General features: G+C 43.2%; 1 protein-coding gene across 3 annotated transcripts; it reads left to right on the top strand.

Annotated features, from left to right (window-relative positions):
• Positions 1-13,101: 13,101 nt before the first annotated feature.
• Positions 13,102-70,238, top strand: SERPINE2 (serpin family E member 2). Of its 3 annotated transcripts, XM_037848955.1 has the most exons (10): positions 13,120-13,228; positions 46,178-46,211; positions 47,407-47,687; positions 50,474-50,701; positions 55,592-55,789; positions 62,456-62,654; positions 63,982-64,082; positions 65,989-66,075; positions 68,351-68,434; positions 69,430-70,238. In XM_037848955.1, exons 3-10 carry the CDS (start codon positions 47,429-47,431, stop codon positions 69,465-69,467), a joined length of 1,194 nt encoding a protein of 397 aa, XP_037704883.1. In that variant the 5' UTR covers positions 13,120-13,228; positions 46,178-46,211; positions 47,407-47,428; the 3' UTR covers positions 69,468-70,238. The 3 variants fall into 3 exon arrangements, with proteins under 3 accessions (XP_037704884.1, XP_037704883.1, XP_037704882.1); XM_037848956.1 differs by lacking the exon at positions 46,178-46,211 and having other exon boundaries at positions 13,102-13,228; XM_037848954.1 differs by lacking the exons at positions 13,120-13,228; positions 46,178-46,211 and adding an exon at positions 47,020-47,118.
• The last annotated feature ends 1,580 nt before the right edge of the window (positions 70,239-71,818 follow it).

Genomic DNA, 71,818 nt, shown 5'->3' with positions numbered 1-71,818 from the left:
AAAATGTAGAGGAGCACACAGACATTGGATGAGCTCTAATTCTCTCTGCCTAAGATTCTCTTGCAAACTCTGAGAAAGACACAAATAAAGATTCGAAGTATCTTTAATTCAGATGATTGTTAGTCTTTCTCTGAATGCAACACTATGGCAAGACTGTGCCATAAGGTGCCCAGAAGGAACTGATTCAGGTTGTATAATCACATCATTCCCAGATTAGAGTCCTTTGTTGTGATTCCAATAAAAAGTGGTGAGTGCTCTGCCCAATGCACTCAAATGAACAATTCCTGAGACACTGGGGTTTCAAAGAGAGAAAGAGTTTATTGCTAGGTGCAAAGCAGGAGATCAGATGGCCTATCTGCCTAAAAATCTGAGTCCCTGAACTGCAGTGTTTCTGATAGTTTTATAGCATCAAAACAAGAACAGGTTTTAGGATAATGAGCACAATGGCTCTAGATAGTGTAAGTAGAGGTGATCTAATTATTGAGTATGTGCAGATTGACTACGTGCTTAGCCACAGAACATATTAAGAAAATGGCAGCCTTAATATGATGATGGGTGTGATTTTTAGCATTATAATGAGGTACGGGTCACTCAAAGGTTAAAGTCTAAGCTACTGTCCATGTCAGCCGGGCCTATTTGGGTTAGACCCAGCTTTGGTTATCAAGATAACTTTGGACTTGGAGTGGGTTAGTTCTGGGCTGACCCAAGGCCGTTCATCAATAAACTTTAGGGGCTTAGTGATCACAAGACTCCAATGTTGAAAAACCGGATGAAATGGGTACAAATGAGGGTCAGTCACAAGGGTTTTGCAATCACAAGGGCACAAGATAAAGGCTATACAATCATCATCAAAGATCAAGGCAGCTGGATTACAGTTTAGAGATTTCAGGTATTTCCCTCTGTCTACTCTAATACACAAGAAAGTAAAAAAAAGGAATATCTATATAATGATTCAGTAATCATAATCATCTCTTAAATCCTAATTTCTCAGTTACAGTTGTATTCCTGTTGACAGAAATTAAAATCCTTCCTGTGCTCCACAAGATCCTAGGACCTCTGGACCCTTCTGACCTCATCATTCTTAGGTGTGGCACTTCCTCCCTTGTCATCTCTCCAGCTGCGCCACAGAACTTCACACTCCTCTAGGGCTCCATGCTGCTTCCCACCCTGAAGGCTTGCACATGCCATACACCATTCTTGGGATACTTTCCTCCCCACTGCACTGGCTTTTGGACCTCGGTTCTCACAGTGTGTGCTAGGTGAAGCCTTATCTTGATACTACCACTTCCCAATCTAAACTGCATTCTTCAGTTATTCTTACATAGTTCCTTATAATTTCTCTTCTTCTCACTTATCAGAATTTGCTATTACATGTGCACATGATTAAATTAATTATTTGCTTGAATTAATTTGATTGAATTAATTATTTGATTAATTCCTTTCTGTCCCAAAAAAACTACAAGCTCTATGAGGGCAGGGCAGGAAACATGTCTGTTTGACTGCTGTATCTCCAGTACGTCTTTAGTAAATATTTGTTAAAAATGAGTGAATCAATTGATCAATGGATATATGAACTCTGTAAAGAGACTGAGTCCAAAAAAATTAATAAACACCTTTAAATATCCTAAAGTTGTATGTGTAAATTATGATGCTTTTAGCTGCAAGTAAAAGATATTACAAATCAAAATTGCCAAGAAAATAAGGAATATTTATTATCTTATACAACAAGATGTCCCTAGGTTGGGTGCTTCCTAGGTGAGTTAATTCAGCAACTCATTGACACCATCAAAGGCCCAGATTCCTTTTGTCCTCTGACCTCAGCAGTTGCCTTAAATCCTCTCAAGATGATGATATGTCTTCTGCAGCTCTGGGCATCAAGTGGAAGAAGTGATCTTCTCTCTTTTCATGAATCTCTTTTTATCAGCAAGTCAACCTTTTACAGAAGCCCTCACCCCCAATTGACTTCTTTGCAAACCCATTGGCTGAATTAAGACATTGGCAAATCACTGGCAACAAGAATAGATCATAATGTTTGACCCAGATTAACCAGGATTTACTCCCAAGATAAGTAGCAGAGGGATAGATGCCCAAACAAAATCCAGATTCTGCTGACAAGGAGGATGGCATTTCACAGATAACTGACCATGTCTGCTACATACTGGTTGGCAATGAGGGTGCTGCAGCATATCATAAGCCCTTCACAGGTATATTGCCAGGTTTTGTTCTGAGTATATAATTTATTATATAAGTACCTATCTTGATGCATTAATGGGTGTCAGATAGAATGTTATATTGAGCTGGTTGTAGTGCTCTGGTGTGGTGCAGGGTATACTTTCCCATGAATAAGGGGCAGGAGGAATAAAATGTTATCAAGATGTCTTTACTAGAACATGTGGAAAACTTGTCTCATGATTAAATCAGAATAAGGACAATGGAGATAACTGGATTAAAGGAGGGACCAAATGGATCATTTCATACTCATAGACACAATCTATGCACTAAAAATTTTAGCATTTCAAAAGTATCCTATGTCCCAGTAGCAATGAGTACACCCAGCACCCAGATTTTGGGTCCTAAATACTATTCTCCAATAAAAGGAGTTAGGGATCCTTGGAGTAATGATTGATTCTAGGACTGAGGCAGGAGAACTACAAGATGAGCCTGGAGCATCTTGTAGTGTCAGAAAGGAGATGCTGGACAAACAAAAATATGGGACACAGGAGGTGTTCCCAATGGCCAAAGCTAGAAGAATCTGAGCAACAAAATAAATAGTTTGGTTGGATTACAGCCCAAAGTATAAAATAAACATACGTGAGTTCATATTGATATAAAGAAATGCTTGAACAAATTGGATCCTGGAACAGAAAGAGGTCATTAATGGAAAATTTGGGGAAATTCAAATAAATTCTGGAGTTTAGGTAATGGCAATTTTTTCCAGTGTTAATTTCTTAATTTTGACAAATATATTAACAACAGTGGAATTCAGGTGAGGGATAGATGGGGACTCCCTATATTATGTTTGCAACTTTTCAGCAAGTCTCAAATTATCCCAAAATAAAAAGTTAATTTAAAAAAAAAGTGTGCCATGGAAACAAACAGATTAAGAACCAAGACTCTAAAATCCTTGGATTAGGCAATGATATCAAAGAGCCAGTTTACCTGGGTACCTTAATCACATAATATTGCTACCCTGCCTCCCACCCACCACCCACCCCCACTATTGCATTTTCTCAAGTATGCTTTGGTATAATGCCACCAACTCATATAAAAAGACAGTGCAACACATTGACCTACTTACTGATGGCACATGATGTGGTGTCATCTCCATGAAGAGCCACGAGAGAAACATTTTAGACTTAGTCTAAGAGTAGTCATGTTTCTCCTAATGAACTGATCTTAAAGTTCCCTGTTGCTAGGAAGCCTAGGGCCAAACCTGTCACCCACCTTTAGGAGTTTGAGGACTTTAACCTGTGCTCAAATCTCCATATAGAAGAACTGGGTTGTTCATCTCCAACCCCAGCAACCAGCTTGGTGTCTGATTCATAGCAGCAATAACTCACACAGCATTTATTCTGTGCCAGACGCTCTTCAAACACTCTACAAATATTAACTCATGCAAGCTTCCGTACAGAATTCCATTTAATAGAAGTAAATACACCCTCCTCCAGGTGGAGGAGCTTAATCCCCTTGAGTGTAGGCTGGTCTTAGTGACTTGAATCCAAAGAATACAGAATGAAAAGGGAAGAATTAGTAAATTTGCAATAGAGAAACCTGACAAGCACTACCTTAACCAAATGATCACGGTAGATACAGATGAAATAGATACTATTATCAACTCTATTTTACAAATAAGGGAATTGGGGCACAGAGAGGTTAAGCGACCTGTCTGAGTTTCAGGGAAAGTAAATGGAAGAGCTGGGATTTGAACCCAGGAAGTCTAACTCTGAAGTCTGTGTTCTTAACCTTATAATGCCAAATGGTGAGTAGAATGGGAGGGAGAGAGGAGAAAAGATGAGGAAGGGGTGAAGGAGGTGGAGAGAGGTTGGATCTCTGGAGACTCTTAATTGAAGAGGTGCTGGCTATTGCTCACGGGTGCAGGACTGAGGCGCCCAAAAAGGATTCCACTGTCACTCCACCCAAAACATCCACACCACTGAGTGACACATTACTCGCTATTTAGGGCTTAAGACAAGAAAAAAATCTCATTAAAATGAAAATATGGTTTGAAAGGAAGTAAAGCCAGTGTTAAAACTGATTTATTACCCTAGCTGGCCAGTCCTCTAGAATGAGGCATAGAACAGGTGAATTTTGATGTGTGGAAGGAAGGCCCAGAATGTGCCGGGTTTCCCAGAAGGTAGGAAGGAAGGGAGCCTGTGACTGGGGTAGCACGAGAACCCTGCTGGGGGGCCAGGAGGAGGCCCAAAGGCAGTGAGGAAAGGATGGAGAAGTGGCAGAAAGCTGAGGGGAAGTTTGGGCAGAGGCCTCACCCACCTGGGCACTTCTCCAGGGGCTGGTTGGTTCTGCAGAGCACCATGGGTAAGCCAACCTGGGAAGGAGTTGGGAAAAGAGGATTCAGAAATCTCACACCTGTTCCACATCCTATTTACTTTCCCTGAAGTGGCCTCCCCATTCTGCTTTGTCCTCATTCTTTCAAACCATAGAAAAATCTAAATGAGATATCATAGCCTCGAGAAGACCAAAGTTATCTGAATCACTATTTCCCATTTCTCACATGCAACATAGGATTCCTATGAGTCAGCAGAGTCTGGAAATGTAAGTTAGAATCATGATCCGAACAGCTGTTTACTGAGAGCTTTCTAGGTGCCAGCTTTGTGCTGGGCGTTTTTTATGTGCTTTTCATTTTATCTTCTCAGCAGCCCTATGAAGTAGTGTTACTACCATTTTAATGAAGAAGAATTTCAGGCTTAGAGAAATTCAGGGACTCCCCTAAGATATAAGGCTAGCCAAGCAGAGAGCCTGGTGTCTCTGCAGCCAAATGCATGCTCTTACCCAGTTACCCAGCCAACCTCCAGTTACCTATGAGACCTTGGGCAAGTCATTTGGGTTCTTGGATGCCAACTTCCTTGTATATCAGATAAGCAGGATAAACCAGTCTTTTTATACTTTAGCATTTGCTTGAATTGAGTGTTAAATAGATCGTTAAATTATAGATGCTGATTCTGTAAATCTGGAGCCTGAGATTTTGAAACTCTTACAAGTTTCTGGGAGATGACTATACTGCTGGTCCAAGGACTACATTTTAGAAGCAAGGGGACTACATCAGTATTTAGATTAGTGTGCATAAGTGACATCTGGTGCGCTTGTTAAAAAATTCCAATTTGGACAGATGCTGAATAAGTAGGTCTGCGGATGGATTCCCAAGTGCACTTCTACAACCATCTCAAAGATGATCTTGCTTTGAGAAATGCTGGACTAGGTGTCTGTAAGGTCTCCCCTTCATTCCAGAAATCTTTAGAGAGATGTCCAACGCTAAGATGACTCAGGCATCAATTGTGCTAATAGATGCAGTTAGTCAACAGGTCACACTTACAGGCCCTCTCACCACTTGCTTGCTTGTTTCTTAGACTCTTTAGGGTAAAAGTTTATAATATGTCAAATGGAGAGGCTTGTGAGGGCCCTCTAGGTGGCTTTTTATGGAATTATTGCTTATAAATTAAATTGTTTGATACAATTTAATTATTGGTTTCTATTCTTTAATAAAGACCAGGCAGTCTTTTCCTAGGATGTCATAAAAATGGGGGCATTATTATTCTCAAGAAATCCAAAATGGTGTGCAAGGAGAGGTGGTAAGTGGAGGCAGATGAGGGAGGTGGGACTTGGTTCCTTCACCACAGTGGAGAGGCTGGTGGCCCAAAACAGTGAGACCTGCTGCTCTACACTGATGCAAGATGCAGCAAAAGTCAGCTCCTGCCCTGCAATCATCCATGAAGCTAGCTAAGCATTCCGTGTGAGTGCACACGTGTGTGTGTGTGTGTGTGTGTGTGTGTGTGTGTGTGTGTTTTATTCAGGAGCTGTCTTGGGAGTTTAAAGGCAGGTTGTCTTCGCTCTGCAATCTGAGTAGGAGCTTTGACAATTCAGGGATCTGCCTAAGCCTTTGGAGGTAGATCAAAATGGTTCTCAGGGAGCTTTTCCACCATGGCATGAAGTTAGGGATGTGGTAACAAATTATTCTACTTGGAACAAGAAATTTGTGTACTTTCAGCTCTTCCTGACACCTGTCAAAAGGGTATGGGAATAATAATAAATGCTATCATCTACTAATTTCTACAATGTGCAAGACACCATAAAAGATGCTTCCATGAAACTCCAAGGCCAGAAGAGGTGGTGTTGGGAAAAACCAGCAAGGAACTAAGCTGGACTAATGAAGATCGACTCTGTGCTTCAGGAATAACAGCAATAATATTACATATGGAGAGCTCTGAATTCTATAAAATACTTTCACCTACACTATCATATCCATTTCTCACAGCAGTCCTGTAAAAGTTATTCTAGTACTTTTTTTTTTCTAGACATGAGTCAATTGAAGTCTAGAGGAGTCAAATTACTTGCCTATGATTACAATTAAGAGATGGTAGAAATGGAACAGGAAACCAGGTCTTCAGGCTTCCAATTTCCAGTCTTCTGTGTTCTTCCCATCAAGCAATGCTGAACAGAGCTGGAGAAGGTGGAGGACTGAGGATACATAAGACGGGACAAAACCATGCAAAGGTGCCCAGGTGCCAAGCTTAGCTTGGTCTTTGAGTCGCAGTCACCTTCTAGAACAGGAAAATTAATAGCATCTTTCGTCAATTCAACAAATATTTATTATAGCTTTCTAAGTGCAAGGCACTGTGTGATAACTTAAAGACATACAGAACATGGTACAGTGCCTTGAGGTTGGAGCCAAAATCCCCATATTCAAGGCAGGATGTGGTAATGCAAAATAAGCAGCACATACTAAGAGCTACAGGAATCTGAATGAGAAGTGATGAAAGCCAGCTAGGCTGAGAGGGAAAAGTCATGAAGAATGAAAATGGTTCAGTGGCAGAGAAGGGTGGTGGTAGGTTATGTTCATAAGTGGGCACAGTCATTCCTCCTATCCTGGATGCCCATTTACAATGTAACTTGCCACTCCTGCCACCAAGAGGTGGAGTCTGTTTTCTTCTCCTTGACAGCTCTGTAACTTGGTCTGATGAAGAGAACACAATAGAAGTGACTCTGTGCAAATTCCAAGGCTGGTCCATAAGAGAACTTGCAGCTTCTGTTTTCACCCCTGGAGTCTAGAGGCACCATGTTAAGAAGTTGAGTGCTCTGCTGGAAAAGTGATATAGAGAGAGGCCTTAAAGTTTGAAATATGACAAGGTGGGGAAAGGCCCAGGAACATGAAAACCTGGAGAAGAGAGAAGACAGGTTTTCAACCATACCTGCTAAGGGTCCATACATGCAAGTGAGGCCTTCTTGAACTTGCAGTTGCATGAGTGAGGCCGGACTACAATTACCATAGATGAACCATCCCAGCAGAACTGAGTTTAGATGATCTATACAATCATGTACGGTGGTTGTTAATTTAAGCTATTAATACCTGGGATGGTTTGTAATGCAACAATAGAGACTGATACAGATGGAGTGAGGGGAAGGTATTTTAGGCACTGAGTGGTTTGAACAATGGAGCAGTGGTAGGAAAATACAATATGAATTTAGGTGAGTAATTCTGATTGGCAAAGCCTTCGGGAACACATCAGAGAAAAATGAGAAGATAAGGCCAGTAAGGTGGGTTGGGGTCAGATTGTAGCGAGGTTTTATCGTAACAATTTTGCATTGAGCACTTACTATGTACCAGACATTCAGCTAAGCCCTTTGCATGGATTAACTACTTAACCCTCACAATAGCTCTAGGAGCAGGTTATACTATTTTTATCTCCCCTTTTATGGATAAGGAAGCTAAGGTTGTGTGGTTAAATTACTTGAAAAATATTAAATAGTGACGGGACTGGGATTTAAACACAGGCAGGCTAACTCCTGAGCCTGTATCCATAACTTCTATGACAGATTGCCTAAACCAAGGAATTTGGACCTTAGTAGTAAATAAGGGATTATTTTAAGCAGGGGAGTGGCATGATTGAAGCAATACTTTAGAAAGCTTGCAGTGGTGGACAGGATCTGGAAGCTAAGAGAATAATTATTGAAGTGGTCCAGGTATGAAATGATAAGAGACTAAAATAGTTCTAAAAGAAACTAGTCCCTGTAAAACACTTATTTCCTGAAAAACATTCCTGTAAAACGCGGAGGGAGGAAGATAATAAATTTGACTTTATACTTGTTAAGTTGAAGATGATGGTGGGATATTAAGTGGAAGTGTCTGTTGGACATCTGGAGATTTGAAAGTGTGACCTTGGGACAGTGCTCAAGACCATCTGTAGATAATGGCTTGGAATTCATCAAGAACTAGGCAAAGTTCCACACTTCTAGGGTGTGTCAATTAGGGGTCCTTGGTTGCAAGCAAAAGAAACCAAATAAGGCTAACAAGCAGAAAGTGCTCGCAGAAACAAAGGGTTGGCTGTGCCCCTCTATTCAGAAGGGACAGGGATCAGGCCAGCCCAGGGGATTCAGACATGAAGACTCCACAAACAATCTTGTCAAGCTGGGATGAGTCAGCTCCAACTACTTTCCTACGCCCTTCAAGATTCAAAGTCCTGGGAGACAACCCAGTTAGCTTGGTCATATGCCCACCCCTTGGCTACAGGAACTGAGAGTACCATGATTTCTGCTCCCAACAGGATGGTGTATAAAGCAGAAGTGATCCTCTCTACTAACAAGAATGGGAGAAGAGATGCCAGGTGGCCCCAAATCAATCAATGTTCACTCCATTGGGAGACTGTATGGGGAAGAGAGGCAAGGAGAGAGTCAAGGGCAGATAATTGCATGGCATGCTTATCTGGCGCCTATGGGAAGAGGAAAACAGATTTAATGAGGGACAGATAAAGGCAGGCTGAGGAAATGGAGGTTAGTTCAAATAGGCAAAGGGGTTTCAAAGATGGGTGAAACACCAGGGCTAAATGCTGCCAAGATATCAAGGGTGATCTAGAAGGAAGAAAGACTACAGAGGTTGACATTTGGAAGTATTGGTAGCCTTTAGGGGTAGGGAAGAAGAGAGGGAAAAGAGTGCAATGATGGGGGTAGAAGATAGATTACAGAGATTTAAGAAAGTGCGGAAGCAGCACCTACTGTTTGGTGGTAAATGGAAGGAGAGGAGCCAGATTGTGGTTCGAAAGAGTCAGAATCACAGTGATTCTCGGAACCTACTGTTTTCCATCTTGTCTGACCAAATGTAAGTAGAAGAGAATACCCAGCCCAGCACTCAGTAATGTCTTTCCTCTGAAGCTCTTGGTGAAAAGTGATGAGGACAATAGCTAAGTGCAAATTGATGCTCTGGTTTAATCTGTTTCGGAAGCTGCAAAAAGAGGAAATTGGAGTTATTTGAAAGTCAACTTTAATAGGAAGGAAAAAGACAAATGCCTTTTTTTAAGCTAAAAACAACAGCAACAAAACTATACCAATGCAAAAGTCCCAGAAACTAATTGAATAGGTGAACTGTTTAACCAGTTTCCTTTCCCCTAGTTGAAACAATCTCACATAAAAAGCATTTACATCTATAATGTTGTGTAACAAGTAGTCTGGTGATGTAATAAGTTTTAAATAGGGGTTAGATAGGAGATGAGCAACTACTATTATCTTATTACCATAACATCAGTCATTCTTCCAGACAAAACACCATCACCCACTGGGAGTTAAGGACAGTTTTTACTTAAATACAAGGTCATATTGTTTGGGTGCGTGGAGGAGCCGTGGGGGCGGGCTGGGGGGGGGATTCTCTTTTTCTTCCAGGGCACTCAACACTGGACCTCTTCCAGGAGAGGAAACAAGACTAAATAGATCATTTGTTTGATTCTGTTTGGGCATTTCTTGCGTTTCTCCCAACTGCAGCTTATGGACACAAAGCCAAACTCAGAGCCTGGCTGGAGCTGGCTAAAATCCAGACTACTTTTTTTTTTTTTTAAGGAATAAATAATTTGAAGCTCTATCTGAGGATTAAGATGAGCTAAGCAGTCGCAGGACACAATGAAATTCTGCTGTGAGGGTGAAGTTGCAAAGAGAGAGCCAGGTAGGAGTGTTAAGCGATTTGGATTTCTCAAATAGGACTGGGGTAGGAATAAGAGGAACTTGGAAGTTCAAGGCCATGAAGAATACGTTTCAAAGAGGATCAAACACTAGAGGAAGAATCTGCTGCCCATAAGCACCCCCTGGGGTAGGACAGCTTCTTTGGGGCAGCCCCATAAAGACTGGGGTCAAAGTTGCTGGTCACTTGATGCCATCAGGTCAGGAGAGTGTCACTTCAGCTTTTGGCTGGCATCGGGAGAGCCGGCCAGCACCAGCCATGCCCTCCCGGGAACAAGCATAGTTTGTATTCCCGGCACATCCCACTGGCAGAATGGGTCTTTGTCTTCAGTCACTTCCCTCCGGGAGATGCTCATCGGCAGTCCCATCCAAAGTCCAAGGAGAGAGAAAGGAGCGTTAGTGGTTGGGCTTAGTTTAGCATATTAGTTAACACTGCATCCTGTCTGATTTCAGAATTGACAAGTCATGCAGAGCGTTGCTCAAAATGTTCCTTCGGCAGTACTAGAGAGAACAGGGAAGTGAATGGCAGTCATTAAAATGTAAACAAAAGGGGTAAGTCCCTAAGATTTCTGAATGTATTTTATAGACGAGGAATCCAGATTTTAATTATGCTCTAATTGTAAAAATAAAGCTTCCCCCCCAAAGAAAAACACTGACTCAATGAAAGCAAGAGACTGAAACCCTTTAAACAAGATGTGTACATTGCTCTCAAAAATTGGTTTAACTTTACAGTAACTTTACTAAAAATTTAAAATGGCAAATACCAAAAGTAATTGAGATATGAATCAATGTATCAAGGTTAACATCCTGATTGTGACATTATGTAATTGCTTTGCAAAACGTTACCTTTGTGAAAAACTGAGCAAAATATACAAGGGCTCTCTCTGTGGTATTTCTTACAACTGCATGTGAAACTACAATTATCTCAACTAAAAACTGTCAATTAAAAAAGTGATTGAGAAAGAACTGGATACAGGGAATCAGGCAGGTTTTCAAAATCTGGCTTCACTCACATTTCCCAATTCCAGTCTGTTTCCTTACTAGTTCCTTGAATGACCCACCTCTGCATCCCTAAATGGCTACTCACAGCTTCCCAAACATAGGGCACTCATACCACCCAACCCCCGCCCCTGCCCCGGCCTTTTTTCTCCAGCTCCCCCTACCCCACCTCATCTGAATTTTTCCCAACTCCAAACAGTTGTCCTCCCTGACTACACCAGGCCTCAACATTGTAACTGGAGCAGCACTTACCACATCTCATCATGATTGAACATCTGTTCATCTATTGGTCAAAAACATTTATTGAGCAACTAATATATGTGTGGTATGGCTTTTGGCGCTAGGGAAAGGATCAGTTGGGAACAGTGTTGAACAAGTTTCTCTTCCCTGCTCTCTGGAAGGCTCCATTCTAATGACAGAGAGTAGAAGAAAACCAACAAGAGATAAGTTAAAAAAAAAATAATAATAAAGGAATTTCAAATATGATGATGGCCATGAAAAAAGTGGTAAGTTGGAGAAGGGAGGAAGTGACTTTTAATTCAAGTGGTCAGAGAAGGCTTCCTTAAGGGGGTGACATTTGAGTCAAGACTTAAGGATAAAGAGGTGGTCCTGAGAAGATACTGGGTACAAAAGCGAAAGGTAGAGGAAACAAGGAAAAGGAATGTGCGTTCTGCTCTGTAATTGAATATACATATTAGGCATCACGTAAAATAATGGAACCGATTTTCTTTTGTGACTTGTTTCCTTCTTATTTTAGGCCCAAAACTTCAGAGCTTATTTCCCTATCCTTTAGGGACTGTGCACTCCCTTAGGCTGGCCATCCCACAGTTTACCCTCTTAGAAGCAAATCCCTCCCGGCACCCCCTCCCCACACCCACGCAGACACCCAGCACACTGCATGGCCAACAACACACAAATAAGTAAATGCAAATTGATCAGTAGATTTAACCGTAATTCAAGGCTGTGTCCTAGATTTACCACGACTCTTTTCACGGTTTCAGGGCCTTGGGCCTGCTGGTGTGGGTTCTGCACGGACTCAGGGAAACAAATTATGTCATTAAAGTTGGGTTCCCAAAAACCTAACTCGGTGCACAGAGGAACTGGGCACGGGAGCTGGGGTAATAGAGCTGGGAGCTGGCCAGTAGTTTGTCGCCCGCCGGCCTCTGATGTCTGCATGTCTCTGTGGAGCAAAGGGTCTTATCAGCTGTACCCACCGGCCGGTAAGGGTTGGATTCGAGGGCTCTGCGGATACCTCATGCTGTCCCTCCTGGCTAGGAATCGAGTTTTGGGATTCTGCCATCTGCGTACGGAGCCCCACCGCCGCTCCTCTGCACCCGAGGTGGACAAGTCGGCTCTGGGGCACCCTGCGAAGCACCTAGACGGGCGCTCTGTCTCTCTCCGGCCACGACCTGGCACCCTTACCCACACCAGCCGGACGGTGGGCACCGTCCCGGAGGGCCTGTCTCTTCCTAGGGTCGGCCAAGACAACATGCCCTGGGTCCCAGGGACGCGCCACAAGCCCCTGTGTCGTCCCTCCACCCCCACCCCGCCGCCGATCCCGGCGACCCACGTGCATCCCGACCCGGCAGGCGCCACACGTCGGGGTCGGCTGGTCTCCCCGGCGCTTTCTGGGCACAGCCCCAGGACGGGGACCCGCGGGGTGGCTTGGGGGAAGCCGCGGCAGGAGTGGGGGCGTCCTCGCATCCCCGGCGCGGGGGCGCTGCGGGCCGCTGGCACACAAAGGAGGAGGCGGGAAGGTGGGGCGGGGCGGGCCGGGGGCGGAGTCGCGGCCGGGGGCGGGGACGGCAGGAAGGGGCGGGGGGCCGGCGCCGCGGCAGCGATAAAGCCCCCGAGCCGCGGCCGCTCAGCTCACGCGGCGCGGGGCTGCACGGAGCTGCGTGCGTCTGCAGGCGCCACCGCCTCTTTCCTTCCCTGACCGTCTTCGCTGCCGCCGCTCTCCCCCTTCCGTCTCCTCCCGCCCCGCCGAGACCCCGCTCCGGCTCTGGCCGCGCCGCTCTCCTGGCCGCCACCTGGGGATCCCGAGCAAGCGGCGGTGAGTACGGGCTGCGCGCCCGCGGGCTCGGCAGAGGCTGTGCGCCCCGCCGCTCCCGGTGGACGATCCCGGGCGCCCCGGGGCCGGAGGGGCGCGGCCGGCTGTGCCCTTTGCGCTGGGGTCGGTCCCCGGGGCTCTGCGCTCCGCCTGCTCCGCGCCGCGACCTCGCGTCCGGCCCGGAGGCTGCAGGGCGAGCGGGGCCGGGAGGCACAGACGTCGAAGCGGAGGGAACTTTCTCTACCTCTCTTGGGCTGCCTCGGCCAAGGCTGGCTACCCGCTCCGCTGGGAACCCGGGGCAGAATCCTGACCGGGAGAGGAGGGGCGGCGCCAGCTGTGGGGTCCAGGTGTGCCCGCAGCTGGGAGTCCTGGGGCCGGCGGAGAGAGTCGCCGAGCCCGGTGCGGCGTCTCTCCTGCGTCCTAGCTGGCGCCCATGACCCTGAACCTGAGGTACCCAGGTACTCGGCGGGCGTCCCCTACCCCGTACACTTGGCGTGGGCGCAGCTGGATAGGGAAAGACAAACGGGCTCTTATACGTTGTCACCTCCCCCTGAGCGGGGTGGGGGTGCTTGATGGTTTCGGGGAGAGCCTTTAAACTGGCCCCTGGCAAGCGATTTAAGCCTATTGAGCAGGTCTTTGCTCTTTTCACCTGTAGCAGTTGGGGTTGCAGTGCGGATTAGTGATTACAGGTAAGATGAAAGTACTCAGAGATTCTGGGTGGAATTAGGTATTTAATTTGCCTACAAACTGTGCAGGGAGTGAGGGCTTCTATTACATAAGACAACACTCCACCTTCAGTTATTATGGAAGATGCTCTGGAAGGTTTTGGTATGTTAAATAAAGAAAAATAATCTTTACGTGTACCTCTTGAGACTTCATATGCTGCTGTGTCTTGCTTTGACTATTTTGTAGAGAACATTCTTATATTTAGCAACAACAAAAAGGTGTTTGAAGCTTTGATTTCCTCTTTCAAGTCAGGCAGCAGTTTTCTCCGAACTGTTCTGGAACAATTAACGTGATAATTTTGTACTTTGGAGATTGTATATCAAAAGTTGAACACAGATAACTGGAAGACATGTAAGCATTGCTAATTTGTATATCTAAGGCTCACTTAAAAAATTGAAGGTAATTTAAATGTTATCTGCGTATCTAAATCAGTAATCGTGTGCTGTTTGCAGTATTTCAACAAAAATTTCCTTCAGCTATGCAAAGGAAGGTGTTAGCCTAAATGATCTAAGGTTCTGTCAATCCCCACCTTTTATGATTCTTCATTAAAATAGTGTTTGAAAATATTGTACAGTACACAGCTGAAGGTCATGAAGATGTCATTCATCTTTTATTCTAAAAAAGAAAAAAATCAATGCAGAAAATTTCTACCTCCCATCAATTTCACATTGTGATGTGATTTTAAAAGAATAAAAATTAGTCTCCAAAGGGAGTTAATTTCCAGTTCACACGTGGATGGTTAAATACTAGTCAGATTGTTTTGAGGCAGTAGGGTTGGAAATGATGGTGGCCTAGCCAGGGCCCCATCTATGCCTACTTGTCGCCATTCTCGGCCAGCTTGACATTCTCTCACAGCATAGCATAGCGTAGCATGGGGGACTTTGGCTCTTGGCTCCTTAAGTTCCAAAGTCCATATGGGTGATAATGCTCTAGATTCTCACTTCCTTGACCATCTCCAACTTAACTTGACCATCTCAAATCCAGTGACTTTCACGCACTCCAGGTACTCAGTCCACTAACTACCTCCAAGCCTCAACCTTGTCCTGAGAGGCTTGGCTTTTGAACCTGGGAACTCCATTATCTTGGTCTCTCTGAAGTACAACCTCTTATCCTTCCAGGTCACAGACACTCTCATTGCAACTCTTCTGCAAAGCAAGAGATCTCTAATCCCTTCCCTCCATGTTCGGCAGGTGACTTCCTGACCTACTCTGTCTTCCTGGCCACACCACCCACCCCATTCCCCACCTACAAGCTTCGCCATATTTACCCAGTCATTCAATAACTATTCTTAAGCATCTGCTGTGGGCTAGGCACTTTGCTAAGCCCTGATGTACAGTAAGTACAGCAGGTCCCTGCTTTCATGGAACTGTTATTCTTGTGGGAGAGAATAGGAATAAAAAGCAAATGTAAATATATTATAGTATGTAGGATTAAAAGATGACAGAAGAAAGATCAAATTGGAGTGGAGAACTTTGAGAAGGTTAGAGAAGGCTTCCCTGTGGCAGTGACTGATGTCTTCAGCTGTGTCCTGAGGCCCCAAGTCCCCTTCTCCTCAGGAACCTTGCTCTCCTCTCTCATTTTTATCTCTAATTCCTCCTGATGAACTGTTTTCTTTTTAGCAATATTTTTAAAATGCCTTAAACCCCCTTGTCCCTGCACCTCCCACCTCATCTCTAGCTACCCCCATGTCTCCCCATGCTTCTTAAACTTGTTAACCCTTCTTTCCCCTCCCCTTCATTCTCAGCTCCCTGCAGGCTGGCTTCTGCCCACTCTCCTCCCCAAAGCAGGAGGAGACCCCTGCAATTTCCTGAACAAGTGATCTTGCAGATCTTCCTCAAGATCTCCACCGGAATCTTCCCTGGTTGTCATCTTTTCCTGGTGCCTCACTGGCATCTCTGCTACCTCCTAGGGTGACCCAGAGCTCTGTCCTCTCCCCTCTTCTCATTCTACCTAGAGTCTTTGGGTGAACTGCATTCCCACAAATTCAACTCTTGCCAGTGCAAAGTGAGTCCCAAATGGGTATCTCCGGCTAAGAGAGCTCTCCTGTGTTATCTACAGTCTAGTAGACTCACCTGTGTCCTTTAGGCAAAAGAAAACACAAAACACAGTTAGTTCAAAACTGATTTTAGTTTTCACTGTCTTCCCCCTTCGCCTCCATACCCACTTCATCCTGAGCCACACTCTGTTCCTCTTTTTTTACCAGTGGCTCCAACCATTCACCGCAGTATTACAACAGGAGGCTCACGGTCATGCTAGACTCCCCCTGCACGCCCAAATCCAGTCATCAAGCCATGTTGTTTCTCAGTGCTATTAGATCCCTTAACTTGCCTCACTTTAGAGTCCAGAAGTGGTGAAAGGGTAGCCAGTGTGCCACTTCCAGTGGGCAGTTATGTGGTGTTGGCCTGCAAAAGGTTTACAAAAATTGTGTTACTATTTAGAAATCTGGAGCTGTCACTTGGATTTATGGTTTCCCTTAAAAATCAGAGGGCCTGGAATATGGGGCTTGTGTACCTGTGTGGCGACACTTGACTGGCACTAAGTTTGCAGTGTCCCCCTACACTGGAGGTTGCTTGCTCTCTGGCTCCCACTGGACCCGTGGCTCTCCTTTACAGTGCCTGCCTGCTCCTGTGGGCTCCTCGGACAATGATCAGCAGCAGCCTGCTGAATTCCTGGTGGCAGTTGCACACGGTCTCCTGCCTGATTTTCCTGTGCCTAATTTTGCACCCCTTTCCCCTGCTCCCCCCAAACTCAGATCTGTTTTTGTTCCTCCTGGTAAAACTTCAGTGCCTTGCACTCACCTTTGAGATAAACCCCACCTCTGAAAGAGTGGCTGTGTGCATCACAGTATAACAGTTAGGTGAGTTCTCCATGGTCTTTAAATGGATTGTATCTGAATTTCTCAATATGCGTTTGAACTTCTCTAAGAAAGTTGGTTAACACATAATTCTAGAATTATCTCCCCTGTGTCTAGACTGCAGTCTCTGCTGCTTACAAACCATTTCCACAGACCTCGCCACACCCCCACTTCCTCACAGTTACCCTGTGGGGATATGGGGCAGGGTTGGCTCCACGCCCCAAATAGCAAGGAGGTGATGGAAAATAGGCAGGCCAGGGGAGCCCTCAGCCCTTGAAACATGGTGGCCCTGTTTAACACATGGTGCCCGGGATTGTGCAGGGTGTTCCCAAGTTCACTCAGCTGCCTGGAACTGGTCCAGAGCTTGAGCTTCTCTCAACACTCAGCCAGAAACTTTCTACGGTGTTCCACTGTCCTCCCCAGGGACTCACCGGGCAGCTGGCCATCGGGAAAGAAACTGACAAGTCTAAGTTTTCTTCAACCCTTTCCCACCTCCCCTGCCTTGTCCACTTTCCTAGCCTTTATTTTCTCACCAAATGAACTTCCCATCATCTCCCCAGACCCTCATGCCACTGGCCCCATGCCTCCTTGCCCTTACTCCTGCCTGGAATTCCCTCTCTCCTTCTACTACCTTCATCGTTGGGCTAACTCTCCCTTTTTTATGACTCAGGTCTTGTACCAACTGTTCCCAACGGCTCCCAACTCTTCTCTGATGCACTCGTAGCCCAGCCACACACACATACACTACCCTGTGTGTGCCTCCGTGATGGCACATACTGTGTGTCTTAGTTTCTTGCCATAACAGAGCATCACAAACTGGGTGGCTTGAAACAACAGAACTTTATTGCTTTACAATTTTGGAGGCTTGAAGTCCAAAGACAACACGTCAGCAGGGCTGTGCTCCCTCTGCAACCTGTAGGAGAGGACCCTTCCTTGCACCTTCCAGTTTCTGGTGGTTTGCTGGTGATCCTTGGCATTCTCTGCCTTAGTGGTCACGTGGCATTCTGCCCTCATCTCTCTCTCTCTTCTCCCCACCAGTCATATTGGATTAGACCCACCCTACTCCAGTTTGGTCTCATCTTAACGAGTAACATCTTCAAAGGCCCTCTGTCCAAAAAAGGCACATTTACAGGAATAGAGATTAGGACTTGAACATGTCTTTTTGGGGGACACAGTTCAACCCTAACACTGCACTATAGCAACATGTTTCACCTCCTGGACTCTAAGCTCTATGAGGACAGTGTCCGTGTTTTAGTTTTATCTGCACCGGCACTGGCATGTCATCCAAATGCACGTAGTTAGAATGTCTGAACTAAACCATGTTTATATTTTTCATGAGATGGGTGCAAATTTTATGGAAGAGAACTTGTCAGATCTTGTCTTTCAGGCTTAAAGGGGAGTCCTTCTCTAGATCTCCATCCCTGGTTTTGGCACACCAGAATTTAATGTGTAATTTCATATTTTCGCAATCTTTGATCAACCATGTCTTTGAGATACAGCATTACTAAGGAAAAGGCAGAAGGCTGATACAGAAGTGCTTCTGTGCCTGTGTTCAGTTCAATTATCCTCATCTGAACTGTCCCTGGCTTGGTTCTGTCTTCCTGGAGGTCCCTGGGCCAGACTTCACTCTGCATTTCATGGTTTGTACAAAGGAGGGGAATGTATTCCGGTTCCTTTCTATTATCCTTCTTGGTTGGTGATGGGATGTGTGGCATTAACTCTTTTGCTGACCTTTTTTTTTTGGTCATGGCAGCTTTTTGGCTAATGTCTTCAGCCAAGTTTGGCGGAAAGAGCCTTGGGTTGGCAGAGGGTCTGGGCTGTGTCATAGACAATCTGGAGAACTGACCACCTAGAACTCAGTTTCCTTGTCTATACATTGGGTGTGTTGAATTAAACGATCTCAAAAGCGTTTTCTTAAAAAAAAAAAAATCTGTAACATCTTGGCTTAGTTTTCTTTCTGATTCAGCTTCCTGAGAAGTATCAGGTCTAGATGATATAAATGGATTTTTCTATATGTTTGTCTACTATGAAGTTTTTGTCTCTCTGTCTGCCTCTTTCTTAAACTTACCCTCACTGCCCTATGAAATCATTCTGAATCCCCACTGACTTGGCTCTTTCATACTTAGAAGTAGCACTGAAGGCCAACATGAAGATTTAGTTTGTATTCCTACTTTCTTGGAGGCATTTGTATAAATGTTAAATAAATCTGGTTCCATTATGCTTGAATCTTCTTTCTAAACCACTATTTTCCATCCATAAATGTGTTTGTCTTCTCTTTCCAGAGCCATCTTTCTTCATGAGAAGAATTCATGCCTGGTTGGAAAAATCAATATTGGGTTAAAAAAAAGTACCCTTAGGGGTGGAAAAATAGAATAAAATGCAGTAAACTATATCATTAGGTTATTTCTTATCTCTAAGTTCATAACTTATCTAAGAACACGAAAGACTAGTACCACTTTATTTCTCTATTGATAAATGCTGCGTCTCATTCAGCGGGCCAGGGCTGTCTACTTGGTCAGTGGTTCTCTCCTGTATTCTGCCGTCAGATTTCTGGATTTGGAAGTAGGCCCATTCCAGAAGAGCTGACATCCCTTCTGGGGCTCTTTGTGGGCGGAGATAGTCCCTCAGCCTAAGCAACTCTTTTTGCAATTCCATTTGTGTATTTTGACAAACATGTTCCCTAATTCATTCTCTAATTCCTTGAAAGGTTGGGGTGGACGCCTTAGTTCAAGATCAGATCAGGAACAGTGTTGCCTCGGTTTGACCTCAGACTTTGTTCTTTGCTTCAGAAGTTAATTTGAGAATTGGAATCTACTGTGCCTTTCTAGTGTTATCAGTTACTTCTTGGGAGAAAGATAATATAGAGGAGATTTTAATGTAAAAGAAAAAATCTTGTGAAAAGACAGAAAGGGTTTGTTGTAGTGGCTGCAAAAACTTGGTAAATGTACTTTTTTATTTTTTTATGGTCTTTCCCCCTACCCTCCACCCCCTAGTAAGAGCTCTACTAGTAACCTGGGGAATTTCTGTTGAGAGCACACCAAAAATAGCATTCACACTCCCACCCACCACTTGCCCCCTCTAGGTAGTGACAGCTAATATATCTGTAGAAAAAATAACCACTTGTTTTTAACCTAAGTTTTTAATGGACCAAATCTTGGAGGTGTGTGTGGGACTGGATTTATGAGAGGGAGTTTAGCACCACTCTAAAATGAATGAGGTGACCACAAACGAAAAAATATTTTTTCTCTTTTTCGTTTGAGAAGATGGCTTATGTTACTAAATGGTGGTGTTTGCTTCCTCTATTTAAATTCCTTTCTTTTTTTAAATACAGAATCCACATAGGATTATTTTTATTAAGGATTTGGTCACTGTTCAGATTCTGTGAGCTATCAGCTTCTGCATTATCTTTTGATTATGAGTGCAGAAACCCAACTCAAAATAACCCAAGCAAAAACATGGGGCTGGAGATGAGAGCAGTTGGCTTACATTGTCAACCCCAGGCATGGCAGAGGTGGCTCTGGCTCTGGGGATGACTGGAACCAGAGCCTCAGGGCCTTGGGGCTCTCTTCTCTTCCTCTTGTCTCTGGTCTCTGCTTCTTTTTGCAGGTTATCTTTGTTCTCTTAGTAAGGCAGGGACCAGGACTGTAGCAGCTCCAGGCCTAACTTTTTTTTTTTAATGCAATTTTATTGAGATATAGCCACATAACATACAGTCATTCAAATTGTACAATCAGTTGTTCACAGTATCGTCATATAGTTGTGCTATCATCACCACAATCTTTGAACATTTTCATTACTCCAAAAATAAAACGAAAATTCAAATAAAAAGAATATCCAAAACAGCTCATCTCCCTCCTCCCCCCATTGTTCATTTACTTTTTTTAATACAGTTTAATTGAGATATATTCACATGCCCTAAGGTCATCCACAGTGTACAATGAGTGATTCACAGCACCATCACACAGTTGTGTGTTCATCACCAGAATCAATTTTTGCACCTTTTCCTTACTCCAAAATAAAAATAAAAGCATAAAAGAATGTCTTCCCATCCCCTCCATCCCATCCTATTCTTCATCTAATTTTTGTCCTCATTTTTCCACTCATCTGTCCATAAAGGGATGCGAACCACAAGGTTTTCACAATCACACAGTCACAGTGTGCAGTCTACATAGTTATACACTCGTCTTCAAGAATCAAGGTCACTGGGTTGCAGTTTGACAACTTCAGGTATCTCCCTCGAGCCATTCCAACATACTGAAGATGAAAAGGTGATATCTGTACAGCACATAAGAATACCCTCCAGAGTGACCTCTCGACTCCATGTGAAATCTCTCAGCCACGGGAACCCTACTTTGCTTCATCTCTCTTCCCCCTTTTGGTCAAGAAGATCCTCTCAATCCCACAGTGCTGGGTCCAGGCTCATCCCCAGGATTCATTTCCCACATTGCCAGGGGGATTCACACCCCTGGGAGTCGTGTGCTACATAGTGGGGAGAGCAGTGAGAAGGTACCAGGCCTAACTCTTTAAAGCCTCATGATGAGAGAAGAAAGACAAGCTTCCCCACCAACTCCAGTTGGAAAAAATCATAGGCAGGGACTCTGATTGGCCCAGCTTGGGTCATGTGCCCTTCCCTGGACCAATGGCCGTGGTCAGGGCAATGGTCTATGATTGGCCAAGTCTGGGCCACATGTTCTGGGCCAAGTCCTGTGGTCAGCTGGGAAGATGTGTGCTGGGGAGGCAAGACCCCAACTGCCGTTAGTGTGTTTTCAGCTGACACAGGCTCTGCATGCTCCTTGAGCCTCACACGTGCCTGTGGGACAGGTATTAATTAATATCATTCCTACTAAAACAGGTGGGGCAAGAAGGGTGTGGAGGAGAGAAAGGTGTGGGGGGGGGCTTCATGCCACTGGTCATACAACCTGCATGTGCCACTGCCAGAGCCCAAACCCAGGTCTGTAATGTGTGCACCCCAAGCCGATCCCCTCAATTTTCAGAGCTACATCTCCTCGATACTTACAGCTTCTTAAAAAGAAATGCCTGTCAAAGGCATGCCTCCTTTAAGAAGACCATCTTCTCCCTTTGCTGCATGATCTCCTCCAGAAACACAACCCAAACACATGAGATGGAAAGAGGCCAACATTTCTGTGTAGTTTGAAGCTGGGTTTTTTCTGGTTTTGCCTCTTCACCCCATCCACCCCCAGTTCTTTGGCTAGACACTTGTTCTTTTCTGGGACTCAAATCTAAAATTAGTCCTGACCTTTGGGTTGAAAAGGTAGAATGCATTTACCCAGAGTCCAAGTGAATTGCTTAGGCTGGGCTGGATCAAACTCAACATAACTGAAGAACGGGTGCGGCATGAGTTTTAAAAGATGCCTAGTTAAACTCCACAAATGTGGGGAGACAGCTTAGACTAATGTTTGGGATTTAACTTCTTCTAAAGTTTACAGATAAACCTGTATTTGGCACTTGTAAATGGTTGGACTCTAACCATTTGCTGGAGGCCAGGGGCCCTGAGATGAGTTCCTAAAGGTCTCCAAATGTCAGTTTCTTCATCTTCCAGTTGAGCATAATGGAACCTGCCACTCCTGCTGTTGTGAGGATGCGGTGGAGATGTACCTCGGGTCTGGCACAGTGGCTGGCATGGAGCTGCCTTACAGGCGTGAGGTGGTGGTGGCAGATCTGTGGCAGTAGTTCCAATGAGCATTTAACTCCTGTGAGACTCATGGTCTCATTGTATTCTTTGATCTGGAGAATGAGCAATTTGCTGCCAGACCCTTTTCCCCTAACACCCTCAGGGGGCAGTGCTCCCATTTATCAGCTGGTCATCTGTCCTTCAGGCAGGCTTCAGGCTCTTCACATACTGGCCACGGAGCTAAGGATGCTCCGCCCTTGCTTTTGGTGAGGACATGTAAGTGGCTGTGTTGCCAGGAAGTCATTCTAGGGGCCAGTGCATATGGCAGGACAGCCCCTGTTGGCTGGATGCTTTTTTCTTCCTGTGTTAGTTGTGAAGAATGAATAAACATCTGTGCAATAGGAAACATAATCTATTTGGCTTGATATTTAGGTCTCTGCAAGTGTCGCTTCTAGAATCTTCTCTTTTTATCCTTGTTTTTCATACTGTGAAAACAAATCATTCTACTGTGTCTGATGATGTCAGGATGCCCAGAAATAACCATTTTAAACTTATACTGAATGTATTTAAAATGCATGACTTGATTCCCTCTGCATAAAAAAAAAAGATGTCCTGAGAATGTTGGGTTAACCTCAGCAAACATTCTCAGGTAGGAAATGTATTTTTTGATGCCCTTAATATGAACTCTTAGGACTTGTTAGGATAGCAGATATCCATTCAGGATTTCACGCAGCACCCTGAGTATATGCCCACACCTGAAATTGGCTCTGACAATGGGAAGGGAGACCCCGGCTTATTGTTCTGTTTGATGCCTTAATTATAAAGTGAATTTTTTCCTAAAGGTGTGGCTCTTTGAAATTAAATTGGAAACTAAATACTTTGAAATTAATGTACTAAAGATTAACATCAGCATATGCCAATCCTGTGTTCATTTCTTAATGACATATTTGTTAAAATAGTGATTTGGAGGATTGGCCAAAGATGCTAGAGTATTCATAATAAACCTGTCCTTGTGCAGCAAGATGGTAATCTTGAATGTCAAACTGCTAATCTATCTACTGTGAATTAGTTCAGCATGTACTGAAAACATGGTTGTTCCCATGCATATATGTCACTTATGAGCCTAAAATTTTTTTTTTTGAGTAGGCTAAGTACCTTTTTTTACATACACAATGGCAAAATTATGCCCTTATCCTACTCTCTACCTTGTATTCTAGTTGTATGTATGTATCTGCTCTGTTAGAGACCCTCAAGGCCTTTGTAGTCTATGTTATCCTCCTGTGCTCCTTCCACAGGACCTGACGCTGAAGCCCAAGAGATGCTTGAAAAGGGAGAAGGAAATAGGATTGTCAGTGTGTCAAATACTGCTAGGCATATTTTATACATGTTCTATGCATTATCTCATTGAATTCTAGCATTTTTGTAAGGCAGAAATTCATCCTAGTTGACAGGTGAGGAGACCAAGCTTCAGGTGTGTGGAGCCACCTGCTGAGAGTCCCTCTGATGGAAGGTTGACCCCCAGGACTGTCGGCCTTCGCAGTGAAGTTTCTATTCTGAGACCCTGTTTTCAATGAATGACTGAAGTTAATAGTCATGACTGAGTGACATCACAAGACCCCACAGATTGAAGGTGGACTGAGGATGAATCTGGGAGGCAGATGAACTTGGATTTAAATCCCATCTCCAAGCTTAGAAGCTGTGTGGTCTTAGGCAAAAGACTTACCTCTCTGTGCACCATTCCCATAGCTAGAGAATGGAGATGACAACAGTGTTACCTTCCTTGCAGAGAAGGATAGCACTGTCCCCATCTTACAGCCAGGAAGTACAGTGACTCGGGTCCCTTGGCAAAGTGGGATCCTGACACGTTGAGATGTCAAGTCTCTAACTCTCTGCCCTGTCACCTCTCCAAACACCAAGTCTGGGTTCTGTTTGGTGACAGAGCTGCCATCACCTGCCACCACTTCCCCCTTGCTTAGCCCCCCTCAGTTGCCCTTGATCTGGGTGCTGTTACCATCCATTCCCTAGGGCCATTTGACTGATCCATGTCTGTTTTTCTCTATGTTGTTCACTCCATGTTCTCTAAGAGAATTATTCTGAGAGAGTTAAAGAGCGTCCATAAGACTTGTCCTCAATGAATCTACCCCACACAAGCTTTCAAGGAAGTTGAAAGTGGCAACTCTTTTGTATTTGAACTGTGTTCAGTTAAGAGCTAGATTTTGAGCCCTTACTCTGTAGTGGGAGCTCTGAGGGACACTGAATTATCCATAAAACAGATCAGCCTTTGAGGATCTTATCCATTTAGGTAGAAAAGACACTTCTGTGATACTTTAGCAATTCAAGCTAGCTTAGGACATACCATAGTGGGGGAGGGGAGACGGGACAATAAGGGAGCATGTTGTCTGTAGAGGATTTAAAAGCAATATTACCTCAAAATTGGTTTGCTTTTTATTATCACTGTGCAGCATGTTGATAAACTATTCTTCCACCAGAGCAGACCCATCCCACTGCCCCTACTCTGCTCCTTAAACCTCCACCGGGTCTATAATTTGCTGCCAAAAAGGGTGCTAGCAACGAGATTTTCCGGAGGTCCAACTGACAGTTGTCAGTGTGGATGGAAATTGTTGAGGAGGGCTGCAGAGGGCCCTCCCCCTTCACTCTTGCTTATGGGAAGACTCCAGGAGGGCATTCAGTGATGTTGCTGACCGGAGCGGTCCCTGGCATGGTACAAGCTGTGGGTGTGGACAGTGCTGCACAGGCATCCCCTCACTGTCTCCACGCAGCAGCCCTGAAGGCCGATGACCCTGAGCTCGTTCTGTAGCTGGGGAACCCGAAAGCTCATGAGGTTAAGGGATGTGGGTGTCCTAGTTTGCCACCCCTGCCTCGACAAATACCACATACTGGTGGGCTTGGGCTTAAATAATAGGAGTCTGTCTCAGTTTTGGAAGCCAGAAGTCCAAAATCAAGGTGTCAGCTAGGACACTGCTTTCTTTGACGTCTGTAGCGTCGTGGTGGTAACTGGCTGGCAGCCCATAACTCAGTCTTCGCCTCTGTCACATGGCCGTGGCCAGCTGTCTCCCCTGGTCTCCTTCTCTCCCTCCTCCTGTGTCTAAATTTCCTGTGCTTATAAGGGTCCACTCTGATTCAGTTTGGCCTCACCTTAACTAATATGATCTTTGAAGTTCCTGTTTACAAATGAGTTCACAATCAAACATTTTCCATTGCTCCTTCTCCAACCCATCTGTCCTTTGTTGCTTGGCACCCAGGTGGGGGCTGTGGGAGCTGGGAACCATGTATCCTGATGGTTCATCCACCCAGGCTGTGCAGGGAGGAGAGAATTCTGACACCCCAGGCCCCTGTGAATCACTTGCCAATGCCACCGACTCTGGGCAGGGGAATCTCAGATACGAGGACTCCTGTCTGGCCCCAAACCCTGCTGGCAGGGAAGTACTGCAGTTAAAGGGCTCCTCTCAGCCTCATCCTGAGCCTGAAGAAGTCCCAGTGCCTGTCATATCTTACATGATGCGATGGTGGGATGATGTGCCTGGCTCTGATTGTGGAATGGGAACCTCCCAAAGGGACACTGGAGCAGGCTGGACACACTGACGCAGACTTGTGGCCCAGTCAGCTCAGGAGCCATCTCATCCGCTTGACCAGCAGTAGGTACGTAGGCTTTGGGATGAACTCTGTCATCTACAGACTTTTGGTTAGAGGTACAATCTCTTCTGAATCCGGATGCTCGGGAAGAGGACCCCGCAGGACCCCAACCACCCCTCAGAGAGGAAGGGTTTCATGCTGTTCCACATGCTGCCGGGCTCGCTGGGGGCTCAGCTCTAGGAGAAGGTACATGGCCTTCTCACGACCCTGGTCCAGGCCGCCTTTCCTTTGATGTAGAATCTGAAAGATTTAAAGATTGATGAACAATGAGAACATCACGTTCAGCAACAAGGCTAATTCACAAAGAAGAATAAACCACTTTGGAACCCAATTGGAGGCTCTTGCTCTCCCTTGTGGGCAGTGATTCCCTTCTGTCCTCACTTCCTGGAGTAAGGGATTCGCTGGAAGCTCCATCCTGCTTCTGGAAGCATCATGAGCACCAGGTGGTGGATACGTTTGCTGAATCCTTGATGGAAAAGCATTTTCATGAGAAATAGGACCTCCTCCCTGTAATCGTCACGCCGTCAGCAGTCTGGACAAACCAAGAACTGTCATGGAACGCAAGTGAAGAGGAACTTCACACAAGTGAACAGGTCTTAGAGGAACTTATCTGTGTTTCTCGACTTGGGCGAGGTGGGAGGTCAAACTTGAAATTAGTTTGACATGTAAAAAATTAGGTGATGCAATATTTATTGATAATGTGAGTTTAATAAAGTGAAGTTTCCACCCGTAAAGAAAAAAACAAATAAACAATCAAAAACAGACAAACAAAACAAACAAAAAAAACCACCCCAAAACAAATGATTTCACATCTGCTGGACCAGGGTTAGGATTTTGTGGGGGACATGATTCAATCTGAAACAGTGGGCAAGTAACGAACATCACTTGGTCTCAGTTTCCTCCTCTCTGAAATGAGGACAGTCATGCCCAGCTTTCCAGGTGGCCGGGGGCTCCGCAGAACTGACATGAAAGTATTTTGCACATAGAAGTTACCTCAGTGTCAGTTCCCACTAATGAGAGTCCGTGCAAGAGGCGAGCCTCTCACTGCACGGGGTTGACACGGAGCCGGTGACCGTGAATGTCAGGGTAACCCTCTTGGGTAGGCCGCCCTCATATTTTACTCTCCACAAAACCCTTTCTGCCCTAAACTTTGTAGAATTGCTACTTACTGATTCGCGTCAGCTACAAGTTGGCAACTTAGTCTCTCACAGGCTCTCTGTAGCTGAATAAAAACAGGCACTTCTTCATAGAGGAGAGATTAGTTCCTTTAAAAAAACTTTGGAAAGTGGACAACTCTGAAATGTTACTCACATGTAACTTTTATTCAACACACTTTCATTAAATACTCATAACTACAAGACACTGGGTATACAAAACTGCATTAAGGCCTGATGTCTTCTCAGTCAGGCATCAAGCCAAAAACGGTACCCGAGTGATGCCTTAATAAAGCATTAAAAGACGCTGAATTGTAGAGTAATGTCTCTGAAAAAGAGACTGTCCCAGTTTAAAACTGTGTACCCAAATATGTAATGAAAAATTTCCCCCAAGCTAATCCTCAGATAAAAGAGAGTTGCTACATATTCAAGTCCTTCCAAAATCTCTCTTGTTACAAAGGGCCTGATAAGTTCACTAGTCAGAATTCATAAAAAGGATTGAATGGATGAAACTCATGAGTGACTGGTTCAAAAACAGATGGAGAAGGCACATTAGCCTGAAATTCCCTTAATCAATACTGATTGTGAATGCTTATAGAGGATACATGATCAAAAGGGGTTTAAAAAGAAGCAAAGAAATTTAATACAGATTGAGTAATTATTCCTGAGGCCATGACTTCACAATTGCCAAATGTCGAATGTTGTCTCGATTAAGGTAATGCTAGTTGCTGTAACAAGTAAACCCCAGCAGGTACAAAGGCTCAGACATGGTGGAAGGCTTCTTTCCACTTGTGTAAAGCCCACAGATGGTATCTCTTTTTCAAACCTGATAATTCAGCGATCCGGCCACCTTCCCTCTTGTGGCTCCACTATTTATAACCGGTGGTTTCAGGTTCATGGTGCTTGTCGGCATCCAGCTGGTGGAAGCAGGGAGGTCATGGAGGACTGCACGTGTGAGGTTTTGATGGGCCCAGCCTGGAAGTAGCATCCACGTCACTTCCATTCCTGTGTCACTGACTGCAACTCAGTCTCCTGGCCACTTCCATTTATAGGTGAGGCTCGGAAATGTAGTCCAGCTATGTGTCTGGGAAGAAGATGAGAGGAAATGGGTTTGCTAGCTCCTCACTGCCCAATGAAATTGTGTTAAAACTACTAAAGATCACTTTAAATACTCTACTGAGGCTGAAACTGTGGGGCCTTCCCATGAGGCCCCCTGTTCTGAGGGTCTGTGAAGGGCTTCTTGTGGCTCAGGATAACTTTATCAGTGACAGTATCACACAGATCATATCACAGGCAGCTGGAAAGGAAAGCAGATGGTGTACCCCAGAAACTCATCAGAGAGCTCAAAACATGATGACAGACATGTGGAAAGTGCCCAGGAAGAGTTTGAATTAAATTGCTTCATGGAAGGTGAGAATGGAAGGAAAAGCAGTTTCTAAATCATAATATATGTGATTTCAAATATTAGTCTACAAGTTTATTTAATCAGATTGGCCAAAACTTGCAGGCACACAGGTTGGGGATCTCTTTGTTGAGAAAATAGGATTGCCTTATCTTGGGAATACTTTATATTCAAGCAATAAGGGAATTAAAAGTTAATCAAGGAAATAATTTTGTCTTGGAAGAAAGGGCATGTAACTCTTACACCGTGGGTAAGGGGCATCAGATGTGCCACAAAAACAAGTCAGCACCTTGGGGCAAAAGCAGAGGTGAAAGCTCAGGAATGGATTGGTGCCAGCCCTGTGTGCTGACAGGGGTAGTGGAAAAGGACCTGGAGGGATCTGGACGAGGGAGACGCAGGTGACAGGTGTGCCCTGGCCCCTCTCTGGGAGAAGACTGGCAGCTGCTGGTTGGTGGGCGCACAGCCTACCCACTCACCCCTCTTCCTCCTCCCCATGGGGGGTTACTCAGCCTCTGCATCTCTCTTACCTCAGCTGCCTACTGAAGGAGAGTCAGTGAGCCGCCACAGACACAGGGCTGTGCACACAGTAGGAGGTTTATAAACATGCCCCTCCCTTCTCCTGGGCTGCTTCTCCCAAGCCCCATCGTTGGTGAACATCCGCCATGTTGATGGCAATGAGAAGCTGGGAAGTTGGGAGACGTTTCCCCCCTGTACAGTGCGACTTTATGATAAATAGAATAAGGGTCCTCTCCCGTCCCTGCAGATTCCTTGGTGCAGTCTCTTATGCCACAGATTAGACAGTGGTGAGAAGGACAATTCCATTGTCACTGACGGTTAGTTCTAGAAGTCCTTGCTCTTCTGCCTTATCTTTGGATGTGAGGAAATAAAGGACTTCAGGTTAAAAAGAAGAAAAAGAACAAGTTGAAAACTGGCCCCATGAGGGAAAGTTCTGAGGTGCCTTACGGTTCTCAGGTCGTTTCCCAGCAGTGTCTCGTGTGCTCCTCATAGCTGCCCTCCGAGGTTCAGGGCCTCTGAGAGGAGTTACTGTTGATTTTACAGAGGAGGAAACTACAACCCAGAAAAGTCATATGATTTATCCACTGAAGCAGGCCTAGGACTAGCCACAGATCTATTCCACAATCATCTTAAAGTGGAAATAGGGTTCTTCTGGGAAATAGCTAAATCTTTCCCTCTCCCCAGGCCCTTCAGAAGGCATTGGCAGCACCTGCCATGAGGGAAATCAAGTCAGACTAAAGGGGAAAAAACCTCAGTATTTGGGTGTTTAAAGCCAGAGATTTCCATCATGTCAGATGATTACTAAGATTTGTAGAACTTTGCTAGTTTGCTGGTTGGTTATGTGCAGAAAAAAAAACAACAACATATAAATATACAGTGCTCATCTTTTTAAATATTCCTTTGGGATTGTATTTGTTTGCAAACTCTTTGTACTGAAGAAAGATAACAAAGGATCTGAAATAAAAGCACAAGCCTTCTAAAAGTGGAAGTTCTTAGCCGTCTTCTCACATCTTCCCCCATTCGCTGTTCTCTCTTCCTACTTTAGAAACATTTCCAGATCCTCTGCCTGCTAAAGGCATACATATTTTTATTGTGTTTAATTTATTTTGGAATGTGTCTGTCTCATATAATTTCCCCCTAGAAATTAAAATGAGGGAACCAGCGATCATCAACTTATACCCTGCCTAAACTTCTGGGTAACTGTTTTACTTGTAAAAATGTCAAAAACTTACACTAAAGGATTTGGATACTTGTCGGCATCCAGCTGGACCAAACTTCTTTGAGTCTCTTGCAGCAAGCCTGGGCTGGAGAGGGGACTTAATGACAAGAACTGGAATGGGAAACTGAGAACGAAGAGATGGAAGCTACCCAGGTATTACAGGTTCACTTCTGTGGATGCTAGAACTTATCTCAAAACAGCTTTGAGGCCATCTAATGAAAAATGGAAAATAATGACTCCATGTCTACTGCTAGAATCCTTTTTTTTTTTAATGCAAAATCTTTAATATATCTGGAGGGAAGGTAAGAAAGATGTTGTCTGTCTTCCCTGAACGTTTCCTTTAATTTCTGATCTGCATAAATGAGCCCTATTGGGGACATAGGTGCATTAGGAAGCTGGTTTAGCCATACTGAGTTCTTTCTTTCCCTTTCTCCTTCTTAGGGTCTGTAGCACAAGCTCAGCCCATTCCTGCCCTCCATTTCCTCTGTGGAAAAGGTAGTAAATAAATACTTTGTGGTTCCAGAGGAGGAAGAAACACGTAGGCTGAGGCACCGAATGGCACTGCGTTCTATGTGCATGATGTCAGAGGAGCTGACTGCTTAGTCAGACTCTTGTCACTTAGGGGGATCCATGACACAAGGTGTAGAAAAGAATCTCAGGTTGAGTCAGCGCACTCTGATGGCTCAGAGGGGCTGAATGACAAATACAAGACTTGCAAGAGATGGATGAACAGTGAGAGGGTCCCTCAGCCAGTGAGCATGCCCCATCTTAACAAAACCTTCATCGGAAGCCCATTTGTTATTGGAAGGTTGCTTGATGCATATGATATGAATGCAAGTGAGGTGGTTGGTGGTCTGAGTCGTGGAACTAAACTTTGAGTAATTCCATATGGCTCGTGGGGATGTTCTTAGACACCAGAGCACAGAAGTTAAGTCTATAAACAAAGTTCTACATAGGTGTCTTCATCCCCAAATGTCAGCATAAGACGTTAGCCCTGGTGACAAATTATTGAAGTCAATAATTTCTGAGTCCTTGCGTTATTTCTAATTCTATTTCTTAATTTGTGAAACAGAAGTTAGGGGTTAAATGTTTGCATATCTAAGAAATCACATTAAGTTGTGACTAGTACTTTCATTCCTTCAGTAAATAATGTATTGACTGTCCGCTGTGCTGCTTGACTTCGTAAATTCTTATCCTTTTAATTCTTGGCTAGTTTGGTGCTCATTAGTTGGTTGCCACCATTACTGGTCACGCTCGCGTCTTGGCTGTTAGGGGAAAGTTAGGCTTCTCTTCTGGTGTTCATCGCTTCTTGCTAATTGGCTGTGTTGTGGACACTAGTGATCAATATTAATAATAGTTTATGTAAAGTCAAGGCAAATAGGCACCTCCCTAATTTCCCTGAAACCCTTAGTATTACCTGTCACTCTCTACCTTATTTCCTAGCCCTTTAAGTACCTGTATCTTCTGTTGGTCTGTAGGCTCTGATTTCCCTTCGCCCTTGTTACTTCTACCTGTGTGTTTTAGCCTAGGTGTAGGCCCTCGATAACCATTTTGTTAATTAATAAAGCACATGAACTATGGTGCAAACTGTCAAGTCTGTTGGAAACTGCATTGCAACCATCACTCAGTGTTGCCTTGCTTCCATTGGGAGTGCCCCGGCCCCCTTCTCACTTCAGGGCAGCACCTGTGGGTTTAAGGGGTCATGGCAGCTTTGATTCTGGAATGAAGGGTGTTTTCACACACAGCCCTTCCTCCTAGCAGGCATCTTGCTGCTCTTTTGGAGATTTTCTCTGCACCACAGAGGTTTGACCCAGTCAAGTCTAGGTCGGTTTGTTTTTGTTTTTGTGTTTTGGGGGAAAAGCAGCTCTATTAAAGTCATTGTTTTAAAAGTCACTTGGAGCAGTAAAAGTCAGGTCATCAATTCACGGTGTTAAAATTTAGGAGTGGTTGGGGCTTCAGGCAAGCAATATTGAATTAAATGTGTAGAGCACTTTAACACAGCATTTGATTGTACATTTTAAAATAGGGAATGCAAATCGAAATTCCTCCTGGGTGCTTTAAATCATGCATTATAAGTGCAGTAGTTCAATTAGTTGCAGAAAAAAATACCGTCATTGTGGCTCTATTTTTACAGCTGGGAATTGCTCTGAGAACACAATTGACTGTTTCATACATGTGAGATTTATTTAAATGACTTGTGGGACATTTGCAGTTTAGCCAATAATTGAAAATATTGTTGCAGTGTGGCAGGTAAAACTAGGAAGTCATTATGCCTCCCTGAAGAGGTACATTAGTTAAAGGGGGTTTGGAATTCAGTCCTTTGCATTCCCTCCCTGGGTTTTGCCACACCTTGAGAAGAATTAGAGAATTCCTGAGGGCCTGAGGATTTTCTGGGATGGTGCACTCAGGAAGGACCCAAAGCACTAAGTTTTTATTTGTTCCTCAATTTTGTTTTTATGTACTCGATGCCGGATGAATGGCCAGATCAGATATGAGGAACCCTGGCATCCCCCTAATTCTTTCAGACTCCCTGTTCCTTCTGCCACCCATCTAACATCAGACGTCACCTAGAGTACTGATGTAGAAAGTTGAGTCTCAGGATGTACCAACCCACCCCCCTCCTGTAATGGTATTCATAAACCTTACCTGGAATTCAAAACATGTTTCCACTGAAATGAGGTTGTAAACAGTGATTAGATAATACTATATTAAAAATGCCTTGTTGCTGATGTGATTCAGGCAAAGTGTGGGTTAATTGGGTATTTGGTGGGCAAAATTAAAATCCTAACCATGATTTTCTAATTTTTTTTTCTAGAACAGTGGTTCTCAACCAGGCACCATCTTCTGTCCCCTCCACCCGGAGACATTTGTCAATGTCTGGAGACATTTGGTTTCACAACTGGCTGGGAGCTGCTCTCAGCACCCAGTGAGCAGAGGCCGGGGATGCTGCTAAACACCCTCCCAGGCTTAGGCCAGTCTCCCCACCCCCAACACACACAACAGGGCATTATCCAGCCCGACAAGTCAAAGTGCTGAGGTGGTAAAACCTTGCTCTAGAATAATAAGTATGTGTTCTTTAAAAAAAAAAAAAAAAAATGTTTTCCCAAAATACTTTAACCCACATCCTGTTTGTAAGACGGTGTCTTCTGTAATTGACACAAATATACGATGTGGTTTAAGCGGATTGTCGAAGGCCTGACTTTTTCATCGATCCCTCAGTTGTTTACTGAGCACCTCCGCGTCCCAGGTGCCATGTTGGTTGCAGAGGTTGGGGCACCGTCGTGAAGGGGCAGGGGGCACGAGCTTCAAGGCCTGAGGCTGGAAGGGCCCGGCAGGGTCTGCGACTGCGAGGAGGGCCGTGTGTCTGGAGGAGGAAGCCAGATCCCGACCCAGCAGGCAGGCTCCCCGGCTGTGGGAGCGAAGGGAAGCCTCTGAGGGGCTGCAGTGGGCATGAAGTGGGAGGATCACGGTGCTCTCGGGGTCTCTGGGTGCCGTGTGGGCAGGGTCCCTAGACTTACGTCCTCTTTCAGAGATGAGGGTGGCTTGGGCTGGAGGCAGAAGAGATGGAGAGAGATAGACTGTTCGGGAAATATCTCAGAGGTGGAACTTACTGATGGTTTGCATGGGGAAAGTGAAGGAATGGAGGAGTCCCAAACTTCAAGCATGGATTGCGGATTGATGGATGGGTGATTGGCGCGCCCACTTACTGGGGTGAGGATGCCGTTTCTCCTCCCAACCTAGAATTTGTATAAAAGCTGATAAGGAACTTCTACATGTCTTTCTTTATCCCCTCCCCCCATTTTTTTTTTTTTAAAGAAATACTGCATTTTAGAATCTGTTCTATTTGCTAAAATTTCTCCTTCTCTCCAGTTTCCCTCATAATAGGTTTCCCAGTGTAGCTCAGAGTTATTTCTAAATGACCCCTTCGGGCAATCATGAAGCATTTTCAGAGTTAGGCATTTCCTCCACCTAAGCAAATAAAATAGCAGTGACGAGAGGAGGCCTAAAATATACACATCAACCGTTGGCCACTGCACCAAAACTTTTTTTTAAATCGCTCTAGTGTAATCCAACCCAATTTCAGTTTCAGGCTGGTAAGCAAACACTTTCCTTATTCCTGCGCTTGGCAGCCTTGGGAAGAACACAAGGAAAATCACCATCCATCGCTTCCTGAGCCTGTCACCAGGGCCCTTGGTGGGCTGCACGGGGCCAGGCTGCTGTCCGGCCAGGCTGCTGCCCGGGGAGGACAAGGCCACTCAGTTCATCTGCCCCTGAGGACTTGTGACCAGAGGTGATGCTCTGATAAAGTCACATGTTGGATCCTCTAGTGCCTCCTAAAGCAAAGAAATAAAGAAAATGATCCACAACTGAAGAGACCACTAGCAAGTAGAAAAGGTGGATTTTAAAGTTCCTTTTGACTTTTACAACTGAGAATTTTTGAATATTTTGCTAGTGAGGGAGGGTCCCTGGCCCAGACCCTGGAGTCAGGTCCTGGTGCTAAGAACCTAGATGTGCTCTTTTTTTCAGTCCTCACAACAACTCTTAATGTAGGGATGTCTCTTAGACCCATTTGACAGATGAAGCAACTAAGACCCAGGGAGGTTAAGTACTCATCAAAAATCATACAGTCAATTGGTAGTGGAGCAGGGATTTCAACTTGGCAGGTCAAGAACAATAGCCCACATCCTCTCATTTATTTCTTAAAGACTTTTTGGGGCTTGAGATCCTCTGTCTGGAACACCCTTCCCTGACCCAAACCGTCTCCCCCTTTGTCCCATTATATCCAGCTCATCCTGTGATCCTGTCCACGTGGCCCTTCTGCAGAGAAGGCCTTTCCCTGGCTACTGCCCACCAACCCACCCATTTGCACCTCAGCTTCCTCTGTTTTATTTTCTATTTGCTTTTAGAACATTTGTAAAGTAAATATATAAGTGAATGTAAATGGCCATTTAGTAATGTGATTATTTGATTAAAGTCAGTTTCCCCTCTAGACCACGGTTTCTCAGCCTCAGCAAAATTGATGTTTGGGGCCAGATGATTCTCTGTGGTGAGCGACCACCCTGTGCACTGAGGGTTAGCAGCATCCCTGGCCTCTACTCGCTGAATGTCAGTTACACCCCCTCCCCCTGAGTTGTGACAGCCACAACTGTCCCAGACATTGCCATGTGTCCCCTGATGGACACAGTCACCCCTGGTGAGAAGCACAGCTCTGGGCTCTGAACTCTGAGGGATCAGGTGCCGGCTCATTGCTTGCCCATTGCCTCTCGCCAGCTTGGTGCCTGCCTGGCACTCAGGTGCTCCCTTCACATTTGTGAAATAAATGAATGGACCAACTGTATTTAATATCAAACACTTCGTTACATGGCAACCTTGAAGTACTACCCTGATTTCAAAGGAACAAAGCTCATTTTAGTTGTGAACTTGGTTATTAGGAATCTGGAGTCCCGCTCTAGTCAGCTTAGTAGGGTTCCCTTCTCTCCAGGCTGACTGAAATAAGGATGCATGTGTCTGCTTCCTGCATCCTCTGGAGTGGGGACGGTGCCTGGTAGCTTAGGAAAAGCACAGGGCTGGGAGTCACTCCGTAGACTCTGAATTCTCTCTCCTCAGAAAAACCGTGCATCCCAGCAGACAGAGTGGGCCTCCTTCAGGTGGCGTTTTTAGGGTGATTTGACACCGGGTGGTACTGGAGACCTAATTCAGCATCATCTTCTGAGCCTCCCTCCCTCTCCAGCTGCCCTCTGCTCCCTTTTCAGAAGGGAAGGTGGGAAATTAAGGGGGGGTGTGCTCAGTTTTGCATAGGTGTGTGCGTAACTGGATGTAACTGATTCAGAAGTCCCCGGGGAGTAAGTACAGTGGTTGTAAGAATCGTTTAGGGGGTGTGTGTGAATGTTTTGCATTTTCTCTCTGTACCTGGTAGTTGTGTTCCCTGAACCTGATTGATAGAGCTTGCTTCGGTTCAGCAAAAGGCCGACAGGGGGAGTGACTGTTAAGCTCAGCCGCGGTTCCCCTGCTCCTTCTTTCCTGGGGAGGAATTTCAGGAGGTGACAAAGGAAGGAGCTGCAGCAGAAGGGGCCCTGGGCTTTTCCTTCTCCTGCAGAGGAGCACCTGCCCAGGGACTCAGCCCAATGTCCGCGCCTTCCCTGACGCCCATCTGCTTTTCAACAGGCTTCAGACAGACTAGGTGTGATAAATTTGATAGATTGGGCTGTAGGGCCAAAGGTTTAACTACTGGTAACACAGGATTCCCAAAAGTAATTGGCTCACTTCCTTCCTCTCCCACCTGGGAAGCCTGGGACTGGAGATTCCAGGGAGAACTACAGTGTAAGTTGGTGTCAGGCACTTGTGGCTTTGACAGGAAACTGCCTCTGACTCCAGACTGAGGCCATGAGTCTAAGTTAAGGGAAATCGGGGGTATCCGGGAAGAGTGTGACTGGGTGCTGTCTTGTGCTCCAGAGCAGAGTTTCTTGACTTGGGCACTACTGGCACTCTGGGCTGGAGGATTCTTTGTTGTGGGCATGGTCCTGTCCATTGTATAGCATTTGTAAGGTGTTTAGCATCTGTGCGTCTGTGCACTAGATGCTCACCTCCCCCACAGTTATGACACCCAAAAACGTCTCCAGACGTTGCCAACTGTCCCTGCCCTGGGGGTGGTGGTGCAATATCTGTACCCGCACTCCCACCCCCGTTAGTTGAGAGCCACTGTTCTAAGTGCAGGAAACATTCTGTTCAATTCTGGTGCCTCGTAAACCTGTGGTCAGTTGTTTACTCTGAGTATTTGATGATTTACACACAGGACAGGAGGGTAAAAAGAAGGCAGTGTTTCCTTGGTTGACCCTTTAAATTCCATCACACAAGGCAGCGTAACAGACTGACTAAGAGTGGTGGCTGTAAGGCGTCGTGTACCATCTGCATGATCTGGGCAGGTTCGTTAATTTTTCTGGGCCTCAGATTTTCTCATTTGTAAAATGGAAATACTAAGGCCTACTTCTTAAATTAAACTAGATACTGATTAAAGCTCCAGGTGCAGTGCTTGACATGTAGTAGGCATTTAATAAATGATTGCTAATATTCTTGAACTCTTAAGAATGTATTCCACAAGTTTTAAGCAAATTGGAATTTAAAAAAAAGTTAGCAATAATAGTTGCTGCTGTTACCTAAAATAGTATTGGGAACATTAATTTCCACTGAACTACAGCTTGTCTCACAACCATATACTGAGTTCCTTTTATATATTAGGGACTGTGCTAAATGCAGGGAATAAGAAAAATTGATAAACTGTAATCTCTGCCATCTAATGTGCTATCTAATATCAAATGTATAGATTAAGATCATTAATATGTAGATTTAGTCACATAAATAGGTCATATCATGTTCATCTAAATAGAGCCACCATTTACTGTAAAATCTCAACAAGAAATGGCCTGTGGATTGTAATATAAAGAGTGTATATAAAGGGGTCGCTCTATTTTATTTCTCAGCTGTTTCTCCTTTTCCAATAAATACCAATTTTTTATTAAAATTTACTGATCGTTTGATTTAACCACTGTTCTTGTGCTCTGTAGCCTTCTCTGCTCCCTTAAAAGGCATTTCAGCTGATCCAAAATTTAAGTTCCTGCTGCTTATGTTTTTATAAATAGAGAAGGGATGTTTATTTTAAGTGATATGTTCATTGCAAACATTTCAAAAATTACAGAGTAATATAAAGAATAATATTTCCCACCACCAGAAATAAGTATAATATCTTGATATCTGTCTTTCTAGTCTTTTCCTTTCTGTGGCTGTGTATAGTTTTTACATAGTTAATCATACCATAAATGCTTTTCTTTTTTCATTTAAAATACATCCAGAATATATTACCATATCTTCAAGTTTTCTTCCAAGATATGTTCCTTAACTGCTGGATGATTTTGTATTGGATGGATGTCACTAATGGTTCTGCCTTATTGAATATTGAGCCAAGGAACAAATACAGGTGATTCGGTAAGGAAGTGCTCCCAGGTGAAGCAGTAAGGGAGCAGGGTAAGTGGGAATGGAAAGGGGAGGGGCCAAACAGAGGTGCAGTTGGGTGAAGCCCAGGGGAGCTCTGGAGCATCTGTTACCCTTTGTAGTCTATTCTTGCTCAAGGCAAAGGAGCTGGGCTTTTTACTCCCACCCCATTCATCCTTTGCTGTTCACCTCACAGATGGGGGAATGGTGTATGTAAACTCCCAGCCACTTAAGGCTTCCTAAAAAAGTGAGCTCCATCCTCAGCCCATTAGCAAGTGCAGAGCCTTAGCAAAGGGCACAGAAAGCTAGAGGAGAATGCACAAAGCTGGTAAAAGCACACCTGCAGTTTCCACTACAATGGAAATTTAGGTTGCAAGGTTAAGTTTGTATTACAGATAACTCCACAGTGAACATTTTTGGATCCAACTCTTTTTGATCATTACCTCAGGACTGAGTGATAGAAGGGGAATTACTGTGCCAATAGGGATAAATATTTCTAAGACTTTGCATACTAAAGATTGCCTTTCAGAAAGACTTACCAATTTACATTTGCAACACTTGCTACTCAATTTTAAGTAGCACCAATCAAGAGCGCATTGGCTTCTCCCCTAAGAATTGTAGATCCATAGACAGTATCACAGTTATTGCAAAAGATCAGAGGAATCATGTTCTTGCTCCAGCTTTGAGTATAGACTAAATAAATAATATCTCAAAATATGACTTTTTGGAATTATATCTAGGTGTTAATGATAAAAAGAATTTGTGTTTTATTAAAGTGTTAATGAATACTTGGTAACTTTTTACCATAGATTTTCTCAACAAGTATAAAGAGTATACTTCTTATTTAAAGGTTAGGAATTATTGATAAATAATACTCTAACTTCTTAGATCATCTCTTGGAAGTTGCACTAGGAAATCTTTACGCATTTGAACCCTCATGTGTTAAATATTTGTCAATAAGAAAGTCTGTAGAACTTGATGCCATAAGCGAAACAGATTCAATGACCTAAGTCAGCAGACTGAAAAAAACATATCTCAGAGCCACTAAAGGTTTTGGGGGAACACTCACCCACCTTTACCCCCACCATGGCCCAACTCATCTTCCCTCTTATAGAGACATCAAAACACCAGCGGCATTGTCTTATTCTATTTTTACATCTTAAAGAATCTAGGGAATTATATTAAACTACAGGGATTTATCAAGGTGGAAAAGTAGTATTTGACCTGTTTGCTTGGTTAGCCTGTACCTTAAGACTTTTTCAATAGCTGTTGAAATAAAAAGCAGAATATTTCAGGACTTGAGCCTTGAGGGAGGGAGCATCTACTGTGGACCAGGTACTGGACTAATTACTGCCTTTCTATGTGTGCTTATTTAATTCCCATGACTACCCAATAAAATATGATTTTTAATATGATAGAGGAGAAAGCAGAGGTTGATAAAGATTGTGACTTGCCTTGGATCTCTTGGTTGGTGGATGGCAGAGTTTGAAACATAACTGAATTTTCCTGAAACTTAGCAGAAAATAGAATAAAGGGACCATATTCTTGTGTTTTAAAAAGACAGACAACTAACAAAGCCCCAGTTTTCTCTCTCTTCCTAACTTGGCTAACCTACCCCCGCATCCTCAAAGAGATTTCCAAATGAGTAATAGGTAGACGAAAAGCACTTGGATGTCTGTTGAATGGTACTTAATAATTCAGTGTGTCCCTTCATTGAAGGAACCTGGTAGACATGGTTGCCATACATTTAAGTGGCTGAAAATTGTTTTTCTTCCCTAAATATTTTTAAGTTACTTTTTTTACTTAATTAATTAGTGTCATAGAAAGAGCATATGCTTTGAAGTCTGATAAAAATTTAAGAAAAAATTCAAATAGGACTTCAAGTCTGTATCTGGTAATCTGAGTACACACTTTTAAGCCATTAAGCTGCTATCCGTTTGATCAGTTGGCATTTCCTCTTTGTCCTCCTCTAAGTTTTAAAGATGTTCACTTGTTTTGACAACAGTCTGTGGACTTCTGAGGGTATCAATGGGCACTGAGGTTTGTGTGTTCATCTAATTTGCTATCAAAAGAATACATGGTCATTTCTTTGGGAATTGAATACAAGTTCTGGTGAACATATTTCACTGATGTTTGTAGAGGTTTGAGAGCCCAGAGTCCCTATCTTATCATAAGGCAATATTTGGGGCTTAATTCCAATTACTTGTGCATTAACAATTCCTGTCACTTTGCAGCTCTCTCTCCCTGGATCGGCTCCTGAAGACTTTCTAGAATGCCTCTTGTCAAACATCGTACGAGTTAGACCTTTGCTTTTTGGCAAGGTATTGGTGAGAAACATTTGGCCTCATTACCAGGCAGAACAGTCCTACTTAAGTTCATTTAAAGCTGCAGTTTGGCAGCCCAGCACCTTTCCTAGGCATGTATTTCTTGAGGAAGTCCCATCAAGAAAAGCTGTTGAGAGATATCATGATCCTAATATAACCTGGTACGCAGTTTTTCTCCACCTCCTGTAGCCCATCTAGAAGAAATGCTAAGTCTGGAGGCAGAATAATAAGGGTCCGAAGATTCCAAGAACCAGGATCCTAGAAACACAGAGAACAGAAGGATGTCAGAAATTTCCCAGTCCTTGAAAAATTATCAGCTTACCTTGAGGGGAGGTGGCTGGTTGCCACACTCTCCCACCCTGAACAAAACTGGGGAAGACTCCTTGTCATGCCAGTTGTTCACACCAGGCTTCTGCATTATGGGGATCCCCTTTTAGGATGGGCTTAATGTGGGCAACTCACCGTGTTCATATTTTCATAGAAGGGTGATCCACTTGGATTATCCTAGCCCAAACTTTTAATGCCTACCTGACTTGAATTTCATCATCCAGTGTGCCTTCGCTGGTAATATGGCCATGGGAGTCCGGCCAGTTCACCTACTGATATGAATAAAATGTACGCAGTACAGTCCAGCCTTCCTAATTTGAATTTCAATATCTGGATAAAGTTCAGAGAGTGATGCAAATGGATTTTGGATTTTCCACATCACTGTTGCCCAATATTTTTATAGTTAATTTAGAGTTTACTTGGTAAGATTGCTCAGATAATGGTCTTTAAATGCTGTTTCCCACTAAAAGGAGGCAGGACTCTAAAGACTCTTTAGAGAAATGGCTGATTTCACCTGGGACAGGAAATGTACAAGGTGAGCCTGGAACATCTTATCAAACCGGAAAACAAGACTATGAGGTCATACCAAAATGGTTCAGGCTCTTTTTGAGCATCAATAAGAATAATTTTTACAAATGACTGAGACCCTTAAAATATGTTGAAAAACATGAGTTCATAAAGACACTTGGGAAAAAAAAACATTCTGGTCAACTTAAGAATGCTGGTAACCAACTCATTATTTTGAGAACTGTTAGATAATAGGGCAGAAATCAAGCATATATCTTGCCTTTGCTATATAAACTGTACCTCAGAGTAGCCAAATAAGTTGGTTATGAAAAATTTCTTTTTATAGAAGTATTCCAACTAATAAAAAAAGAAAAGTAGCACCTTTTGGTAACCCCTAATAAACCAATGCACTTAGACAGTGATCAAATACCTGCTATCATCACAAAAAACAGTCAAACTTATCTGTCTCCTGATTCCTATAGCCTGAACAACACCCCCATGAAGTATCTTTGCAAAAAAAAAAAAAGAAAGAAAATGGAACTTCAAAATGATCAAGCCTCGAGTAGGGGTTGGCACATCTTTTCTGTCAAGGCCCGGATAATGTATGTTTTTGGCTTTGAGGACCACATGGTCTTTGTTGCAACTACTCAACTTGCCATCTGGTAGCACAAATGCTGTCATAGACAAGATAAATGAACAGACGTGGCCAGATCTGGCCCATGGGCTGTAGTTTGTGGACACTACTGTAGATCTAACTACCAATTTACAGGAAGTACAGAAGACAAAGAAACTTGTTAAACAGCATCATTTGGATGCATTTGCCTATGGGAAGTGCTACAGAATAAAAGAACTAGTTTCTTCAATAAATAAGTTCCAAGGAAAAAATAAAATAATGCAGCATCTAGGGAAAGATAAAGGAAAAAAAAGACAAGAAACATATTAACCAGTTGCGGTGTATCGACCTTATTTAGATCCTGATTCAAATGAACTATAAAAAAATTATAAGAATAATAATTCTAACACCAAATAAATATTTAACACATTGAGTTATTAATTTTGGTTAATGATATTGTGGTTATATATATATTTTTAAATCCTTATCTTTAAAACATGTGCTGAAGTATTTTGAATATTTTATGCTGCCCTGGAATTGCTTCAAAATAATCTTTGCATTTGGAAGAAATAAAATAAGCATGAGTTGGTATTGTTTTATCTGGGTATTGGATGCTAGGGGTTTCTTATATTTTTGCATGTATTTGAATCTTCCTTGATATAAAGATTTTTTTAAATGTACGCATTTTAAAATTACATAACTTTAATTTTTTTAGAGGATGAGAGGGGATGGAACACTTTTCATCTGCTAAGACGCTCCTGGGTCTCACAGGCATGAGTCATCTGAGAATTGGAGCCAGAAGAATCTTCCCCGTGTTTTGCTTTCCCTACCAAACTGTTGATATACAATTTATTTGTTATGTCAAATAGAGCCAACAGATACCGTAATACTTATTTTTGCTCATGTGCTATATTTTATTTTGTAAAAAAGAATTTATTGGGTGGGTTTTCCATCTTTTATGACCAGCTTGACCAGTCTCCCATTTTTTAACCAGTTAGCACTGGTCCAGTCCAGGAGTCTGGTCACAAGTGCTTACACAGACTGGAGCATGATGGAAATGATGGGAGCCGACTGGGTGTGATGCAGCAGGGAACAGGGTGGGAGGGCAGTGGGATGGGGGAAGGAGGGAGCTGTGACATGTTGGAAAGCACATGCTACATGCCAGCCCTGGGGGGCAGTTGCTATGCAGGGTGGTTTCCATGGGAATAAGGGCCCAGTGTTCTCACAACTTGCATTCTTTCTCCATCCAGATTTGTATGTGACATCTCCTGATTTTTCACTACTTCAAATATGTTAGAACTCCCTATATTCCAAACCAAACTCTTGAGCCACTAGATTAGTCCTGTGGGTCAACCCCTGATATAGTGTCTACCAGTGGTAAGGACTGAAATTAGACCCCATGGACATTGGAATTATAGAGTCCCATGGCTCTGGTTTCTATAAGCTCCAGTCTAGTTGGGAGGGAAAAAATACACACACACACACACACACACACACACACATATACATACATACTTGGAAAACAACTAACATGAGAGGTTCAGATAAGAAATGCTTTGGGAATTTAGAGACTGAGTGAATAAACCCCTCTGGGACAATCAGGGAAAGCTTCAGGTAGGCAGTGGAAGGAATCAGGGGATGTGCTGGCTCTGGGTAGATGGAGAGTCAGGGGGAGAGGGCATTCCTGGCAGGGGCTACGAAGGAGCAGTGGGAAAAGCCAAGGGCTGGCCACAGAAAATAGGGCCTAAGAAGAGAGTCGGCGAGTATCACAGCCTGGTGGCCCTCCATCGGTGGCCATGCCATTGTTCTGAGCTATCTGGTAAAAATAGGCAACAAGTGGTTAAAAGTGTGGCACTGAAATTCAGGGAACAATTTGAGGATTTGAGCCACGGATTTCAGTGTTATCTGTGTAGACATCATGTTTGAAGCCATTGGGTCCATGGAGCATGGGTTCGTCTAGATGCTGCCATTGGCGAACGGTGAATCCGTAAATGTAGGGAATGTGTTTGAGTCTGGCATTTGCAAAACTACCACAATGTTATTTGCTACATTAAATCTCACTGAAAACTTGAAGCAGTACCCGGTTACTTCAAAAATGTTCCCCACACTGGAAGAGTAGAATTTGGCATGAGTGAAAACAGAAGTACATGAGGAAGGAGGAACCCAACATATGAAAGGATGTGCCTATGGCTTTGTTGACATTTTTGTGTGATTTCCCTCCAAGGATGGTCAAAACCAGAGATGACTTTTACTGTCGTGCAAACATTATTCGAGAAATGGAAACATTTCAAGAAATTTATGATTCTCCATATTGATGTTGCAAAATATATTTGGGCAACACCTTTATACTTTCTCCCTTATTTGAGACGTAAAGATCTTACTTTTTTATTATTATTTTTAAGAGAAATACGGAGTTATATTATTCCTGTAATGGGAATCTGTTTATTCTGAAAGATTAAATTTAAAACAGTGATAACCCCAGCAGTTATTTCCCATGTGAGATTGTCTATTTGAGAATTAATATAAGCCTAAAATAATTTATGAATCAGCAGCTGCTCTCTTGGCTTCTGCACTTTAGAGAGAAGTCTTGGACATGTACACAAGCCAGGTGAGTTTAGACAAGTAAACATTTTGGCCTAGGAAACTGAGGCCAAGAATAAGTTATGCCCAGAACATCCATCAAAAATAGCTCTTATTCCAAGTTCCACACAGCTCTGACAATATCCCAATGCACTCTTATGAAACTGCAGGCAGGCATCTCTCAAAAATTTCCCAAAGTCCCTGAAACCAAGAAAAACACCCATGGCAGCCTTCCCCCACTTTATAATGAGACTGTTCTTTTAGCAAAAACTCATAACCAAGCAAAATTCTGCTAAATAAGGGGGGTGTTTCTTTGGGAGACTGTCCTTGCTGACTGCAAGACGTTAGAGCTGTTAGATTTCTTACTGCCACTGATCCTTCCTACGTGTTTTACAGTGTTCTGCATATATCTGTTGTCTTTGGGTGAATCAACTTTAAGACGTCAGAGACAAAACCAGCTTAATGTTTCTTCAATAAATAAGTTGTGAGGGTCCGAATTCAAATGTTTATTCAATCACTTGCTAATCCAAGAGGCTTGGGGGTATAGATTATGACCTGCTGAAAGTAGAGAGATGCCAGAACAAACTCTAGTGATAGAGTCAAGAATTCAGATTGATGAAGTTGGCACTAGCCCCTGGATCTGACTCTTTCTAACAAAGGTTACACACATTGTTTTATACTTATGATGGCTTTGTGGTAAATTAAATTTTAAAAAGGAAATTTAGTTCCTGAAAGAGAAAGAGAGGAAAGGAAGGGGTTGTGGGGAGGAAAAAAGGGAAGGGAAGGCACAATTCCTGGTTTTTAGAGGAAATCAGTAAAGCTTCCATAGTCACGATTTGGCAGCTCTCCAAGGTCCAGTAGGCTCTAGGAAATGGTTTTAGAGCCAGTCCAGGGTAGCAGAACCACAATAGACCATACCGGCCACAGTGAAGCCCTAAGAAGGAGCGAATGTGTGTAGGTCACTTTCATGTTTTGGAATTACACAGGCTGAGTTAACAAAATTATTTTACAGTTAAGCTCTTCAGAAACTCTGAATGCTCTAATTTTTAAAAAAATGTGTTTTGCAATGTATAAGAAAATAGCAATATCGATTTGAATGATGGCCTTACTAAATCACCTTGTGGCCCAATTTGTGTGTATGAGCCAAGCAGTGAATCCGGCCTCTGCTAATAATCCTCAACCCAATGCTTTTACTTTCCTTGGAGAGTATTTTGAGCTAACAGTGAGGCTTAGGAGTAAATACAGTTACTTTTTTTAGCCATGTTGAATAATGCTATTAAAAATAATTAATGAAAACAGAAAGTGCTTATAAGTCACCAGGTTTCAGTCCGCAAGTATTTATTGAACATCTACTACGACCTAGGGTGGGGAAATAGAAAAAGTATGTGAAAAGGGAGGCAAAGAGACACAAATGCCAGTTTTACTGAATGTTGTCCTTGTGCCCTTTCTTTTCCCTAGAACACACAGAGAGACTGTTGCCTGCTCACTCCAGGTCAGTGGTCCCTTGAAAGGCTCCCCACTTTCTCTGTCAGCACCCCTAGCCCCCTAATGTAAACACATGTGACAGGAGGCCCAAACTGGCTTCATGGGAAACTCATACTTAGCAGGAGCTCGGGTCTGTAAGGGAGGAAGCAAATCAGCAACATCTTGGATTCTGCTTTTGTTTTACCTGCTGCCCCTTTTAAGTTCTTATTTATTGAAAGTTTTTGCTTTTCCATTAATACACGGAAAGTTCCTTCCTCTTACTCATCGTACCCCAGGAAGCTTAGTAAGTGGTACTCAAGGAAGGTGGCTTATTTAAAACAAATCACTGTCACTGAGAAATTCAGGGTAACCAATTGTTCTTCCCTGATGTGGAGTTAAGGCTGTCATTTACTTTTTTAATTAAAGAATTGTTAATTAAAATGAGTGTAATAGGCTTTTGGGAAAATACCAGGTACTCACGGGTATGATATAATTCATGCCAACCTGAGGGATTCTCCCGCCCCTCGGTGGTTTCTCCCACCCCTCAGAATGAAATCCACACGCCTTCCTGTGTGCTGCAGGCCCTTCGTGATCCGGCTCTCCTTCCCCTTCACCCTCCTCTTCACCCCCTCTTCACCCCCCTCTCCTCCCCACTGGCCACAGAGGCCCCAAGTTCATTCCCACCACGGGGGCTCTGCCCTGCTGCCCCTCAGCCTGGGCTGCCCTCCCCTGACGACAGCACATTCAGGTCTCATCATACACATCCCTCCGCAGATGTGGCTTCCCTGACTGCCCTCTCCAAAATTATTTGCTTACTAATTTGTTCTCTGTCTCCCCTCTAGAACATAGGCTGCATGAGAGCAGGGATCTTATGCGTCTTATTTACACTTGTCTACCAGCACTTAGAAGGAGGCTTGGCACACAGTAGGGCCTCGGTAAATATTGGTTTAATTGAATGAAGGGTTGTTATGGGAACTAAATAGTGATTAGAATAGTGTCTGGCACATAGAAGGGGCGTACGTGGAATTTTGCTGCTTCTCCCTCCCCATCCCTGAAGCGTGTGTACTCAAGTCCAATTTGATCTACGTGATTCTGTCGTTAATATGTTAATTTGGCATCCAACTGCACTGAGTACAGTCAGTCATACCCAGCTGAGTACACAGTCCTCCCCTCAAAAGTGTTCAATTAAGTGTAATTGAAGTATTTTTGGTCTGATGTTTCAGGTTGTCCTTGCTGGACGGAACCATGAACTGGCATTTTCCGTTCCTCCTCTTGGCCACCGTGACTTTGCCCTTGGTCTCCTCCCGCTTCAATTCCCTGTCTCTGGAAGAACTAGGCTCTGACATAGGAATCCAGGTTTTCAATCAGATTATCAAATCCCGGCCTCACGAAAACATCGTCGTTTCGCCCCATGGGATTTCGTCCATCCTGGGGATGCTTCAGCTGGGAGCCGACGGCAGGACAAAGAAGCAGCTCACCACGGTGATGCGATACAGTGTGAACGGTAGGTGTGCCCTCCCCTGCGTGAACGGAGGTGTGCCCTCCTCTGCGTGAATGGAGGTGTGCCCTCCTCTGCGTGAATGGAGGTGTGCCCTCCTCTGCATGAACAGTAGGTGTGCCCTCCTCACTCCCTGGCTGGCCCTCTCCCCAGGAGGCACCAGGAAGTCTCCTCTCCTAATTTGTCCCGGCCCAGAGAAGAGCAGGCCAGGGGAGCTTTCAGTGATGTGATCAGGGATTTAGGGCTGTCGTTCCTCAAGGACATGAGGCATTAGAATAGCCTTCTGCTCTCTGTTCTGTAGCTGGGGGCTCTGGGTCAGTCAGCTGATCTCTCAGTGCTCCAGTTTTCTCATTTCTACAAAGAAAACGTCCTGTCTAATCCACCCCCAGGGAGGGACAAGCTAAGCAAGCACTGTGTTTGTGAATGTGCCTGTAAGCCAGGGAGGCCAGTGGGTGTGGCACCACGAGGGAGCCTTGCAGTGAGGGCACGGTTCTGTCTCCTGACTGATCGTGGCCATACGAGTCTACCTAGGTGATAAAATTGCGTAGAGCCACACGCACATCACACACATCCACACGCACACACACACACACACACACACACATGAGTGCGTGTGAAACTGGTGAAGTCTGAATAAGCCCTGTGGATTGTACCAACGTCAAATTCTTGGTTGTGATATTGAACTATAGTTCTGCAAGATGTTGCAATTGGGGGAGGCTGATGCATGGAAACTCCCTGTATATTTTATTGCAACTTTCTATGAACCTCTATTTATTTCAAAATAGAAAGTTATTTAAAAAAACTAAGGCCCAGTGGAAAAGGATCAGTTTTATTGAAAGAAAAAAACCTGTTTTCAATTACCTATTTAAGTTTAAGAGCTTAGATCTCCTAGCACCATTGTTTTGCTTTAGCTCGGCTTTTCTAATGCAGAGTCATTTTCTACTTGCCTTTCCCTCAAGATCAGTGTATAAGGGACTGGAAGAGCTAACTGGTTTCTGGACGCCACCTTGAACAAATCACTTTGCACATTAGGCCCTGGTCATTATTAGAAAATGGGGGAGTTGCCTCCCCATATGCTTCCACCTCTGTTAGCCATAAAGTTCTGAGCATCTTGACCTCATTGATGCCTTTAGGTTGGAGAGTTAGATGAGAGAGGTAAGGAATTGTATATTTAAATGCCTTGCGGTTGTTGTCAGTGTAGACTCCAATGCCAGCTGCACCGAATGCCTAACTGCACGGTTGCACTTACACGACATTAAACTTTTGTATGAGTTTGCAGTTTGCTCACCTGTTGGAAGCATGAAAAGACAAAATACTTGGAACACACTCTTCTGCCCCTTGCTTGGAATTTTAGAAAACACTTGGTGATTTATAACTTCACAGTGAATCACTGCTGGGGTTTACGGCCTTGCCCAGCATGATCCAGGCCCTGGTGGCCAATGCAGTTCCAAAATAGCACCTGGATGTTGGTTGTTGGCTGTAATGCTGAGCCGAGTGAATATTCAGTCAGTACTTCTAGAGTTTCCACAACAGGGGAATGTTGGAAACCGTTCTCCGCCCAGCCTTTCTTCCTCGAGAATAGCTAGCAGTCATATTGTGAAGTGTAACTTCAGTTTGCACAATGTAGTCTTCAGGCTGGGATGGAGGCTTCACCTCTGAGAGCTCTCAGCATTGAGGTTCTAGTTGAGGAAGGAGGCAGGACAGCTTGGGCAGTGGAGGGTGGATCTGCCCTGATCTTTTCCCTGCTGTGTGGCTACCAGGACTGAATGCTGGGAAGTGTCTTTTTAGCCTCTGGAAGCTCCAGCTCCCTTACTTGTAAAATGGGACTGATAACTCCTGCCTCAGCTGCCCCACAGAACAATCAAGAAGAGTGGAGTCAGGAAAAGTCTATGAAAGGGCCCTATAAGATGTAAAGCCCTATCCAGTCCCCTCTTTGTGGACCCTGGTAAGACTTTGCCCCAACCTTATTTAGGGAACGAGTAGACTCTTCAGGAGAACATCAAAGGTGAGTGGCAGGACTGTTTTGGGACAGTGTCATCTTGAGAAGACTGCAAGCAATTAAGAAGGAGCTGTGATTCAAGCTCTGTATAGAAACATTTTTCATTCTTACAACCCATTTTCCTCTTTTTCATGCACTAGAACTAAATGGAGCATGTATGAAGGACTCATGTAAAATAAAGCTTCCATTGCCATAAAATTAATCTCCTTGCTTTTTGAGCTCCCTATCAAGTAAAAATTACATTGTTCTGGATGGCGGCACATGGCAATTTTTTTGTAGCCTTCCTAATGCTGATTTTATTTATTTATTTATTTATTTATTTATTTATTTATTTATATATTCATTTATTTTTCCAAAATAGAGAAAAGAAATGGCATTGTGAAATCTTTGGCAGGGAAAGAAATAGTGCTTGAGAGTATAAAATAAAGATAGAATAAGAGCAATTAGGAAGATTCCTTTATACTGACTTGATACCCAGAAGGGCTGCCTGGAGACTGAGGTCCGGCTGGTGAAGGTTTGGAAGATGCTTTGAATATGTGTGTTTTGATGCGAGCTATAAATACCTTATTATTGTCTCCGTTAGTAGTAAATGATTGTTAACAGATATTTCATTTTCCACCTCCTTATCCCTCGCTTTTTTAAAGAAAAGGCCAATGAGAAAGCAAAAGACTTGGTCCCTTGCTATTTAAACTAGTCTTGTTTGTACTATTCTTATTTGCCAAAAGAGACTTAAGAAAAAAAACTTTGTAGATTCTTCCGGAAATATGACCACATTTCCTAATTTCTCCTTTAGGAGTCGGTAAAGTGTTAAAGAAGATTAACAAGGCCATCGTGTCTAAGAAGAATAAAGACACTGTGGCAGTGGCTAGCGCAATGTTTGTCAAGAACGGCTTTAAAATGGAAGTGCCGTTCGTTACGAGGAACAAGGATGTGTTTCAATGTGAAGTCCGGAACGTGGACTTTGAGGATCCGGCCTCCGCCTGCGAGGCCATCAACTTGTGGGTTAAAAACGAAACCAGGGGTGAGTGGCCACGCCTTCCCAGGACGCGCTTTGTAGGGTTTTATACTTGGTGAATGAAATTGTGAGTTTGGTGCTGGGTCCGGCTGTCATCGGGAGGTGGCCCTGCCGCTGTGACGTGCCTGGACCATGCTGGCCCGGGCTCAGTCTACCTGCCTTGCCCCTCGAATGTTGCCACGGCTCACAGAACCCCCTGGGGAGTTTTCTCCCTGTAGAGTTGGCAACAAAGCAGGATACAGCTCCCCTGACTCTCCTTTCCTCTCGTGTCCAGTCTCCACAGAGTTCTCTGCCCACGGGCTCTTGTCTGTCTTGATGGTTTTATCTCCCATCCCTTACTGCTCTTGCATCTGCCGTCCCCTTTGCCTGGAGTATCCCTCTCACCCTTTAAGATTCAGGATTGGTTTCCCTCCTAGCTTTCCCTGCTTCCTGCGTCTGCCATCCCCAACAAGTAGGTGCCACCTCTGGTGCTAGGAGTACGCCTTTTATCTCCCCCTTCGTTACACCACTTCCCACACTGGGTAATGATGGCACACATGTCTCTTCTCCCCTTAAATGGAGGAGTTGTCTAACATCGGCGTTTTAAACCTAAGTTTGCAAACTGGAGGTACAGGGAGAAATGTTCGAGAAGAGCTTCGGGTCTGGAACAACAGAAGAAAGTTAGGGCTAGAAGTACAGATATATACATAATCACGTATGCCATAAAATGTGGCACTGAAGCCACAGAGTGGATGCAGAAAAGACTAAATAGGGAGACGCAGCCCACAGACAAAATGTGGGGGAGCACTGGCTTTTCAGGATGCATTTCCCAAAGCATGGGTCCCGGTATGTCTGTACCAGAATTACCTGGGAATTACGTTTAGAATTCCCATCCCACTGAATCAGAATCTCTGGGGGCAGGGCCTAGGAATCTGTATTGAAACGAGTCCCCCCCAAATTTCCCTCCGCCACCCGTCACCGTTCTTACATATGCCTGAGAACCACCTGAGATACTCGAGAAGAGATGGACAAAGACCGGAGGGCCAGAAGGACCGGGGGCGGTTTTGGTTGATCCGTGGCAGCCCGTCTCAGCAGGATCCTGGGCTGCACGATCCAGGCTGCCTTCTGGAAGCCACGGAACCATCCGGAGTTCAGCAGATGTAGGGTGGTTAGCAGTTTTTCTGGGCTGCCAGGTTCTGTGGACCTGAGAACAGTGGCAGGAAGCAGAGGTTCTCCCAGCTGGTCCTCGGTCCTGTCTGTGGCTAAATGGCTGTCTGACTGCAGATATCACTGCCCCTTTCTTTACCTGCAGGGTGGTAATATTGAGTCACGCTTGTTTACCGCTTGACAGTTTCAAAACCCTTTAACGTGTCATATCAACCAATTGTTTCTACTCCTCTGACTAAAGGGCAAAAAGAGGAATGATTAGCTCTAGCAGTGCTTTTCAGTGTTCTCAGGTCCAACTCCCTCCTTTTAAAACAAGTATTTCTAATAGTCTCTTTGCTATTCTGAAGTGAAATCCATAGTTCATATAATCTACACATATATATACAAATTTAAAAAAAAAATGAATATAATGCCCAAACTGTAATACAAAGAAAAACAAAAGAAAAGTAATTTATACATGTAGTTTCAGTAGGTCAAACCTTGGGTACAGTTACCCTGAACACATGATCAAGTAGCCAGATTCTTGGAATAATTGTCAATTGAAAGCTACAAAAGCAGACCCTGTGGGTGTGTTGTGCTGGTGACACAGAAACCACAAGCTGTGTTGTCATTGCTGATACAGCTTTTCTGAAATGGCACAAAACTCTCAGTAAATTTCTAAACAAAATATAGTACAGCCTCCACCTGATTTGCTTGGTGGTTGCATTCTTGGCAGATTTGATGCAAAAAATACCCTGTGTTTACATGCGTGGTTCATTTTTGTTTTCTTACCTAAAAGAGTGAGATTTCTGAGCTCAGAGGATGATATGCAGGTTTTTCCCCTAACATGAATATCCAGTGGGGCATTTGAATGTCATGCAGGAAGCAGGACAATCCTTCATTTTGTGGGACTCTTTTGAACAGCTGCTGCCCACTCACCCAAAAGTGTTCCCACAAATTTCTGAAATGACTCGTCCAGTGAACTGTCCCCGCTGAGACGCACTTGACGATGTGGGACCTTGGAGATCCAATAGTCTAGGTTTGGAGGATGACCGAGTCCATCCCCTGGAGAGACTAGTTCCTTCCCTACAGAGATGAGGGAGCCGACCACAAAGGCCCTTCCCAGTGTGCAAGTGCTGAGTGCTGTCCCCGCCGTACCTGACCCTGCCATCTTCTGCCGCTTTGGCTCACACCAGCTCCTAGTCCCGGCATTCTCTGTTCCAGACACGCAGGCTCCCTCCCAGGGCCTCCTGCTCACCATCCACCCTCTCTCCCATTGCAGGCCCCCACATGCATCCCGGCTGCCTGGAATGCTTTCCCTTCCCCACTTCCCCTCATGAACACCTACTCAGTTTTATTCTGTCCTGTGAGTGGCATCTAAGTTAAAAGCACAATTTCTGAAACCAGACTGCTTGAGTTTGCATCTTAATCCTGCCCCTTATCAGCTGTGTAACTTTGGGCAGGATACTTAACTTCCCTATGCCTCGGTTTCCTCATTTGTAAAATGAAGACATAATAGTGATACCTATTAGAAGAGTTATAACAAGACCAAGGTGGTTGTGAGGCTATATGTAATACATGTGAAGCATTTAGTGGCACGCCTGGCACTTAGTAAATGGTCAACAAATGTGAGCTGTTTTTATAACCTTTAGCTCAAAGAATAGCTTCCTTAAGGAACCCACCTGTCCCTGGCCTCATTGACCAGGTCAGATCCCCCATTATTTGCCCTCACAGCCCTGAGTACTTCCCCTTCAAAAGATTTGCTACAACTTTAGCTTTACAGTTTTCCAAGTTATTTATGTCAGCTTCTGCCTCTAATTGATAGCTGTTTGAGGGCACAGTTCATTTTTGTTTTCTTACCAAAAAGAGTAGCTGGCACATGGTGTAGGCATCTAAGGATGGATGGGTGACAGGACACAGGGACACATGGTGACAGCCCCCCATGCCCCACATGTACCTCCTTGTCTCTAAACTTCATACTCCTGATCTTTCTTTCATTATATTCTATTTTCTCTTTCTTTCTTGTCCCCTTATATTTCAGTCCTCCTAGTGGCAATCAGAGGCATTATTTACTTCTGCAAAAAAGGTTGAAAAAGTTTCTTCTAACATTTTTTGGGCATTGTCCGTATGTAGAACATAGAGCTAGGAGTGATAAAAGACTGAGGGCATTGTCCTTTCTCTCATGCAGTTCACAGTTTAGTTGGGAGAGAGAGACACACTAGATTGACTAAAATGAAATACCGCAGCTGAAAGGCTGTGCTGAGCTCTGGGCTGTATGGAGAGGGAGAGCAGAGGCATCTCCTGGGAGGCAGGGAGTGGGGTGGAGAGTCAGTGGTCTCCAGGAAGAGGAAACCATTAGGCGGTCTTAAAGGACAAGTAAAGGCAAGAGACAACATTCTCTGCTGGGGAACCAACTCTAAGGGATTTGCTACGCTGGAGCACAAAGGCTCTAACTTAACGCCCCACAGGACAGTCGGTTTCCAGAGGCCGGCCTTCTACTTAGCGATGGCTATTGTAGCCTACGTATTTTCCTTCCAAATCCTGAGTTAAGGTGGCATTGGCACCCCCTTGTGGAGGTAATGAGCAGTGATGACACTGTCTTACTAAGCGTGCTGTGGGTGGGAAACTTCTCGGAGTGGTTATTTTCCTTGACTTATTTAAAATTCTATTTCTATGCATCGAAATCTTGAGCTTCAGTCAAAAGTTCTCACCGATGAATTAGACATCCTTGCTTCAGAAACAGTTAATTTCACTCTCCCCATTTAAAATATAATAACCTGCATTTATATCAGGTGGGTTTTTTTTTTTTTTTAAATATATACATATGAGGGCTAAAAGCTAAAATGAACTAATTGGTAATAGCTTTGGGTATTATTGATCCCCATTAAACAAACATACATTTGAATCTCCAAAGACCAAGCAAAAAGGAACCTAAATGAAAAAGCAGCACTACAACCACATCTAACACTTTTAGAAGGATCTTTGTAATGTCACATGAGTGTCCTGAAACTAGAATGGTAGTATTTGCTCCTTATTTCTGGAACAAATAATATGGACCATCCCCGACACCCAGGGGAAAGCATTTTCCTTCAAAATTAAGAGTTCCTCTCGGGCTTTTCTCTTTACCTGTGTATTATTAGCATCTAGCTCGATGCCCAACTGAGTAATATAGACACTGGTTTTTAGTTTCAGCTCTTCTTTGAGTTAAGGTTTTGTGGTAATCAGAGATTCCAAATGAATCCTCAGCCTTTCTAAAATCTTAAGCAAAATTAACATGTTTTCTCTTGATACCATTGCAGGCCGAAATAATTCTTTATATTTGACTAGGATTAAATCATCCCATTGGTCAAAAACAAAGAAAACAAAAAAACTGCTTCTCTTGTACTGACGAAAAGCCCTCACTGGCAGTTAATCATGTCAGTTATTAGCAAAAATAGGGAAATTAATTATTAAGTCTACCTTATGTTCAGATGAGTAAAATTTTCTGAAACGTGGGGCTTCTATAGGGAATTAACTGCAAAAGAATTTCTTGGTGAAAAGTTTGGGGTTCTCTAACTAGAGAATCTCTGAAGTCTTTTCCAGTCCTCTTATTTTGGGCTTTATTTCTCAACTTTATTTTTTAGTGTGGGAAAAATACGAGATTTCTTTTAAAAGTCTTTCACACTCCTCCCTTTGACTTTTTTCAGTCTGCACAATCAACAGGGGCCTTATGCCCTCAAATTTGCTGCTGATCCTGAGAATGTTTCCTTCTTTATTCTTTTGATTTGACAGGTATGATTGACAACCTCCTCTCCCCAGACCTCATCGATGGTGTGTTCACCAGGCTCATCCTTGTCAATGCCGTGTATTTTAAGGGTTTGTGGAAATCACGGTTTCAACCTGAGAACACTAAGAAACGTACATTTGTGGCAGCTGATGGGAAGTCTTACCAAGTGCCCATGCTAGCCCAGCTGTCCGTATTTCGGTGCGGTAAGTTTATGTTTGACATGGCCGGGTTCTAGAATGGGCTGGTGATAGAAAAGCCATTAAGTGCTTTAACTTTGTTTCAATAACAAATCTGACTTTTTTATTTTTAAAACAAGATGGGGAGGGCTTTTTTAAAGCTCACAGTAAGTCTTTGTATGTATTAATACATAACACATACAGGCTTTTAGGTTGACAATTTAAAGAGGAAAAGGACAATTAACGAAATAAGAACTATAAGTGGGCATTAAACGTATAAAAGCATTATCAACTCATCATTAGTAATCTTACATTACCAAAGTAGAAATAAAAGTAAAAATTATATTTCTTTTTCATGTATCAGATTAGCAAAAATTACAAAGATTGATAAAACCTAATTATGGCCCTGGTGTGAGGGAAGTGGGTGCCCTCATGGCCTTTTGGGGGGCAAGGTATGTTGGTCCCACGAACTTTTTCCCACTCAAAGGAATTTATACTCTGAAGATAATCACGTACTAGCAAATAAAAGGAAACCAGATGCATATTATATAGTGGAACACATATCTAAATTTAATTTTACATACATAGAATGATATATGCAACATATGGTTTATTTTAGAAAGCAAGTTATAGAATGGCAGCTGCCAGTTCATCTCATTATGTAAGATACTTTCTATAAATTCATATGTCTATAGAAATATGTCTTAGAGGATGTTCAGTAAATGTTAACACAATTGTAGGATTTCAAAAGCAGTATTTTTCTTTATTTGATTTTTTTTTTCTAATGAACAGGCATCATACTTACAATCAGGAAAAAAAAATCAATCTCTGCCATTATTACCACACCATAGATAAATAAATCTGGTGAGTGTTTTTAACTTCTGATTTCATTGAAGTACTCCTGATTCAATTTAAATGAACCCTATTTTTCTTCCACAAGTTAGCTTTCATGTTTCCATTCTACACCTGGACTTATGGGTCCTAAATGCTAGCCTTGGCTAATTAGTGTATATTAGCTTCAGAAACAGCTGTCCATTTAGTCAGCTACCTCATTCTTTAAATCAAGGAATGGCTTGTGTGAAGGACACAATAAACAAAGTCTCCTTTCCTTCTTGCTTATCAGTCTCCAAGCTTCTGCATGAAATTTTGTCATTCCTTCAAAAAGTGTTTTTTGAACGGATATTATGTCCTTTAAAATCTGCCAAAAGGTTTCATGCTAAGCAACTGAGCACACTGTAAGTCACCCACACTTGCCAGTGATACCCCAGCCCTCCCGCTCCCAGGTGGTGTGATCCAACTTCATCAGAGTTGAAGCTTGCATCTGAGGCAAGGCTATTTATTTTATTTTAGGTCAATCTTTTGTACGTGCTCTAATAAAAAAAATTAAATGTAGGGAGTGGGGGCTCATTTACTGTTATGTTTCTGTTGCTTGAAAAATAACTAGTCAATAGATAAAGATTAAAATGCAGGGATTCTATGGGCATTCCTGTGTTTATTTTAAAAGGAATATAACATGGTTTTCTTGAGTACATAGGATGTTCTCAGAGAGACTTATGTCTTAAGGTAGCTTTTCAATTAAGAACTGATTTGTACATAAAGTAATGAAAGCATAAGTACGTTCTTACTGGCAAAGAGTCACGCTTTCTAGAGCTGCAGTGTGCTGGCTGTCTTCCCCCTCCTTCCCTGATTCATACCCTCCCTTCTTCACCCTCTTCCACCCTGTCCTGAGCCCCAGGAGGCTACGACAATGGGTTCCCTTGCCCTCTGGCTTCCAGTTGAGTTGACTAGTGGGGCTGAACAGCAGGCGATGGGGGATGGGGGAGAGGGAGGGCAGAAGTGACTTTCCCAGCTCTCTCCCTGCAGAGTGACAAACCTCAGCAAAGGTCTCAGCTCTTGCCTGGGGGTCGATTCCAACAGCCAATATGTGGTTCCTTCCAGTTCAGCAAGGACAACTTGGGTCACCACTCCCTCCCCTGGCCCCTCTCAGCCTCAAGCTGGCTGGCAGTGGTGGCCCACTGTTTGCAGCCCCAGGGTGCTATCCCTAGTCTTCTCTCTGCACTCTACCCATGCTTTGTACGTGACTCTGCTTAAACAACACAGTCTGATGTCCTGTTTCCTGTGGGATCCTGCATGCTCTGTACTGGCTTCTGAACAGAAGGTCCAAGTCTCCGTCTCCCACCCTTTGCCTCTGCCCACAAGTAGACACTGTAAACAGTTTGGTGTCATTTTTCTTGCTCTCCTTTCTGTGCCTGCCATTGGGCTTTTACTGAGTACACTGGAGTTGGGATCCAGCCCCTTTCATGGGCTGTGCAGTGGAGCATGTGTGTGTCAGATGGTCCCTGTTTTTCCACTCTGGCCAAAAAGCTGATTTTCACAATAAGACACGGCAGATTGGTCTTAATGTGGCTGTCAAGAAAACACAGCACTCTGTGGTGGTCCCAAGCCAGCTTTGTTTTCATGACTACAGGCTGCTTGGCTGACCAGCTGTTTTCATTGTGTCTTGTCCCAGCTGGTTGTGCCCACTCAGAGCTCAGGGATGGGCAGGATGGCCAGGAGAGCCCACCAGGCCACCGCCTCACGGCCGGGGCTTCCCTGCCAAAATGCACTGCCCGGGGTGCCACCTCCTCCAAGCCGGACTATTCTTGATCACTTTGCTGAAACATTGTCATTCAATTGATCTGTTTCTCTGACTTTTCCTTCAGTGTGTCATCAAGCTCACAGGTGAGATTCATTTCATATCATTAAGGAAGGGGGCAAAATTGAAGAGGAGGGGAGAACCCTTTTGACTTATGCCACATGAAGTATAAGCACCTGAGGATAGAAACTTTCTGTAAAGAAGTGTACTTCATGCTCATTGCAAAATATTCTAATAAAACAGTATGTAAAGCAGAAGGTAGAAGTTTCGCTATATTCTCTTTTCACAGAATAAAAAACTATTATCATATAAGAATTTATATATATATATATGTGTATGTGTGTGTGTGTGTGTATATATATATATGTATATATATATAATGTCTCTAAAGCTTTTTGCCTTCATAGGACTATCCTGTAATTTTTATTCTGTAATCTGCTCTATTCATTAGACAGTTTATTGTGGAAAACTTTCTATGTCAATTCTTGTGGATCTCCTTGAACTTTTTATCGGCTGTATAATATCCCATGGTATAAATGCACCATAATATCCCATGGATGGCCATTTACTTTTCTCCTATAATAAACAACATCGCAGTAAACATCCTTGTACGTAAATCTTTAGATACTTGTGTCAGTACTTCTAATGGTAATTTCCTTGAATAGAAATAGCTAAGTCAAAGTCCTTACAATTTTTTTTGCATATATGGTTATGAAATTAGACATTAGAGACATTTTTATTTTGAAAAAGACCACAAAACATTCTCACATTTACATTTCCAGCTCATGTCTGTCCTCTGAGCTTCTAACTTGTTATCTGTCTGCCCATATTACTTCACTACTCAGTTGCCTATTACGTTCTAGTTGCATGGACCCAGTATCTTATTGCCCTCTCCCATCTAATTCTTTTCCATTGTTCCTTAGCTCAGCAAGTGGCACTGTTTCTCACTGAGTTGCCTAAGCCACGCCTTCTTCTTCGTCAATTCCCTTCAAAATCCCTTTGCATTACAACCTAGAATACAGAAAACTTTGCACAATGACATCTACTTGTTGTTTTATGTATTTCAGTATTTACTGAAGTATAGTCTGAACAGCTCCTTAAGAGCTCAGGAAATCCATAAAGCCCCTTGTAGTAGAAGGGATTTAGAGGGACTTTCATCTATAAAGCTTTCCTGATAAGTGTTTCTTTCAAATGTTCTTTCTGCCTTTATAAGCCAAGAAGAATTTGTAGTGTTTCAGAGAACCTGGTTACCTCCTCCCCTGTGGGACTTAAGGTGGGAATCGAGAGACTTCAGGGAGCCTTCCGGAAAAAGGGGCTCATCCCAGAAGCACCACCTACAGAAAGCTCTAAATCTTCTCCATGTGTTTAATATTTGATTCTTCACCTATTGTTTCTCATTAAAGGTTTTGTTGATCATTCAAAAATTTGTTGATATGCCCTCACATCCTTAACCTCAGCACTTGTCTTCCATAAAAGGCTACTGTGAAAACAGCACTTTTGTGACTAGGTGGAAGAAGAGTAAAAGGTGTTGTTTTATCCCCCACTTTCTCAAACCACCAAGTCAAGAGAGCATGTAAGGGGTAGAGAGAGCATGCAAGGGGCATGGATGGATGAATCATGGCGACACTTGTTGTCAGCTCACACGATCAGAGCAGAAGTGGGCTCAGGGAGAACAAATGTGAGTGGATGCAGAATGGCTAGTGCTTATTAATATCCCAAGAGGATGGCACTGGTCAGGAGAGGATGCGTTCCCTGGGGAAGGTAAAGTAGAATCTCTCTTCTCCCCCTTGTTCACAGCACACCCCAGTTCACAATTTCTCATCACTAACATCCCAATCCTTCTTATAAGAAGAGTAAACGTTCTTAGAAGTGATGAAGTGCCTATAGGCTTTTATTTCATGCTCCAGAGCAATCATTTATTAACTGCTTCCCAAATCTCAGAGTTTCTAAAAATCAGCTCTGCCAGAACAGCTACTTAATGCTTTCTTTGAGGATTAAAGGGCTCATTGGGAGGTGGGGTTTTTCTCTCTTCCTTAGTGATTTATCAGTGTCTGCAGAGACCATTTTATTACACAGGGTAAAAGTAGAGATGAAAAATCCTCTCTTTGAGGCTTGAGTAGCCCCAAGAGAGGACCAAGGCTAGAGTGCGAGCCCATGTGCATCCGAGCGGAGGCCGCCCGGGGCTACCCAGCAGCCCTGCAGGTGACGCAGCCAGGTGGCAGGCAGCACATACCGAGCAGTTCCACAAGTTGCCCACGTGTTTCTTACTGAAGGAGAAACTGTCATGTCATGCTGAACTCAGATATTCTAATAGCTTCACTATTTTTATCCTATTTTATGGATAAAAATGTTCATTATGTAACAAAGGTAAAGAAAATTTGCTCTCTTTCTCTCTCTTCTGTCACTCTGTCCTTCCCCTCTTCTACGGAGAACTCAGCTTATTGAAGTTAAAAGGAAGTGATTGGCAAAAGTCGTCCCGAAAGAAAAGACCAGTCAAAAGCACGAAAGAAACTCTTTCACTCTAATGAAAGAAGCTCTCTCATTTCTCTCTTTCTTTACTATGTTGCTTTTCTGGAACAGTCCTTAAATATCCGCTGTGGGCCAGGCACTATTCTAAGTACCTTCGATGTATCTTTCTCTCATGTAATCATCATAACAACCCTGTGATATACCTGATGACTCCATTCTATATAAAACAGGCACAGAGAGGTTAAGTAACTTCACAAAAGTCACAAAGTTCTTTTTAAAATGTTTGAAGTAGTTAAGTAAACATTTTGGAAAACCACCATAAAACTAAAGTCGGTTTTCCATTCATTTAGTCTGTTTTTATGACTCTACATTAAGTGCCTAATTTAAAGTTTTCACAGGATGCTAAGGCGTGCTCTGTGGAAAACTCTTTCCTCAGGAAGTTAACAGCCTCTCTGGGCCCGATACACCTGAGTTGGGTTTCTAGCTGGTGCCCACACTGAAGATTTCATCCACTCTAAACTGATCACTGCTTGCGCTGTTGAGTTGTTCAGTATTTTGAGTATCAGTCTCGACGAGTTTTTAGGTGGCATTAAAGCATTCTGAGGTCAAATTAGTTTGGGAAAGGTGGGGATAACTAGAGTTAAACAGTTTTCTTTCCTTCCGAATGTCTCAGAGCCTTTATATCATTGAGATATCTTATTATTCTGCAAGAAGAATCAAGTATCAAGCATTTCCCAACCTACCGGAAGATGGAATCTGTTTATCCAGAGGACACCTGGCAGATTCAGTGTTCTCTAGACAACCCTTTGAGAAACGCTGGTTTAACTCAGTTTTGGGCGTTCATTAGTAAGCAGAAGTATCATACACCATCCAAAACCATAATTAGAGTTACTGGAATGGGTAAAGAGTAGTAGGAAGTCAGGAACATGAAGTAAGAAGATTAACCTTTGTCGTTAGACGTAGACATACCTCAGTTCAAGTCCTGGCATTGCCACTTCCCAGCTGTGTGTTCCTTGACAAATTCCTTAATTTCTATACATTGTAGCCTCCCCCTCCTTACAATGGGGCTGTTTATCCTTACCTTGTGGGCTGCTGTGGATTCTAAATGTGTTGAAGTACTTGGTGTGGGCCCTAAACATCAGAAGCTGGTCTAAGCTGCTTAACTCCTCCCTTCTCTTCACACTCACTTATAGCTTCATCCAGAGGAAAGTGTCTGAGGAAGGACAGTTCTCTCTTTTATTCCTGTTATAAGGGTCAAGTTCTTGCAAAGCACTGTATTCTGAGGGAAGGTGTGAGCCTTATGAACTAGTAAAATTCTCAACATAAATGATACGATTTTAGTGACACCAAAGGTGTACTGGAAAGGCACATCTAGACCAAAGAAATAGAATTCTATACCAGGGAAGGAAGACAGTTGTCATGATCTTTGCGTTTCTAAGGAAGCTATTTTTGGAAAAAGGCAAGTTCTTAAACTGAGTTGCTTTCTGAGAAGAGCTTCTCTCTGAGAAGCTACCCTGATGATCAGCAGCCACTCCTGCCACTTCTAGAAGTTGTCATGGATACACTGACCTTGCCTCTGATTTCTTTAGGGTCAACCAGCACCCCCAATGACATATGGTACAACTTCATTGAGCTGCCCTACCACGGGGAGAGCATCAGCATGCTGATTGCACTGCCGACTGAGAGCGCCACCCCCCTGTCAGCCATCATCCCTCACATCAGCACCAAGACCATAGACAGCTGGATGAGCATCATGGTGCCGAAGAGGGTGCAGGTGATTCTGCCCAAGTGAGTCTTCCCTTGCCCTGAGAGAAAAAATAAAAATATAAAGGGACTGCACAATCAGTCCCCATTGTGTTGGACAACAGGCAGCATGGATCTAAAATACGGCACATCATGAAACCCCTTTTATTCTGCAGAAATTGCATGGTGGGAATACTACATTGTGCTTTTGCAAAAACTCTCTTTCTATCCCAGTGCCCTTTGTATGGAAGGAAAATTATAATGGGAAAGGAGAAAAAGCAGCTTTGGTCTCTGAAATTCCAAAAGACCACAAGCTCCTCATGACACTGCAGAGGCTTTTTAATTTTTAAAATTTTTTTTTACTGCAGAGGCTTTGAACATAATTCTCTCTGTTCAGAAGATTCTGAAAAACATGCATATCATGTGGTATGGATGAAAGTATAATGAAGTTTTGTAGTGGTGGGCCACATGTTTCGATAAGGAGCTTCATTTTGGTTATTTCTTATGTTTTAGCTAGGAGTTGCTGAAAACCGAGGCCCAAAAGCTAGGTGGTAAGGAAATATTTTGAAACACCCATGCAGCATTCTTACATTAGTTATCTAGGGCAGCTTTTCTATTACACCCTTAAAAAAAAACGGACAAATTACCATTATAGCCCATCTGTGATGAGAATTCTACTCACCTCCCTTTTTGCTCTGCTGCAGGATGAGATAAAATCTGCTAAAACATCCTCTGATGAAAGGCATAATAACTGACATATTTACATAGTTTTAAACACATAATCAATTGAAGTTACCTAACCACCAGGCCAGAGGGCCCACAAATACTCAAGAAACCCATATTATACCCAAATATAATAACCACATCATCTGTTTCTGATGTTTGCCCTCGTTTTAACAGTAAAATGCGTTCAGAATCCCAATGTGAGCTAGGAGGCATGTATCTCATCTCTTCTGACCATCCCTAATCCCAGGAAGGACCGTAGTTCTCACTTGCAGCCATGAGTTATAGATATCCAGAGTACCAGGAGATTGTTAACACTCTGCCCCTCAACGTCACCCTAAGAAAGAGTGCTTTGTAGCTCTTCCTGAATATTGGAATGGGATGCCTGTCACACGTGAAGGCGAAAGCACCCATATCTGCTGTTAGAATGTACTGCTCATTTTGCCCATTAAATGTTTGAGAGATGAAGTCTTCTACTTTCTTGGTATTTACATTTGGGGACTAAAAATTTAATATAAAATTTAGATTGGTGTTCAGACTGTTCTTAAATCAATTTTACATAGACATTTTTCCACTGGTACTGAATATGTCATTATGTATCATTTATAGTATAGTGATTTTTTCCTCCTATTTTCTGCTTTCTTGCTAGGTTCACAGCTGTAGCACAAACAGATTTGAAAGAGCCGCTGAAGGTTCTTGGCATTACTGAGATGTTTGATCCATCAAAGGCAAATTTTGCAAAAATAACAAGTATGTTCAACTTTAAACTTATTCTTAAACTTGAAAAAATGTTACAAACCAAGTCTCTGATTTGTTCAGAGAGTAGGGTTAAAATTAGGAATGTGTCGTCCAAAAACCGTCAAGGTTTAGTTTTCTATATTGCCAAATGACGCTACTGATCCTTGATCATTTCAATCATTGTATCTCATTCATCCATACATTTCAATGTACATTTCCTGTGAAGCCAAAGCCTATATATAATTAAAGATGCATTTCATGTATTGTTCCCAGTTACCTAAAAATTTGGCTCTTAATTGGATATCAGTCTTTTTTTTTTCCAAATGAAACATTTTTTCCTGTGTTTGGAAAAAATCAAGATTATTGAGCTCTTAAATACTTGTTTCTTTTCACCTAGCAACAGCAGGCATGCACTGTAGCCAGAAGTGTACTTTGGCATGTTCATGCCTATTAATCTGAAATAATATAAATTCAGATGAGTCTGATAAGAGCTTTTCTGTGCCAAAGCAACTGGGACATCCCTGGTCTAATATCCCTCCATTTGCCAATATAGGTTCCTTTTTTCTCGTCTTCTGTTTGAAAGGTCAGCTCTTCATCTTTTAAATTTAGAACATAGCAATCCCCAATCAAAGATGAGTCATGACATAAACATTATTTGTACTTCATTTTATATTTTTCCCCTTGAGTGCTAAATTCGTTCATTACCAACCTCAGCTGCCTACTGAGTGAACACCTGTGTATACCTGTTCTGGAGACAAGCACAACTTCCCTAGGGAAACTGCAGCTCCGTGGCTATCCTGACACCCTTTAATCCTTTCCTACCCCAACTCTGCTCCCTGCTCCAGCAACATTAGCATCACCTGGGGCCCGTTGGCACTGCACAATATTGGGTCTGATCCAGACCTATGAGATCAGAATCTTCATTTTAACAAGGCTCCTCAGGCCAGTAAAGTTTGAGAAGCTCTAACTTAATCTGCCCTTTCTCCTTCAGGGTTCTCCTTTGTAGCCTACATAGGTGGTGTTCACAGTGAGCCCAGGTGCCCTCAAATCTCCTGAGACATGCTATTAAACCCTGCAAGTGCCTCGGACCCTGTAAATGTGCACCTGGTCACCATCAGTCATTAGAGCTGGGTAGCAGTGTAGATGACTTAAAACCAGGTGGCATGAGAAGCATCTTTTGCCTCTGCGTCCAAACTTATGTCCCATCAAGGCTAATAGTAACTTCGGTTCACATTCTCCTTGAAAGCTATACCTGGGTGGGTATTGCTGGAATGGGGAGGATTTGCTGAGAAGGAAAGTGAGTTTACCAGGAAATCGCCAAGAGACAACTTATATCTGAGGCCAGCCCTCCACAAGAGACTAAACCATTCTCATACTCGACAGTCTTCTCTTACTAATGTGCCGTTGAGATGAGCGGCTTCTGTTGTGAAAAGCCAGTACTTACTCTGCCTATAGCTGGCTATGTGATTTCTGGGAAAATTTCTTAACACTCTGGGCCTCAGTTTCCCCATCGGTAAACACTGTCTGAATTCCTTTCTGGGTCTGGTATTCTGTAAGTGAAAAATAATATTGCTGGCTTGCTTCTTCTGGGTGATTGAGGTTCCTCTTCTAAGCTCTGTGCTTTTTACCCTTTTTCTAAAATCTTTGGTAACCAGAGTTGAATTGATAGAGATACTAAAACATTTGGGGTCTGGCACTCCCTCCCACAAAGTGAATAATACAGTTCGTTTAGCAGAGACTGAAAGTCACTGCAGGTGACAGTCACACACAGCCTTTGATCACCAGGACTATAAGAGGTCACTTCTCCTGACACCTTTTAAGAATTGGAATTTGCTATGGCTTTGAGGGTACTTCCTCAACAAAAGGGATGGCTTGTATCTCAAACAAATGCTGTTTTTTATTTTATTTTCTGGAATAGGATCAGAAAACATTCATATTTCTCACATCTTGCAAAAAGCAAAAATTGAAGTCAGTGAAGATGGAACCAAAGCTTCAGCAGCAACAAGTAAGTGCTGGATAGTGTGCTAGTGTAGGGAAGCAAACACACTCCAGGCCATTCATCAATTTAGCAGACACGCATGGGGCCCTGTGGCCGGCCAGGTCCTGTGGGTGGGTGTTCTTGTGTCCCGGCCCGCGGGACGTTCAACGGAGGCTCCGAGTCCTGTGAGGGAGGAATGGTCTGGGACAAGAGACACGAGGAATGACAGCAAGACAGGTTTCTGATCAAGCTGCAAAATTTTATTGAAGAGGCAGGGTATATATACTCTAAGGGTGGAGGGAGTGGCTAGTAAGGACGGGTGGCGATCTAGGATTGGCTGCTGCTGTTGCTAGGGTGGAAGGCAAACGTAGGGGGATTGGCGGTTGCTGTTGCTGGGGGTCTGGGATTGGTGGTAGCTGTTGCTGGGGTGGATGGCCAATGGGCGGCTACTGTTTAGGCGCGAACTAGCTACTGCTTGGGCGGGAACTACTGTTACTTCCTAGAAGAAGGCTAATTATAGCTTAGGCTGTTCTTGCATCAGCCCTGGCGGCCATGTTGCATGTTACCGGTATCGCTGAAGGTGAATATTATATATGCTACCTTAATTGTCCCCAACATTCTTGTAGCATGAAAGCAGCCGCAGACAATACAAATGTATGGGCATGGCTGTGTTCCAGTCAAATGTTATTCAGAAAGACAGGATTTGGCCCCTTCCTTGCTCAGTAGCTTGCCGACCCCTGCTCAAGTAGCATAAAGCACGTTCTGGCTTCTTATTGGAAGAGAAGACCAATCTTCAGATTGAAACAGGAAATAATAGTGAGTAATTATAGGACAAGAGCCAATCGGATCTATCCAGGACAAAGTGAAGAATTAGCACACATCTATTGAATTGCAGCAGGATTGCTGCGCAGCCTCTTCCTTTATAATTAGAACATCCACATCCATGTTTTCTTCTAATGGCTTATACAATGAAGGAGAAAACAGAATAATTTTAAGTTGGTTTTTCCCCTCCAAATGATCCATATGAGATTGGATGAATGGATTTAGCCATACTCAGTGAGCTCATAAGGTGAATAGTTTAACTACACTAGCAGCTGAGTTGAATATCTCTCATTAATAGAAGGTCCCATTTATACTCAGAAAAAACACTTTATTGCCTTTATTGAATAAACATATATTTTTTATTCTCTTAAAATAGTCTTTAAAACCAAGACTTAAAGCAGGATGGCTTGGAATTTTTAAGAGGCCTTTTTTTCTTTTCTAGGTTAATATGAGTGACATCTAAATTTGCCTAAAGTTACTGACCAATCTTGCCAGCCAGTGTGACTTTAGGACTGGCTGCACAACTTGTGGGGCCCAGTGCTAAATGAAAATATGGAGCCCTATGTTCAAAACTCCTTAAGAATTTCAAGAGCAAGCGTAGGGCTTTGTGAATGGGGGGGCTCTGTGTGACTTCCCATGTCACACACCCATGAAGCGGCCCTGGTAACTACTGATTTGTTTTTAATGACCCTGGGTCAAGTGGTTTACACTGACAGAGACGCATGTGTTTCCTCTGTAACATCAGGAACAAGGTACTGATATTTCCCAGGGTTTTGAGGAAGAGGAGGGGGCCTTGCAGCAGGCACGTAGCATTGTGGACAGTCATTCATGCCAGGCACCCACCCTCCTGTGAGGCCCCATCATGGGCTCGTGAAATGCAGCCCCCGTTGGTAAGCTTAGCTGAAAAAGTTTGCTTCCTCGGTCACATGTCTACACCTGATGAATAGAGCAGTGGGAGGTCCCAGGTTAAAGGTCTGTGTTGCCAAAGGAAAGGACACCAGATGATGTCCCGGGATGAGAAAGGAAATGGCACACATTGAGAGTTGAGCTGGGCTTTGATGGTACGGAAAGGATTCCTACAGGCTAAAAGGACCGGAGGCAGCATCAGCCAGGCAGAGGTGTGAATCAAAAATAGATACCAATAATGGTGAATCTGTATTGGGTGTTTATTATGTGGTAGACACTGTTCTGGGAGTTATGACATGTTTTGCATCATTTATTCCTCGTAAAAACCCTAGGAGGAATTGGCACCTTTAATAACAAAGATGGTGCTTGTGTAGAATAAATAAGATGCCAAGTAGAAGGGCCTGGCCAGGGTAGGTGCTCATTGAGTGGCGACCGTTGGCCTGTTACACCATGGCCAGCCTACGGGACGGTAATTAATTGTGCCCTCAAACATCAGCATTCGAGGAGCCGTCGCACAGTCTGCCTTACTGACATCATGCTGGGTGTGCAATGCATTTTCCTGTTCTTCCCACAGCTGCAATTCTAATCGCAAGGTCGTCGCCTCCTTGGTTTATGGTAGACAGACCTTTTATATTTTTCATCCGACATAATCCTACAGGTAAGCGGTTCTCCTCATCCATTTTTCACTTGTTAGAATTCAGACAGGTGTATGGCCATTGAAGCTATATCCAACAGTGTTGCTCCTAATCCATTACCCTTGGGTCAATAATTGCAAACACTTTTAAAAGTCAAACCGCCCACCTTGAAGAGACTGGGAGATAAAGGCTGTATTTACACAGTGTGATGGAATCTTTTAAACTCTTACAGGATGTTAGGTTTTTGTTGTGTTGTTGTTTTTTTTTTAACATGTAGAGGCTCAGTAGCCCTTCGGGGACACTTTTGGCATCTATTGATTCTTCCTTACTTTTACAAATGCAGTGGTTAAACTTTGCAAGAAGTTCTGTGTCTTCACCCTTTGTAAGCCCACTCTTACTGTTTTGACCTGGGAGTTGTTGATTCAATAGAACATGGCTCTGTGAGTCATGGGTTCAAACCTGGCTGTGTCATTCAGCTTCATCTTTTAAATGAGAATAGTTCCTACCTCTTAGAAAAATTACAAAGGATAATTAGATTGTCCTCATAAAGAAGTGGTTGCATTTTGGTACAGAGTAGGCATATAACACCTTTTTGGTTTTGCTGTTTTTTTTTTTAATAGTAGTAGTTCCTTATGCTTTTATCTCACTGTGGCTTTAATGTCATAAGTAAACAGTGTGCTCCAGAGCTGAACGGTCCAATACAGGAGCCTGTAGCCACATGTGACTATTTAACTTTAAATTTAAACTAATTAACATGAAAGATAATTTAAAATTCAGTTTCTCAGTCACACTAGCCATGTTTCAAGGGCTCAATATCCACACGAGACTAGTGGCTACTAGAGTGGACAGGGAAGATATAGACCATTTCCATCACTGCAGAAAGTTCTGTAAGCTCGGCTTGAGAGCAATAGGTTAAACATGGCCCAGAGACCTTTCCTTAAATATATAGTACCTTATTATTTTACAGATTGTTCTTTTATAATTGTTGGTTTTTTTTTTTTTTTTTTGAATTCTATAGGTTCTATCTTATTCATGGGGCAGATAAATAAACCCTGAAGAGTATATAGAAGAACCATGCAAAGCAAAGACTGCTTTGCAATGAAGAAAAGACTCCTTTCCTACACCTTTCATAGTTCTGTTAAATATTTTTGTACAGTACTTTCTTTTTCAAAAGTAGCTCTTAGGAACAGAGACTCAGTGATAAAAACATTTCTGTTCTGCAATGTTTGAAAGGGAAGGAAGGGCAGGGTGGCTGCAACACGGTACTGAGAAATGAATAGAAAAGCTTCACAATGTCTGAAAGATTCTTTAAACTACTGAATGGTTACCTAGGTTGAAAACCCTCTTGAGAATTTACTGTCCAGGTTAGGATTTTTGTTTTGTTTTGTTTTTATGTGTGGCTTATCAAAAGAAATTTAATCAGTGTGACATGGGGCGGGGGGGGGGGCATTTTATGGTAGTTTTGACTTTTTTATGGAACAAAGTATTATTCACCTTTTTAATTTTTTTTTTAATTTTAATTTTTTGCCCAATCCAGAGTCCAGAGTCTTGATAGTAATCATTATTTGGGCGGGTAGAAATAGCAAAATCTGTAGCCTCTATATGTTTTTTTGTTGTTGCTGTTGTTTTATATGATGCATGTATTCACTAAAAAAATGTTTAAGAAACTAATGCCTTGCTAGACAAGGTTTGCTGTTGTGCAGCGTGCCTGTCACCACTGGTCTGTATTCTTTGAATTTGCATTTTTCTATTTTGTACAAAGTAAAAAAATAAAGTGTTGTAAGTAGTAAAAAAAAAAACAAAAGATGCATTTCTCTACTTACTAAAAATACAACAAACAAAATGAGGTATTTTAAGAATACTTGGACCTCTTCTAAAAACACCTTACAGTTAGGCTAACAGCAGAAAATTCAAAGTCCCTGGGACTTTTCCTACCCTTTTCTTCCAAACTTGGCAAATATTTTCAAATGTGTCTAGTTCAGAACTTCTCAGTTTAGAGATTGTAGTTTATAGGTCCCTTCAAAGGGGTAATTATTGTGGTAATCCCAGTTCTAATCTCAAGGGCATTTCATCCCTCCAGTGATGGCTGAATAGTCAGCAAAAGGTAGGGATTTTGCAGCAAGCACAGAAAGTTGCTGGATACTAATATACTTTAGAAATCCGAGTGGATAGGAGTGTTTTATTTGGTGATCGGTTGGAGGGTTTGTTTTTTGAAATGACAAGGTTTTTGTTTTTATGGGATGACTTTCTAAGTTGAACTCATAAAAAACCATCACAATCTTAAACTCACCACTTTTGATTTGCCTGTTTTTCTACTAAATTCCTAAAGATTTGAGTAGCTTATCTAAATCAGAATAATTTAAAAGATGTCTTATCAAAACCTAAAATTTTTTCCTTCTTTTTTAGCCCACGAGCTCTATTCATCACTCCTTATCTATACATTAAAATCTCACATTCATCGCTCCACCAATTTACCATTTGTGATTCTGATCTGTCAAGTGGGTTGAGCTTTGCTCAAGAGAGAAGAGAGAAAGAGTAACTGTTTTCCCTATTTTAAGATTAAATGCCAAAAATTATTTTGAAAGGGCTACAGCAAACATGCTAATAATTACTAATGCCTCTTAGAACCTGTTTTACTGGGTTCTCCAGTTTTCTGATCCCATTTAATTATCTTGAGTAACTTAAGATAGGAATAGTATTGGCAGAAATCCCAGAATAATATACTTACCTCATTCATTCACTCCATTCATTCATTCAGGTGCCTGGGTACTAAGTACTGGGGGATACAGAGATAAATACATGCTTTCCCTAAAGGAATTTAGCCTTGGAAGGGAGAGTCAGTTCTAGCACAGCAAAATATCTCACAGTTGCAAGTGTATATACAAAATATAGAAGTTGAACAAAAAGGGTTAGGAATTCAAAAAAGTGGCTGCCAGGCCAAGACCTGGATCTCAGTTTTTAACTTGAGGAGTGCTCCTTTCAGAAAGGACCAGAGGAGTTTGCTTTTCTAGTACTGCATAACAGAGTGGTCCTACCGTATAATACAAATGGCCTGTTCCCCAGTAGTATAACTTGGTCATGTTTTACTGGGCACATTATATTTTGAAGTATCTGGCCCCATTTCTGAATGTGACTTGATATATTAGTAAAGTTTTAAGTTTATGATATACAGAACTTGGAACATTCTCATATAAAATCATAACATCAAAGTTCCCAGACTATACCTTTTTTGTATTTTCACTTGCATCTCCCAACTTGCTCATCTTTACCCCTTCCTTAGTGGTCAACATCCCAGATTTTGATCCTAGATGACTTTTTTTAAATTCAATTTTATTGAGATATAATTACATACCATGCAGTCATACAAAGCGTACATTCACTTGTTCACAGTACCATTATATAGTTGT

Source organism: Choloepus didactylus, chromosome 9 (assembly GCF_015220235.1).
Source record: "Choloepus didactylus isolate mChoDid1 chromosome 9, mChoDid1.pri, whole genome shotgun sequence".
Taxonomy (NCBI): domain Eukaryota; kingdom Metazoa; phylum Chordata; class Mammalia; order Pilosa; family Megalonychidae; genus Choloepus; species Choloepus didactylus.
The sequence above is the reverse complement of the archived record's forward strand: the minus strand, read 5'-3'. Positions and strand labels throughout refer to the sequence as shown.

What these genes read in the sequence shown, in the direction of transcription:
- SERPINE2 (XM_037848956.1), top strand. Translation starts at nt 47,429, where the DNA reads ATGAACTGGCATTTTCCGTTCCTCCTCTTGGCCACCGTGACTTTGCCC. An exon ending in GGTTAAAAACGAAACCAGGG is followed by an intron (nt 50,702 to 55,591) that starts GTGAGTGGCCAC and finishes TTGATTTGACAG; the next exon opens with GTATGATTGACAACCTCCTC. An exon ending in CATCCGACATAATCCTACAG is followed by an intron (nt 68,435 to 69,429) that starts GTAAGCGGTTCT and finishes TGAATTCTATAG; the next exon opens with GTTCTATCTTATTCATGGGG.